The sequence below is a fragment of the Rousettus aegyptiacus genome, unplaced genomic scaffold (genome assembly GCF_014176215.1).
Source record: "Rousettus aegyptiacus isolate mRouAeg1 unplaced genomic scaffold, mRouAeg1.p scaffold_m13_p_2, whole genome shotgun sequence".
Lineage (NCBI taxonomy): Eukaryota > Metazoa > Chordata > Mammalia > Chiroptera > Pteropodidae > Rousettus > Rousettus aegyptiacus.
Genome location: NW_023416295.1, coordinates 145872850 through 145944938, shown reverse-complemented (window position 1 = coordinate 145944938; position 72089 = coordinate 145872850).

Genomic DNA, 72089 nt, shown 5'->3' with positions numbered 1-72089 from the left:
TGTTTTGATACTTCTTGTGTCTCCCAAAACATGTAAAATCAAGATTCATTTGTTCATGGCTCACACTGTTAATTTTTCATGGCAATTTTTTTCTTCTTGACCCAGATCCTCAGGTAGAGGCAAGGTTCCTTGTCATTCCCCTTCCCAATGTGTGTGTGTTTTTCTAATATCTCTTTTTACTGAGGATAAAGCCATTGATGGTTCTGGTTTATAGGGTTCTCATTTCTGCTTTCCTGCTGAAATATACCCAAAGCTTCATCTCTTTTTATGATATTACCTGAGTTTTAAACTCAAGTTTCTAGCAGACCACCACAGTATCTTCTAACATATGCACCTGCTGGATTTCAAGTTCATTTTTACTTCAACATGTGTGTATTTTCTTTCATTCCTGTGAGTCCATCTTTCTATTTCTCCCCATTATTCCTATAGGAATATACATTTTTTCCCTTAGGTTAACAAAATGGGACATAGTGAAGTTCCCAAATCTTGTGGGAAAACTGAGAAGGATTCTGGAATACCTTGGTGCATCATGCAGCTAGGATAGACTCCTTTTGAGAGGAAATGGCAGCTAACAATCCAAAATTATTTTGTCTGAAAGAACGAGAGTGCTGTTTTATTGTGTTACTGATTGAAAAATGTCCTGAGGCTTAGTTAAGGAGTAGGGTTCAAATTCAACTAACACCTTTAACCTAATCTTGGATTAAAGATTAGTCATTTCATGTTTTCATGGCATTAAGCAGGTGTGTACATACGTACTACCAGGTATTCTTTACTCCAAAGGAATATATAAGTTTGTTTGATTTGATTTTCCAAAAAGTTGAATATAGCCACCAAGAAATCTCAATGTGTCTGGTTCCCTGTGTGAAACTCAGTACTAGAATTCACAAATAGTTGGTTTATGGGATCCAGATTGACACAGGAATGTGCATTCAGGGAAATATGCAATATTGTCCAGGAGTCTTTGTTTTCCTTACTAAATTTGATCCCTTATTAGCTTAGTGGGAAATACTACGTAGGGAACTAATTGTTCAAATTTAAACATTGAAGAAGAGTACTGACATTTGTCGAGTGCTTAAAACAGTGCTCTAGGCACTAAATATTTATTATCTCATTTTATCCTTATATTGACAATACATTTAAGTATTATTGCTCATTTTGTTAGATGAAGGAACTGAAGCTTAGATAAATTCATAAATTTTTCCAGGGTGACATGAATAATAATGATGTATATGTCTCCAAAGCATTCACTCTTTACACTATTACATTGACAGTAAAGTAAGAGATTTTTGAAAAAGTACACAGACAAACTATATTAATGGGAATGAATTTGCAGTTAAAAATTACTCTTTAGAGAAGAATTTGATGCAGGGAATAAGGAGCTTGCAAATTATTGAGAGGACTATAGGCACAGGCTGTGAGTTAGAAATCCAGGAAAAACTCCCAGAGAAATAACATAGAACTGGCTCACCAGCAGAGCCACAGTCAGGAAAGTAGGGAATCAGGAATCCATCACCTGTACTGTAAGTTCCTGGAGCACCTTTTAGGTGTGATTTATGTTAGGACACTATATCCACAATTGTTGGCTTCAGTCTTGCTGTGCTTCTGAGATCTCTCTCCCTCAAATAATAATTATTCCTCACTTTGCCTCTTGATAACAGAATAATTATTCCTCACTTTGCCTCTTGTTAACACTACTATGGCAAAGGTCAATACTTTCAAGGCTGAGCTTACCAACAGGTCAATAGAAATGATAAGATAGTGGCCTTTGCTTCACTTACATTTTCTAAATCTTTCACGAGTATATCTAATGGGTCAGACTTAAAGCATATCTGGAACCCTAGCTGCAAGGGAGTCTAGAAAATGTGATTTTAACTTTATAGATTCTGTAGCACAGAAAGACAAATGAGAAGAAAGATGAGATGAATACTGAGTACCAATTCACTGTATTTACTTGCCTGAGGATAACAGTGGAAAGACTCATGGGGGATGTTCCTCCAGAGATGTGAATTTGGAAAAATTAGAGTAGTGAATATATGTAAGACAACAAAGAAAACCTCCCAGGGAAGAGATTGCAAAGATTATTTTCCTGAGAAATACGTTATAGAAAACCTCCATGAGGGAGAGGAGGGATGATGGGTTTTTCTGACCAGAATGAAACCAGAAACACATTTCATAATACATTTTCTTCCATGATTTATCATCCCTAAACATTTTATTTTTGCCAGTTGAAGTCAAATTTACTTCAAAATAGTTTTTCTAATTAAAAATGAAATGTATAAAACATCTGTAAATAAGTTTCAATGTTATTGTTAATATATGAGTTAATATGTATACAATATCCCTCTGAGAAAATTCTGAATTTTTTTTTTAAATTGTGGTCAGAAGAATGATTTTATTTTCTTTATTTAATTGGCAGTGGCCTTTCCCATATGTCATGCTACCAACTTTTCAATTCTCTTCAGGAATAATGCACTATTTCACTATATCTCATATTAGTCACCTAAGAAAACAAATGCATATTTTTATAGTAGCAACTGAATTCCTTGCAAACATTTCCATGAAATCAAACCAAAATTGGAGATAGGTTGTGAAGTTATGTTAAGCCTGCTGCCTGATTCTCATTAGACTCGTTCGACATTTTTTTAAGTCCTAGGCACATGGTCTCTGGTTATTTTCATGACTTCTGTAAGGGAATTACCATTTCGAGTTTATAGAAGGCACAGGAGAAACACGATAGGCAATAACAGGAAGGAATGGCTCACTCATAAACAATCTACTGAAATTTTGAACTAATTAGGTCTGAATGGCTAAAAGGGAGAGTGGATAAATGTGCTCTCGTTTTCTTTTCCTCCAGTTTCCTGTTGCATTATGTGGCTTCTTGAATGTTGCATAATATAAATCATCTTACCACTAGAAGACAAGTTTTAGCTTGCAAACTCAGCAGATTTATTTAATTTTATTTTTCCAGTTGGATATCTGCACCAATTTGGGCTAAAAGAGTATCTCATGTCACCTAATGCAACAAATAGGTCCTGGAGCATTTGCGGCAATATCCACAATGTTGGCAGACTAGTGTTTCCTTGCCTCTGCCAAGTACCATCAACATTATTTTTGGGTGGATCTGAATCTGAATAGTCCAGAGTTTCCATTACATTGTCCTAATTGTTAAAAAGAGGGCTTGCTATAATTCTTGAAAACTAGTCTGTTTAGTTGTAGTCGTTACCATAACATCAGATTGAAATATTGCTTCTCTCTGTTGGTCTGGCCACAGCGTAGCAGCCAGCCTAGTAGCGTCGAGGCATTAGGGAGGCAAAGCAATCCACAGTCAACAGTATGAATGGAACAATTCACACTGTTGTACATAGATATAGAGGTTAAACCCAAACACATGAAAAAGTGATGCTGGAAGCACTTGGGAACAGCTGGGCCAGATGAATAACTCAATTGGATGCCATGAGGAACAAATTAAACAACTGACTGGAGACCAGGCTGCTCCTGTGACAGACACTTTAATCAGGAAGTCAAAAGCTGATTGACAAGATGAAAAGCTGGATGACATGAAAAATGGAAACAGAAGGAACAACACAAGAAAAGGGCACCCCGGGTCAGCATGCTGACAAAAATAATCAAGTACGACAGGCCATAATCCAATCTTCGAATGTTTGGCATGGTGCTAGTTATGAGAATCTGCAGCCAAGAGGAAAGAAAACTATTATTAAGCAAAGAAATTATCTGGCTTTCTAGAACTCACTATTACATGTTCACTAGAGGATTTTCTTTTCTTTTTTTTTTTTTTAAACAAGCCTAATAGCTTTTGTTGTTTCATAAGATCAGTTAAAAGTGCTAATGTATCTGGATATAAAGCCTTAGGAAGACAATGCATAATAGAGTTTTAAATTCATAATTAAATAGTTAATATATACATTGACCGCTTAAATCATAAAATATAGGACGTTCTCATGCTCTTCTCTTGAAGGCATAGAGGAAGAAGAGGTAGCAATTACTGAGAAGAGGTTTTTGTGGCCCACTTAATAACTCTTGTACTGGATTCTTACTGCTAAATTACTGCTGGAATCCAAGGTCTAGCTTCATGTCAGAGAAGAAATTGTCTGTGCTACTTGAATTATTTCTGATATGCCTCAGAATACCACCTGCATCCCAAAAGGTACGTTTGGAGGTATACTGTCTGAAGAATGAAAGAATGATCGGGTTTGTGTTTTTTTTTTCTTAATCCAAACAACATAAGTTTGTTATTCCCAGGATAAATGTGTGCATGTTTATTATATAGCTTCGACACACACAGTACTTTTATTTCAATATTGTATAGTTTGTTAAAGGAAAGTCTAGAATGACAAGTACTTTTGAAGACTTTAGACACTATGACTTCATGCTTTTTCAATAAGCTCATCTGCCCTTTGGAAAAATAGAAAACTTGCAGTAAACATTTAAAGACCAGTTGATACTGTCTCCCTTGAATTCCTACACTGGAGTTAAATTTATATCTCGATAGAAGAGATTTTTAATTCATTGTTTTTAGTCCACTGGTTTTCAAACTGTTTTGAATCTCTGGGGGTTTTGAAAGAAAAGTATGGTCTTGAAGGACATGTTTCGATTGTATCAACTTCACTGCCTTCAGGTTCCATAGGTCTAAAAGTTCTGGAGCATTAGAAACACAGCGGAAAAGTCTCCTGTCCTAAAAAATGTGCTAAATAAGAAAAACATCACTTTGATGATCTTACTGTTAAATGAGGTCACCACTATTTGACTGAACATATTCAGCTCACACTGGGGACCAAGCTGACATGCTTCATATGGATAGAGTACCTTATGGAAAGTCAAACTGAGTGTCTTCCCTACAGGATTCTAGGTGTACCTGGGTCATAGTGGATGATTTATTATTTTATAGAATTTTCTTGAATGCATCATTACAAATCTTAAAACTTGAATTTCACTTTTACCATATAGTTAAATTCACTTGAGTCATAGCTCCCCAAGGGGCTTCTTCCCTCTGCCTTTATGGACACGTGTCTAAGCTGTCAAAAAAATAGCTGAAAATGCCTTTAATTTTACTATGAGCTTAGTTTAGGACTGATCCTTGAGTCTTACTAATGTAAAAGTATCTTAAAGAATGATACAGAAATTTGAATTAGTCCTCATAGCTTAAAGCCACACATTATCAAGCATAGTAGAAGAAAAATGTATCCACTGAACATCTATTCTGAGTTCATTGTTACCTTTTTGAAGGTCTGACCTATCATAATCCACTTGTTTGCTATAACAGGGAGCTATGTGTATAACCTAAAAAACTTACTTTGCTCATGCTCCCCCTGTCTCTAAATTCCTCCATGATCCCTGTGTTATCCCTACCTGCTGCCCTCGGGGCCCAGGGTTTATATGTGATCACCCCAGACTTGGTCTTTGCCCATGTCTTTGGTTTCATTGCTTCTTGTTTCTAATATTGTTATCTCTACTTTTCACCTTCCTGATCCTGAATTTTGTGGAACTCAGTCTCTGCTGCCAGCTACTCAGTCTCTCTTTGCCTCATGGAGAGATGGGGACAGAGTGCAATGGAGGTTAGTAGTGAGGTGGAGAAATGTCACAGATCAAAACAACTGCATCATTATGGCATTATTATTATTATTATTAGGCATTTTCTTCAGGGACTCAGTGACAAAATAGGATATAATATTTAAAATAAGATTCAGTGCTGCAAATATAAAGCATTCAGATAAGAGAAATATATTATAAGATAGAGTATATAAAGATAGTTTATTTAATTTATTTGACATAGCATCAATGATTTAGGTGGTGTGAAATATTTGTTCTAGTGAGACCTTTGACTTTTCCCTTGCCATCAGACTTTACAATCCACCATCAACCAAGATTTACCATTTATCCTTATTATGAAATCTTTTGTATTTAGTCTCTACTTTTTTTCTTATAACACTATTCTAAGCTTTAGATTTTATGTGGCACGTGAAGGAAAGGCTGGATCTGAGATAAAAAGTATTGAGAAGACTACAGTACCTTCTACACCATGTATTTAAAAATTAAAACAACACATAATTTAAAATATGTGTGTGTATGTGTATGTAGGAAAGTTTGACAAATTTTGAGTTTTACCTTGGTGACTATTTCAATGCATTTTTTTAAAAATTAAATATCACGATTTTTAATTTTTTTCCAATGCATTAATTTTCTGGTGTCCTAAAATTATCTTTAAGATTAATTGAATAATATCACTGTATGGCGATTACAGTAATATACTTCTTCGCAAACTCTGAAATTCTGTATATAATATAGAATAATTTAGAAGAATATAGTCTAATATAAAAGTCACACATAGCTGATAATTTAATTCTCCAATCTCTTTTGTTATTTTAAATTCTTAGTTTAAAAACTTCAACCACTATTGCCTATAAATCCATAGTCCTAATCTTGTATGAGATGTCCTTGACTATTTGGTGACACGAAAGAAGAAAGAAAACTGACATCATTAACACACTACTATATGCCAGGAAATTTAATACATTGTACCAATTAATCCTACAAATCTGACGATGCAGAAATTTTAAGTAATTTAAATAACGTACTCACAGTCACATAATGAGTAAATGGTAAAGCCAAGATCAAAACTACATCTATCTGTTCCTCCGGATTAGTCTAGAATATGACATAGAGAACAACAGAGGTAAGATATTCAAAGCCCCATTGTTGACAAGAATTAAGAAAGTGGGGAGATCAGAGAATAAACAGTCATTTGAGAAATCTCATTTTATGAGTCTGATATCAGAGCCCAGCAGTAACAAACCACTATTCAAAAAGTAGAGATCAAGGCCTAAGGTCATGTTCATACCCCAGATAAAAATTAAATATTCACACATTCAATAGCTTCTTAGTCTGGTAGGTTGCTGAATGGCCACAAATTCCTCCCATCCCAACATGCCCATTTCTTTGCATTGTGACTTTCCTATTCTTCTTATCCGGCTTTAGGTCTGTTTCTCTACTTTGAACCTGGACTGGACCTGTGACCCTCTCAGACCAACAGAATGTGGCAGAGGTGACATTGTACATGTTCCAGAGCCTGCCCTCAACCTCCTGGAATGATGCCCAGACGATTATCATTTAAGACAGCCAGTGCGGGTTGCTGTAGGATGAAGGGTCACATAAAGAGAGTGAAGATTCCCTAGCCACAGTCAGTGCTCATCATCAGACATATGAGTGAGGCCATGCTGATCCTTCTTGTTCAGATGACCCTCTAGCATAAACAAGCACACGAAACCAGCCGAGGAACATCTGAACCAACCTGCAGAACAATATAGGAGATAAGAGATCATTATCATTTAAGTTACTAGGTTTGGGGATGGTTTGTTGCACAGAAATAGTTAACAAAAATAGAAATCATTACACAGAGGTGGGATACTGTCATAGCAAAAGTCTAAAACATATGGTGTTGCTTTGGTAATGGTGGGGAGTGGTGTCTGGAAAGGCAGGGAGGAGATGATGAGTAGATGCTGGGAGATGAATAAGGAAATTGCCACCGAGGGCAGAGAAAGGACCACCCTTGTTATATACTGGCCAAACAATTGGCAAAATGCTGCCTGCTATACTTGGAAGATAAGAATTTTTCCTAATAACTCATGGATCTGGCTAGGAGATTTCCAGGCAGAATGTTACAACTGTGACTTGGCTTTTTATAGCTATGTATAATAAAACACAGGAAGAGAGAGATTAACTAAAGAATGAACTGTTCTGTTTGCAAGTAGAGCTCAGAGAAAATATAGAAGACCTAGGATGTTCTGGGTTGCAAAAGATTATCAAAGAAAATTAAAATGTGGGTAAAAAAAATAATTCCAGGCTACTTTCAGTAAAATGGGGCCTCAGGGGCAAGTTCAAATGAAGGGTGTGACTGTAAAACCTTTTCATAAGACCTCAGAATGATTTAAGGTGATGTCTAGTAGTTGCCTCATGTAAACAAAGGATCTTCTGTGAATCCGGATATCACTCAAATTTGACACATCACCAAATTAGAGAGAGGCTTGTCTTGATGAGAATAGTAAACCTGGCTATTGTCTATTAGAGTAGACTTTAATCTGATCCATAGAAAGTCCATAAAGAACATTAAAGGAGCTAGCTGTACTGAATTGGATAAAGAAAAGAGACAGTTTAAGAAACTCTGGCCCCTCAATTTCATACAGGCACAAAGCAGACTGACCGAAATAGCAAGCACGAGCTATTTCTCATGTAAAGGAAGGACCTCACAGAAGGCTGAGCAAACAGTTCAGAGTGTAGGAACAAAATGGATTAGAAAACCACTTCAAAAGAGGAGAAAGGCGCCCTAAGCAGGCAACATTCCTTGTCCCTGGACATGGGCCTGTTTTGATTTCACAATTGCTACAGACCAATGACTGCTATGTACTTTCAGTTCTTTCTTTTTTAAAAAAGGAGTATTCGGTGTGGTTGTCTTTCCTTTGTCTCACCTTCGTGTCTTAGAACTTTATAGCTCTAGTTTATAGATCTCTGGAGAGCTGAAGGGCTTCACAGGGAAACCTCATCTGTGTGTAGACCAGAAGGAAAGCACAAGCCTTATGCAATACCAGGGATGAGATTTTCACAGGTATTGGGGTAGGGGTAAACATATTTTACATGTGGGAAGATTGTGAGTAATTTGTGGCCAGGTGATAAAATGTGTAAATAGTTTTATCACCACAAACTCCACTCACCCCAGTATACACGGGCTGTTCCTTTCATTCAGAGATGGTCTCTATTTTTCCATTTTTTTGAAAGGACTGATTCTGTGACTTGCTTTGACCAGTAGAAGGTGGCAGAAGTGACAAGGTGTGAGCTCTGAAGCCTGACAAATATGATCAATTCTATGGATGGAAAGAACAAGGTGGTGCGAGGGCTCAGGATTCGCACAGTCGCACAGTCTATGGGAGCTACTGGAGTTATCCAGCAACAGTAAAGCAGGGGTCTAAAGAAGATTCAGTGATAATGGTCATTAGGAACCAAAAGGAACACAAGCATATGTCACTGGTATTTGTTAAGGCACCAGGGTCTAGGGCCGGCTTCATGTTGCTAAGGGAAAACAAATCCAAAGCTTTTAGCACAGAGCCTAGCACACAGTAAGCACTTGGTGTTAGCTATAATTATTACTGGGTTTTTTGTTTGTTTGTTTGTTTTGTTTTGTTTTGTTTTGTTTTGAAATCATGAAAATATACAATTACAAGCAAATTTAAGAATAGAAACACAAGTTTATTTTTGGAAAAGGCCAATAAAAATAATTACTGTGAAATGCTTCTAAATAAAAAATAAGACTGCTTCTATGGTAGAAAAAGTAGAATGTATGTGCACAATTCTTTATTTGCAGCCCCTGAGGCCAGATGCACTGGAGAGTTAAGAAAGTTTAGGATTTTAGAGAGGTGATTTGGTACATGTGTCATACATTATGCAATACTTTCATCAGTATTTGGGGCAGCACCCAATCATAAAGTTTCAGCAGCAAAATGTGTGAATATTCACAGTAAATGAAATAAAAATTGAAAGTAGACTTACATCTGTTCAATCATCAAATTTATAAAAATTACAAAATTTGGATTTCCAAAAGGTTCTGGACTTCAGAATTGTGGATAGAGTTGTGAACCTAGAAAAATATGGTGAACATGATTGGTCATTGACATCTTAATGAGCTCAGTGGATCTCTGCTTGTCCAATGCAGCTGCAGAAATCTGTCTCAGCTTTACAAGTTGACGGAAGTAAATCACACACTATATTTTCCATACTATGGTCCATTTCACTGGCTCTGTGTTGGTACAGCTGGAGTATAGCAAGTTCAGATCCTTGAAAATGCATGTGTAACTCTTATTTCCCTGAACCATGCCAGCAATTTCAGAGAATACTCATGAGTGTGAAGGATAATAACAATTTTCTCTGTGTCCTCATCCATTATTGCATTGTTGTTCCTGGATTCCTACCTACTTTCTCTTTTCCCGTCTCCATGTGCTCGCTCAACTTGGAGATGCCAATGGCTCACAATCTACCTTGAAAATTTGTTGTCTGGCTTGGCTGCTGCCAAAGACTCTGTTGGTGCCATGCGTTCTGGATTTTATCATTTCCGTCTGTCACTTAGTCACTCCTTAGCTGCTGTTTTCATTCCCTGCCACATCTTCAGAAGCAGCCATGCTGTCACTACTAAGTAGCCTTGAGTGGAATTCAGGTTCATTTCATTCCTTAGATGTTTTGGCCTAAATAAATTAAATCAACGTCTGTTCTGTGTGTGCACATGTGTGTGTATGTGCTTACGTGTACACACACATACATATATGTACATATACATACACTGTACAAACTTTTTTCTCCAACATTTACTAATTTCTGTAAGATTATACTAGGTATCATTGAGTAACTCTGATAATGCAGTTTTGCTAACCTTGTATCACCAAGTGGTAGATAATATGATTTTTAATTTATTTTTTAATTAGATAAGAGACTATATCTACTTGTACTTTATAATAGTTTTTTGTTTTATTTCAAGTGAATTAAATAATGCACCAGCTAAAAAACATATGTATACAAAGTATGAATTGCCATATTTCCCTTCATCTTCTTATCCTCCCTCTTTCTCTTTCTCTCCCTCTCCGTCTTTCTCTCTCTTTTCTCTAATAAAAATTGCCATGCTTCTTTCAGATTGTTTATCATTTTATAATCCTTTCTGTAGAAAAATAGAATATTCTCAAGGAATTGAGCCAGAGCATATTTACATGTCAATACTCAACATCATAGTGTCATTCCCTCAATCAACAACTTGGTCTGAAAGTGTCAGGCACCAGTCTAGGCACATAAAAGGGCCAGCACTTTGTTTAATGCCTAAAAGTGTCAGGCATTAGTCTAGGCAATGGGGATCAGTGAATCAGGCCAGATTTCTCTTGTCATGGGACTGACATTTTAGTCTCTGTCAAACTGTTTCTGCTCATGGACAATCAGGCCACAGGCTGGGAAGAAATTGGCCTCACCCCTCTCTGTAGTAATTTTGTGGGCCAAAACTTAGTTGTTAGACCTCTAAATGTTCTTTTCAACCCAAGTGGAGGTTCCTTTACAAAAATCGATTCTATGGTCTTGCTCTGATATCCCAGGGTGACTGTGTCCCTACGATAAATTCTTACCACACAGAATATGAGTTCTGTTCAGCAGAATGATATGAAGAGAGCTCAGGAGTGATGTAGATGAGAAGTAGCTGAAGTCTTTACCTTCTCTTCTCTTGGTTAGTGCAATAGCCTCTACACCTGGTTCCTATCCCTGGTGAGTTGAGCTGCCACCACTTTCTAGCCTAACATTTTCCAGAAGCTCACTATTGCCTAGAATGATACTCCTCTTTGCATGACAGTGATTCCATCCCATGACAAATACAGAAGATAGTATTTTTAGAGTGAACTCTGACATATGAAAGAGGTGTATTTTGGCCACAGATGATGGACCTGAGATCTCTGACCCCCCAGGCTCTGCTGGCTGGCCCAAAGATTGCTGAGGAGATAAATATCTCAGTACATCTATAACCCATATACCTACCACACAAGGAATGGAAAACTGTCATCTGCTATAGTCTTTATAATGAAGCACCAAACCACATTTTGCTATCATGTTTTAACTTACTCCCTACCAACTGGTTTCAAATAATTAAGTAACGTTTCTCTAATGCCATGTCCTTTCCCTTTTCCCTGGTACCCTTTACTAACTACTTCTCCACGTCAATTTTTTTTCAAGCTTTCACGTTCTTCTGTTCTCTCTACCTGGAATGCCCTCATACTCATTCTGCAAGTCCCATTTCAAATGTCACTACTCCGAGGCCATTCCTAACTCCTCCAGGTAAATGTAGGTTGTTCTCTCCTCTGGCTGTCAGAGTGCTAAACACATATCACTATATCTACTGCATTATTACCTGCATTAGTTGGGAGCAGCCAAATAACAGAGGTTGTGTTTTCTATAACATCTTACCCTTCATTGGACTCACCATAGTTTCTGCTAGCTTAAAGCTCAATATGTCTTTTGCTTAATGGCTGAGTGAATAAATCAATAAAGACAGAGCTGAAGAAATTGCTCATGTGTTAGATTTGCATGAATTTTTGGATAAAATTTGAAATCTTATTACTTCATAGTCTCCGTATGCTGGAAGGACAACATTTTTCTCTCTTTTTTTTCTATGAAATATAATGCCTTGACACTCAAAATATCAAGCCACTGGACCCTCATTATGTCAATGGTCGCCCTGCCATTAAACTTTGGCTGCCCTGGAAACGCATATTGGATTTATAAATTTAGATCAAGGAATCTTATCAACAGAATTTTTACACATATCATGTTGTCAGTTTCTCTCTAATAACTGCTTGTTTATCACAGTAATCTAACCATGCTAGAACTAAGAACAAAATCATGGAAACTGCTCATGTGGCAAGATCGGTAATGAATTTTATGTTTGTATTGGGTAAAGAATATTATTAACGAAACAGTGCTACTTAAATTCTTTTTGGGGATGCTTTTTGGTCTAAAACTTTGAGGAAATATGAGCTCAGCATCATGTGATAGGCTGGTCTACTAACGATTTTACATTGTGTCGTTGTTAAAATGGGCAAAAACACAGGAAACTCTCGTAAGACCTTTGTCTTGCATTTGCACTATCTATTCTCTCCCCCACCCCCACCCTGGTGGCTAACGAAATTCTCATTTCATTGTAATTTCTGACTTTTTCCCTTTCAAATGTTTCAAGAATTTGCCATTGTAGAATTTATTGTGGCCTATAGCCTACAGTCTGTGGGTGCGTGACAACATATGAAGGCTCGAGCACATTACATGAGAACGCCATGTTCACATCCTAAGCAGGATGACTTTAAAAAAAAAATCCTTTTAATCGTACATGAAAACTGTCAGAAATGAGGGTCAATGAGAATTCGATCTTTTTTCTCTAGTGTTACAGAAGTGACACAAAAGGTTGAATTTCTCTCTTATTTTTATATCAGGCATTCAAATAATTTTAGAGGTCAAACTAATAACATGAAAAATAGTCATCTTTTAATCTATAAGAAAACACCTTAATTATGATCATGAGTGGCATATTTTGGCCTGATAAATGTGTTTCTTATAAGACATGTACGTTTATACATGTGGTATATATTGAATATGAAATACCTATATCTATCTATCTGTTTATCTAGCTAGCTAGCTATTATCTATCCACATTTTCTTTCATCTACCTATACATACATACACACTCATATACATATATATCATACTCAAAATGTATGTAGAGGTATCTTTACAATCATCTAGGCTATTTATATCTAGTGTTTTCTATGGCTTTCTTAATTAAAAAAAGGAAGGAGATATAGAATTACTTTTATCACAGGAATATTTAAGAGATGAATAGTAAACATATGAAACTAGTACTTATTTGGGAGGCAACATCTTTTAAAAGTGTTATCATTTAAAAGTTGCCAATTTTTTATGTAAATATAGCACAATCTTCCTACCTATATATTATTCTTCTTGCCCGGGCCAATCTACTCTATTCAAAACCCTATATGTCTATAGACTGATTACATGATTGAATTTGTTTTGAAATTAAATAAAAAATTTTTTATTTTACACACATGGATCATGTGGACACCAAATGGAAATTATACTTATTAGTGATCTAAGTTGTGCTTTTAAATGCTCTCTGAGAGCACCCGTTCAATTCCAGCAGCCCTTTTCAGAAACAGAAATTGAATAGCATGTTTATTCTGCAAAGGTCTTTCAGACAAGCCTTAAAAACTGTGAAGACTCCCTGCATTTTCTCTGAGGGCATGTCTTCATTAGCATTTCAATAATTCAAACTTCTGATGGTTTATTTTAAATTTCTTTAATCTTAGGCATTGAAACATCTAAGATGTATGTCGTGGGATTGTGACTCTTTGTACAAGAGTGTTACTGTTTTACTGAGCCAGACAGAAGGCAAGACTGAGGACCTTTCCTAGCAACTGATGACTATCAATTTGTTGTAAAAATGATCAATCAAAGGCCACTTATAAGTGAGAAGTAAGTTGCCTTAGGGAAACAAAATAGTTAATTATGTATCTTTAATAAAAACACAACTAAATATTAGGTAAATAATAAATATTCATTTTAGGGAAAAAAGTGTAAATAAGTGAAGAGAAGAAAAACTCATTCAGTAGTAGTTTCATAACCTAGTGTTAGTAAATATTAAAATTGTATATATATCTTTTCAGACTTTTTTCTATGTGTAAATGGTGACATAGGTATACATAAAAAAAATGCACATAAAATTACATTTAAATTAAGAAGAAAGAATATGTAAATATTATATCCTCATGTAACTTAAAAGCCCCTTGGACATCACCAGTTTGTGATGTCCAAGTGACTAGGAAGGTCACTTTAACAGTTTGTACCACCAGGCAAACTTGATCAGTTGTCCCCTCTTCCAAATAAAAGAAATAACCCCTAAGTCTCTTGAAGGGTCTAAGCTGAGGCCAGGAGATGGAGGTGAGACTTTAAAAGGAGAGAGAGAATAGGAAGCTTTCATACATAATTTGAACCAATTCCTATGACTCTGGAATCTTTCTGCTCTAGCTGTTGCTCTCGTCATCCACTGCTGTCTTGTTCCATACTGATGTCATCTGCAACACCCTGGATCACACTGTTGTTGGTAGTGACCCGTCTTTCATCTCGCCCTGGAAGCCTCTTTGTCATATTTTGCAGCTTTGTCTTCACCAGCCTTGCAGTATGCTCAGGATAAGTTTTTAGTGTCTTCACCTAGCTTTCAGTGGCCGGTTTTGTAGCAAAGGGGCACAAATGGCTGGTGATATATTATTCTTTTATTTTAACTAATTTGATAAAACAGTCCTCAAATACGGCTGTCAACTATTACTGTCATTCTTGTTCATGCATGCTGCTCCTAACATAAGGAGGTGACTCCCATTCCTTCTTCTTAAATCTGAGTTGGGCTTGCGACTTACCTTGACCATAAAATGTGACCATAAAATTAATATTTCAGGACTCCTGAGAATAGGTTCAAGAGACGTAGCAGCTCTCTATTTCTTCTTCTTTGGATCCAGCTGACACACTAGAATGAAGTCCAAGCAAAACTACTGAGGTTACATGGAGAGAAATCCTGAAGATTGTGAGGTCATCTTGGATGACCTAGCCCTTGGTAAACTCTCAGCTGAGTGTAGCTGCATGAGTTACTTCAGCTGGCATCAAATGGAACCAGAGAATGTCCCAGCTGTGTTCTGTCCAAATTCCTGACCCACAGAACTATGAGAAATTATAAATTATGGTTGTCCACAATAGATAACTGACACAATAATGCAACCCCAAAATAGAAGTTAAAGTTAAGTTTGATTATATATTTTAGAAATTATCTTTCATGTGGAGAGAGAGAGAGAGAGAGAGAGAGAGAGAGAGAGAGAGAGAGAAAGAAAGAAAGAAAGAAAGAAAGAAAGAAAGAAAGAAAGAAAGAAAGAAAGAAAGAAAGAAAGAAAGAAAGAAACCACAACAACCCAACACATTACTTTCTATAAAATAGAAGTGTAATTCTTGTTCATATAACATAAGTGTCAAGATAAGTAGTTGAGAGCTAATTAGAGGTTTTATTTGTCAGGCCCCAAAGTTACTTCTTTCTGCTTCTTCTTGTAACATGATTTTATTTTAAGGTCACCTCATGACGTAATGTAGATGCTAGAGCTCCAGCTATCACAACTATATTTTAGCCAGAAGAAAGACAGATGAAGAGAGGGGAGAAGAACCATATTTCTGTCTGAGTCAGCTCCCTTTAAGGAGTCTTTCTAGAAGGTCCATGTAGCAGTAACCAGAATTTAGTCACATGGTCACACCTAGTTGCAAAGGAGATTGAGATATTTAACCTTTTAGCTGGGCACAACACTACTCTAAGCAAAATTAGTTTTCATACTAAGACAGAGATGACAATGGATATTGATCTGTAAGGCAGTTAGTATTCTCTGAAGCCTGCCCCATCCTCCCAGTGCAGGGAGGCATCACAGATACCTGCTTAGAGTGGTTCTCATACAGTCTTATATTTTATATAAGCCACGATTTTCTCTAGCATCTCGATGCTGCTTTATTTCAGTGACTAATTCATCCCTCTTCTCGTTTGTTAGTTTTCTTTCAAAGGCTCCATTGTTCCTCTTTGCCTTTTATCAAAGCCATCTACATGTCAGTAAATTTCTGTGTTCATTAATGGATGGATTTATGTCTTTCCTGAGGTTCTGAAATTCTTCAGATTAGGATATTACCTTCTCTTACAGTGGTATTTAGAAGTCTAGATCATACAGATAACCTTCAAGACGTGTTGTCTAACTCGTAAATAGTAAATACAGGTTGGAATTTTGATCCTAATTCCATAAAGCTCTGTTGTATTTTATAGAATGTTTAATTTATGGAGAAATTATAGTAACAAAAAGTATATGACAGAAAGTGAAGTAATAAGGGAAAAACAGAAGTAATGAAAGAGAGAGAGAGAGAGAGAGAGAAACAGAGAGACAGAGAGAGAGACAGAGAGCACACGTTCTTTGCATTTACCTGTATCTCTTTCCCTTCCCAGGGCCTTTGCACTTTGTGTTTCCTATGACAGCGATATCCTTTCCCCAACTCTTTTACTCAACTAGTTCCAGTTAATCCTATTGGTTTTAGCTGTAATATCACTTCAGAGAGATATTCCCAGACCAGTTTATCTCAAGTAGGTATACCCTGCAGATTGCTCTCTCATCCATCCATTTCTTTTTTCATAGCACTTACCATAAATTCAAATTCTATATTTAGTTGTTTGTTCGTTTGTTTAATTTATGCCTTTCTTTTTGACCTTTTCATCACAGCCTCACTGTGCTATATGGACATACCATATACGCCCAATGGCTATTTACTGAATGAATAAATAAGAGAGGGGAAGTTCAGAGGAAAAAGAAAAGTGAAGTGAGAGAGAGTGAAACTCATCTCATCCGGAGATAAGTATTATTAGCTCAGAAGTCTCTTAGCTGCTCAGCTTTTTTCAGCCAATTGGTTCAAGTCTCTAGACAGGTCATACAGAGCTTGAGCATAGCAAAAAAAAATCTTAAGGCTAGGCTGCTCTGAGGACAAGAATTTCCTTACCCCTGACTTAAGACAGATCTGACTCCATGCCAGAGTGTAAGTAACAAAATCAGGGGTTTTTATTGTGAGTACAGTTCCCAGTTCTGTTGAATTTCCTGGAAAAGTAGAACAATAAAACATTATCCAAATTAATTAGAAAAATATTTTAGTTAAGTGATATTTTAACCGTTTTGCATTAGAATGGTTGCTCTTATGTCTTGCGATACAGGTAATGGGTTATTTTGAGAAACGCCTGCCCAGCCAATCAGTACTAGATAGAGTAGAAACCTCCCCAGTCTGTGCCAGTGAAAAAAGCAATCAAATCTGCTGGATTTGCTGCAGAAGGTGCTGAACATCTGCTGCAGAAGGCGCAACAAAGGGGCTAATCTGGAAAGAAACAGATGCTCAGGGAAACAACAGGAAGTCAGAAATGATCCCAGAACCCAACAAAAGGTCATCATGAAGACAAACTGTGGCTCACTGGTCCTCTTCCGGTCAGTTCCGGTGATATGCACAGTGTTCCTCTGACTGCATCACAGCTCTCCTTGTTTCCTTTCTCCTCTCTTTCCTCCCAGACCTCTAACTAGTCTGTAAGGTCCTTTAGTCAGTAATGATCCAGAGTTTTAAAGCTGTTACTTGAAGGTGATCAGAGCATTTAAGATAATGGACCTGAATGTTGGTCCAGACTGATAGCTGTTGAACTTGGTTTGTTCTTCATATGTTGTGAGTTATTCACTGTTTTCTGTCCACACACCTATTTTCTTGTCAGTACATGATGGAGAACATTCTGTACACCACTGACAGATGAACCTTCCCGAAACACTTCTTTGATCATGTCACCTAACTTTGTTCAAAAAAACCTTAAATGGCCCTCTGTTATCTGTAAGGGTTCAAATGTGTTAGCCTGGTCTTCAAGGCCCACCACTATCTGACTCTATTATTAATTACTCCCACTGCTGAATCCTGTTCTGTAAATAAGAGATATTAGGAGACAGACTCCAATTTTCTAATTGGGCCTTCAATGAGTTGGTGTAAAAATCATAATTCATGTCAGTAACTGATCCTGTTGGACTCTCTACACATATTAAATGCTCTGTGCGTTTAGAGCATCAGTAATGTTCAGCTATGGGAATTATGCAGAAATACCTTCTATCTTGGCAAGTACATGAAGTAGTAAATCCCCTGGGCAGTTGAGACTACTTAGAAAATTTAGATGTGGTACTATATCCAGAATAATATAGTGATCTCTCACCACGCTGAGGATGATCATCAGCAGCAATGATTTAGAAAATGAGAATGATTTATATTTTTTATTTTTGAGCAGTAAATCTTTTTTTAAATTTATGGAGGGATTTAGATTTATATAGTAGACTCTAGTTTCCATCATGCGGTAGCAATCCTAATGGCCACTTTCGAATTCCATTCATCTTTACACTAGCCACAAAAGGTTTTGGAGACTAAAATAAAGATTTAGATGGTGATTTGAGTAAAATGCTTAAAATCTGAGTTTTAGCCTGAAAAATTAAACCCAGATGGTAGGCATTTTTGAGGTCGTGAAATTCACTCTTCATGATACGTGAACAATAATACTTCATTTAGCAGATGGGCCATGATAAGGCATTGATGTCTTATCATCCTATTCTTTCAACGACAAACCTACAGATAGATTTTATAAATCTGAAAATACGATGACTATTTTCCAAAATGTTGATTAAAGCCACCCACATTTATTTTTACTGCCTCTTGTATATCTAGACATTCTTCAACAGAGTGGTTGAGATTATGAGTTCTGTTAAAGTGTTTGGGTTCAAATTCCAGCCCTCAGTCTTTACTGCTTGCTGGAATGTGGGCAAATTACTTAACCTTTTAGCGTCTCAGTCGTCTTTATCTACAAAATGGGGATAACAATAGGGGTGCTGTTACTATTAAATGTGTTAAATTGTCTGGCACATAGTAGAAGATAAACAATTGTCAGCTGTTATTATTGAGTAAAATTCCTCCCCTTGGGAAGTACACAAAGTTGTAGTGGGGGTGGGAGGGGAGCCGCAGAAACTCAATGCCATCAGAGGTCAGAGGTGAGGCAAGTAGTGAACTCTGTGAGTGACTTGGTTGTAGAGATTTGTGGGGGCTGCAGAGAACTGTAAAGCCTTAAAATCAAAATAAAACAAACAAAAAAACCCCACAACACTGTGTGCTAGCCAACCAAGATGTATCTGTGGACAGGTGTGTCCAGGCATATGGGCTGCCCATCAGTTTTGACCCCTGAGTAGCAAAAAGAGCTCCAAACTACAAGTCAGGAAGCACAGGCTGTGTCCCTTCTCTGCCAAGCTCCAGGTGTGTAAGCCTGGGAAGACTCTTCACCTACCTAGGCTTCTGTGTTTTCATTTCCAAAATGAGGAAATGGAGGCTCCTTCTATTTCAAATACTCTATTTAAATGGAAAGGGGAATAATGATTTTCTAAACTCATTCACATTTTTAAAAAGGTATATAAATAGTAAAGGGCAGTTACCGTGCTTGAGAAATCTGTATAATACATGGTGGTTCCTGAAGGGAACGAACTGACAGGAGCTGCAAAGTCTCCCCTGCAGGAAGGAGCACAGATTGAGTAAAAGGAGGAAAGAGAACACAGATCAGAGGAGCCAGGCAGATTTTGAGACAGTGTGTTAGTTGAAGTGGAGAACTGGATAATAGCAAATTATACTGTCTGGGGACAGAGTGGGAGAGTTTTTTAAAATCTAGTGATGTTAAGTGGTCTGGGCATGTGCAGGTTAACTTTTAGGCTATGATCAGGTGGAGAAAAAGCAAACCAACACATGCAAGCAGGTATCCGGTCTCCGGACAATCTTTTTTATTTCTTGTTTTTATAAGGAAACTCGAGGTTCTTATTTGCTTTTATATCATTCAGACTTTCTGGGTTCTTGACTTTATTTTCTGTTTTTGTTATAGAAGATTTTATTTCCGAAGACAGATGTCCCCCACAATCTATAGCTTCTATTCCATGCACTCTACTTACAATGTGACTGACGCCTGTCCCACCAAGAGGTGGGGTTTATGTTTCCTTTTCTCAGATTTGGATGGGAACTGTGACTGTGCCATCTCTAAAGTGAGGCAAAGTGGGGCTATGAGACATCTGAGGCTAGCATAATAAAGGATGCAACTTCCACGTAGCTCTCTTCCTTGAACACTTGGTCTTAAAGCCCTCACTGCTGTGTAGGGAGAACAGGTGAAAAGATCACGTAGATATAGACATCCAAGCTTATAGAGTCAGAGCTATCCCAGATGATAGAATGTCTCCGGGCTCCTGACCATTAAGTGAAGAAGCCTTCAGGAGAACCCCTTGCCTAGCTATTGTGTGACTGCACCCCCATGAATGACCTAAGCCAGAATTGAGTAGTTCATTCTCATATTCATGAGCCACAGAAACTGTGAAAAATAGAAGATTGATTGTTATTGATTCAATCACTAAGCATTGGGATAATTTGTTAAGTATCTATAGACTAATGTATCAATACACTGCTATATCTCTTTCTACTTAGATTCCAATCTTCATGTTTCTAGCTTCAATTAGTAAGCTAAACCTGAACTTATCATGGACTTCGCTGAAAAGTTTGAAGTTTTACTTTTAATCTTTGAATTTCACCCCTGATTCCAGCTAATCCATCCATTTCTGTTCTGTTCAAAGAAATTGCAAATAATTATGCTGCAAAGACCATGCAACACATATAAACAAGGGAAGCAGATGCTGGTAGACAAAGGAGTAAGAAGAACTATAGTGTATTGGAGAGCTCATGTCCCATTCATTACCTAGTTCTGAGAGATGGATGGATATGGGAATGGGAGCCTAATGATGTCAGGTTCTCTGTTCTTTTCAAAGGAAGCCGGAAACCTAGACTTTTATAAGGAATCTTCTGATTTAAAAAAAAAATTAATATGCTGCTCAAATTTAAATAACCCATGCTAATTAAACAAAATACATCTCTTGGCCGAACTTAGCTATGAGTCACCAAATTGCAACTCTAATTTAAAAGTTTTTAGCCACTGTTCATGATGGGGAGACTTCAAACTCAGAATGAAGAGATTCCAAATGTCCTAATAAAGGTAAAACTTCTGAAAACAGTGACAGACTCAAAATAACACTGAGGGTAAGATAAGTGTTACTATCAGGTGATTGAGATTCAATCTTTAATCTTTTGTAGTAATTTGGTCAGTTCATGTGGTCATTGAGTAAGCCCATGTGGTTAATACGAGGTAAGCATGTTCATCTGTTCAAAGTATGATCCTTCAGTAAGACTCAAAAAGAACATGACCGTTAGAGTGAGGTTTCATCAGCATTCAACTGCTGTTCCATTAGATGTTTGCCATTTATCTTGATGCTGCTTGGGAGCCTGATACAGATCTCCCGTCACTCACAAAGGTCCCAGAACCCATCCTTTCTCTGTGTCTCCTGGAAAATATTTGCCACTTCTCCAGAGAGTGGAGATTCTGCCTCCCCATTCTTTGAGCCTGGCCTTTCCTTTGGTTACTATAGATCTTTTTGAAAACAAAGCCTCTTATGTCTGCCCTGGGGCACAGAGAATTACAAGCTGAGCCACCTTCAGGGATGGGAGTGGAGGTCTGGAAGGCTGGCACTAACACTTAATATTACTGAGTTAAATTCTCAATAAATTACCTCAGGAAATTGCACAATCAGAAAGATGAGCTCTCATCAATAAATATACAAAACACTCTGCCTAGAGATGAATGCATCTAGAGTTCACTCACACAACCCAGTACCCATAAACCAGTCTCCGTAAAGCAATGGTGAAGAGGAGCTGAGATTAACAAAGTTCTTTCAGCCTAGTGCACACAGCCTGACATTAATCTGCATGGATATAACCCATGACATTTATTGTACTAGAGTACACATTTTGGAAAAATGATCTTGCTTTTTTTTATACCTGATAACCTGGAAAACTTAGTCATCTGTACTCTGTCTCTTAGGTGCTAGTGCAAATCAGTAAAGCTGTTCCATTGATGGCTCTTTTTTGGACTCTAACCACAATTGAACTCTCTGCTTTCCATCACTCGCTCACCCCGTTGTGTACAAAGAAGCAGATATGCAATATAGCAGGAGCCCCAAGAAAAGGTCTGGCTGTTCTGTCACAACTATTTAGTTCAATATTGTTCTCAATGTGGCACCATAGCCCTGGACATGACACCCAGCACGTCCAAACAGACATGATTATATATGAGACAGAAAGGCACTTACATCACCGCGGGTTGTTATGCTTTAAAGGGCTTTTTCCCCCCTCTTCAAATTAAAAGTTTTCAAAAATGAAATAAAAATAAACCTTTGAAGAAACCAGATTGAGACTGAATTTGGAAGGCCCTCCTGCCTAGTGTATACTAAAGAAACATTTTCTGGGTTTGTCCCTGATGATTTTCCTTGTAGTTGAGAAACACAATCCACTGGGAGCTTTTGTGGCAGAACAAGAATTTTATGAACACGAACTTTACAAAGACTTCCCTAGGAGATTTAAGGTCTGGAAATCAATAGATCAATCAGCAGCTTTTATCAATCTATAATGGTTCTCTCTCTTTGGATGTTTGGATGAAAATGGGATCAACGTAAATTGAACACGGAATCACTTATTCTTACAAGTTAAATTTGTCAAACTGTAAAGCACATAAATGACATGAAATATAATCATTTTTGAATTTGGGACCCTTCAGGGTGCATGTTGATTGAAGAAAAAAGAACCAGATGTTTCTTCAGCAGGACTCAAAGATGCAATCAAAATATTCTTCAATCTCTGACACTTCTAACCATTTCCCAAAGAAACCAATTCATTAGTTAATTATTGGGTATACTTATCATGTAATATATAATTGGCTCAAGGCAGATAGCCTTCAGAAATGGCTGGCTAAGTTTGTAGAAATCTGTTCTTGCCAAATTCTTCCCAAAGAAATAGGAAAAGATTAATGAGCACTACCTAATCTTACTTCTACTTTATTTTTAATGATAAAGACGTGAGTGCCTAGAACCTCTCTTATTTATAAAGTTAGCTTGGCAGGTACTTTATGGGCAGAAGAGTTAAGAGAAAATATGAAAATCATGTTGGGAAATAAGAGCTATTTACCCAGTTCCTCTTGGAAAAGCAGAGAAATGAAGTTGGATTTACAGTTCCATTTTTGAGATGCACCGATACAGTTTGGGCAGAACATCTTTCAATGTGGCTCTAACACTTTTTAAAATGTGATCAAAGGAATCAGTGTCGAAACTTTTCCTCATACTTTGCCAGCTAATCATCATCCCAGTATAACAATAACAACAATAATCAATACATGTTGAGCATTTCCTATGTGCTTAACACATATTACCTCATTTAATCTTTTTAGCAAATATTAACTGTGGCCCTATTACTGTCTTTTATTGTTTTTATTTTGTAGGTAATAGAATGGAGGCACTGAGAAGTTAAGTCTCATATAGGATTGTTTGATAAATTACAAGATGCCTATCTAAATTTGAATTTTAGATAAATAATGAATACTTCTTTTTAGTATAAGTATGTCTCAGAAAATATACCAAATACATGATATATGTAGTATATATAATGCCAAATATATAAAGGTGTATATAAATATACCAGATATATTATATATAATATACACATTGTTTATCTGAAATTCAAATTTAACTGAACATCCATCTTTTTTTTTTTTCCACTAAATTTGGCTCATCGATAGCAGTGCCAGACAGGTCTTTCTGATTCCCAAGCTAAAACTCTTTAGTCACTGCACTAAACTGCCTCTTTCCATAAAAATAAAGTCTGAAAATTCCAAATTTAGCAAAGGCTATTACTTATTTCGACAGACAAAATAACACTGAAAGTGGAACAAATTAAGCTAATTTATAGCAGTGGTGCGACAGGCATTTCTTTTGTCTGGGCAGTTCTGGAATGAGGTGTGGGGAAGCAGGAATCAGCTGAACAGTGGAAGAGCTAGCCGAAGAGCTCGCCTCTCTACAAAGTGAGACAGAGTGCTTTTCGTGAAGTCAGCATTTGACGTGACTATTATAGCTGTCAGCACTTCCATTGGAGTATCAAGTTCGGGTTTGATTTCAATAGAATCATAAGTGCCAGGACCTCTTTCACTGTACCACTCAAATCTCTATCTGCCTTTCCTTGGAACAGTCCTATTCAGATAATACCCTTAAATTTAGAGGACTATGGTGAAGTAGTTCAGAATAAACCCTCCTGAGTCCAACTCTTTGGTTTGATGTCCTACCTCTACCATTTTTATCTGCACCTCAATTTCTTTCTGTGAAAAGGGAGATAATAATGAGTTAATACATGTGATAACAATAATATTGAGTGGAAATTTTCTACATGCCAATCACTCATCTAAGTAAATTACTTAAATCACTTAATCTTTATAAGCTACCTTTTGAGGATGGTTTTATTATCATTACCTCACTTTGTAGATGAGAGAACTGAGCTATCGATTAAATAACTTGCCCAGAGCCATACAGTCAGGTAGCGGCAAAGGAAGGATTTGAATTCAGACAGTCTGGATCCTGAGTCAGTGCTCTCAATCCTTATGCAATACACATGGAACACACTAAGACCGGTGCCTGGCACAGAGCCAGCCCACTCTGCCTGTTAGCCATTACTGTAAACTGGCAAAGAAAAGTGTGGGCATTGCTCTAATTATCCACTTTGGCTATAATACAGATCGCACCGACTGACAAATTGTTCCATGCTCTTCTACATCCCAGGCAACTCCCAAGCTCCTGGGAGGTACACTGGATTTCTCCAACTCTCTCAAGCTGACACGCCTCTGCAGACACCAAAGCAGTTCTCCTCTTCATCCGCATTGCCTCAGCTTTTATTCTAGCCTGAATCACTTCTCTCCAGCACTTACAATATGTGCTAGAGGAATCTCCATTACTAGTTGACCTGCCCCAATCTCTCCTACACCCTACTACCAGAGACATCTTCCTAAATTAGAAATCTGACTATATTTCTCTCCTGGCTAAAGACCTTCTATGATTTCCAGTGACTCCAAGAAAATACCCAAGTTTCTTAGCTTCGTAATACAAATTCCATGACCTGCTCACTCATCTCTAGCTATTCCCTCTTGCGGATCTCATCTTTTATGTTCACACTACTCTTTCATTTATCTTAGGATTTCATGTTTCATTCATTCATTTCTTTATGGTGTTGTTTATTACTTTTGAATGCCCTTCCCTTTTGATCACTTCTTAAACCCTTATTCATCCATTAGGACACTGGCCAAGGACCAGGTAGGCCAGGAAGACTTCTCTGACAGTCTCTATTCTACTCACGGCATCTGTATTTCCATGCCTCTCTGTCATGAGTACCTTAAAGGCAAGACTCATGGTTATTTATCTTATCTTTCCCTCTGAGCAGACAAGTTTGTTAAATAAAGAGTAAATGTTTTACCTTTACTGACACAACCTCAGTCACTATCTTTCCACAAAACAAAGCTCAATATAACAACCCTCAAGAGAAAACATGCAATGAAACTGTAAGATCATAAGATTAAACTGTTGCCTTTCCAGGAATAATGCCCATGAAGGATAGATTCTGAATCCTTTTCCTGTGCTTGTAGAATGACCAAACCATCTGAAAATGCACACGTTTTATATTGATAAAGCCCTAGTACAAAAATTCAGGGCCAAAACTGATATATCAAAGCACATAAATATTTATAAGAGTTCTGCAAAAAGACAGAAACAGCTGGTTAATTCTAAGCCTTAAAAGGCACAAATATAAATGTTTTTCACAAAGGAACTATATACAAGGGAAAGAATTCCGCCAACACTTGTGGAAGGGTGAAGTCACTAACTGGCCTGGTGGCTCTCTTTTGAGAAACATTTTAGTGCTTTTGGGGTGTGGTCAGAAAACTGGAAAAGCATAGTTTCTTATAGATGCTTCTCTCTCCTTCCTTCATGCCAACCTTTAAAGATGCAATATAATTGCTTATTTTTTTTTCTATTTAAACATAAGAGTTGTTCCCCTAATATTTCATACTAATTTAAATTCAATTTATTGGCTCGCAAGTAATATTTGGCCTTAATATTAGGATTGTAGGTAAAAATTCAGAGTTGATCGCTAATTTTTTTAAATTATTGGTTTAACATTATTAGAAAGTAAATTTCAGAGTTATATGAAGCATTTTCATTCTAGAAACCTTAGCCTAGGTAGGTAAAGCAAGTTTATAATGAAAAATTAGAGAGTTAGAAATTATGAGCTTGGAGTAAACGTGGGATATGTATGACTGTATCACTCCTTAAACTTTTCAGACTTGTTCATTTTTGTATGGCATTATTAGAAAAAGGTCACCTATACTTTTTTGAAATTGTGAGGAGATTTTAAAATTATGGGAAAAGATAGTATCAGACAAGTGTGTCTTAGAGGCCATATTGATGGGACCATGGGGAAAGCACCTAATACTGGCTAGACATTTAGTTTAATTTTCCCCCAGAGATGGCGAGGGATTGGTAGGTAAGGAAGAGAAGCCAAATTGGTACAGGCCAGGAGATGGATGACGTACTTTTGTCATGTCTCTGATCAAAGAGCAAAAGGCCAATCTGGTTGATCTCCCACTAGTCTATAACACACGTAGGTCATATGATTCCCGGGAATGCTCTTTGGTTATTTTAATGAATCCAGATTGCATGTTAAATATTATACAAATAAATAGGTTTTTCCTGAACCCTTCCCTTCCACCCAACATCCTGTTCCTTTCTTTTTCGGCACTTTTCTAAATTTGAAATTCAGTGATTGTTTGTTAACCTGCTTATTGTCTGTATTCTCTTGTGACACTGTAAGCTCGATAAAGACAGAGATCTCTGAATATCTAAAGCATAGCCTTGTCCATGGCAGGTAATAGAAAGCCAATAAATGTTTGATGATGAAAAACATAAATCAGTCATTTCATTAAAAATGTTAAGAACCCATCATTCTAATCTCGCAGGGCCTGGTTTTCAGTACCTAGAACTGGCTGCTCCATAAATGTCGAATGGTGACTAGAACCTAATGAAAATGCTGTATGAGACACATTACAGACTTGCCTTCTGCACGTTAATGACTAAAAAAAGCCCAGTGCCAACAAATTTCACATGAATGCATGCTTAGTGTAAATTAAATCCATTTTACTTCAGGATTGCTTTGGAATAGTGTGAAAGCTTAGTCTTATTGATCTCCATGATCTCTAAATCCCTTATGACTAAAAGCTGTTGCTGCAAATTATTCTCTTCCCTAGAATTTCCTATGTTTTTCAATATGAGTATATGAAAAGGTCCGAGCATCAAACAAACTCCAATATCTCAATGTTTTGTAGATTAAAAAAAAAATTAGGCCAATTCTATTACAACCAGAATGGAAAGTAGCTATTAAATCATTCCCTTAAGGTATTTTTATTTTGTTGACTCATGAGAGTTGGCTCTGGCTCCTCCAAAGCATTCTAAAGCCATATTTGGAGAACTTTGAGCTGGTGAGTTTACTTATGTGCAGAAAATATTGAGATATTTTTTACATTCTTTGCTAAATCATTTTGGTTTTCTTAAACAATTGGTATTCCTCCTACTTTTTCTTGCATTTATTCATATAACTAAAGAAAGACTCAGCTGCATTTGTCAGTGAACTGAAACCAACATCATGCTTGTCTTTTAAAAAAAATCATAACTTTCTATCTAAACTCTGATCTCTTCATGAGACCTTTAGTGAAAAAGCAGTTGCCATAGGCATGTTATTTAACAATGTTAGAATTCTCATGAGAAAGTTTTTACACAAATAAAAATGATAGCATTTATATTAACAATAACAGTGACAATAAAGATGAATATTCATTTTTGGAACACAAAAACCCCAACAGGCTTAAAAACTTGGGTATTCCCAAATTGCACTGAGTAATACTTATGCAAACTTGTTAACATATTAAATTAGCCTGGAAATCTTGTAAGCAGAAAAGAAAATCTGCCCTTCTGAGCTTTCTGCTATTTCCTGTCTCTCATCAGGCTGGAAATGTTTGAGGACTGTGTTTCTCTTGGTATTTCAATGTGCTGGCTTCTGGTCCCAGATGGAAGCAAGAAAAGCAGAGGAGTGTGAAAAATAAAAATATTTTCAGTGTTGTTAACCCAACCTTTTAAAGCCTTAAGAGATTTCCTTTGGATTGGTGAAAGAAACGATTAGAATTTAGGGGTGCCGCTTTCCTCCCCAGGCTGGATAATCCATATTTCTAATGCCATGAGGCATACCTTAAAGAAACCAAAAGCCATATTGTTTACAGGTTCAGCTGAGCAATTTTTTTTTTAATTATTACTTTGTGAGTGAGGATCCTCCCAATGTACCTGGAAGTTTCTAAAAATGTATAGTCCAGTTGTATCTTTAGTGACTTCTCCTATTGAAAGTCCAAGGGTAAGCTCTCTCTAGACCCCAGAAAAGGATCATGGTCTTCCACCATCTTGCAGCAGGCTCATTTTACAACAGAAAAAAAAAAACAAAAACAAAAACAAAAGCATAGAAATAGTAGTTCTAGCTAATTTATAAGATAGGGGATCTGAGCTAGGTCTTTGCCACAAAAGTGATTAAGGCTAAAATATTCAGATATTTCAATAAAAGCAATCAAATTTTAAAAATCTCAGTTTTCTCCAGAATTTTTATACAAACTGAGACACATCAGCTCGTTTATTTATTTGTTTTCTTGTTAATTTTTACTCTCTTGAATAAAATTGGCTGGATAATTACTTTGATTCTTCTTGTTTTACCTGAAGAATCAAAATATTCTCTTTAAATATGGTAAATTTTTTTGAGAGGTGATAGAGTTAAGCCTTATCAAGTTCTTATTGAATATCAAGCATTGTATTAGTCACATATATGTGTTATCTCATTTAATTTGAAATGACTTCTGATTATACAAATAGTGCTGGTAGGTTGAATAATAGTCCCCAAAAATGTCCACATCTTAATCCTCGGAACCTGTGAATATATTACCTTACATGTCAAAAAGGACTTTGTAGATGTGAGTGAACTGAGGAACTTGAGATTAAGTTGAGGAACTGGATGATCTGAGAGGGCCTAATACAATCACAATAGTTTTTAATAAGAGGGAAGCAGGAGGGTCAGAGTCAAAGAAAGATGTAAGGATAGAAGCAGAGGTTAGACAAAGAGAGGTACACTGTTGACTTTGAAGATGGAGGAAGGGACCACAAGCCAAGGAATGCAGGCAGCCTCTAGAACCTGAAAACCTCCAGAAGGAATGCTGACATTATGGCTTTAGCCCTGTGAGACTGATTTTGAACTTCTGACCTCCAAAACTATAAGATCTCAAGTGCATATTATTTTAAGCTACTAAATTTGTGGTAATTTGTTGCTGCAGAAATAGGAAAGTAATACAAATATCCTTTAAATACTTACTATACAACAATACTGAACTAATCACTTTATGTATTCAGCCACTTAATTTTAATAGACATTGTTTGATTTTGAGAGGTGAGGTAGCCGACATTTGGAGAGATTAAGACTTTCAGGGCTAAACTAGTATTTATATTCCCTGCACTTAGTGAAGAACCAAGATATGTGCTTTATAAGAATTCTCTTCTTTAAAAAAACAACAACAATAACTCTCTGCAATCAGCATTATTTCCACTTTTGGATGGGAAAAAAAAGTGCAGCTTGAAAAAATAAAGTAACTCACCAAAGGTCATAGACTTCAAGATTTGAATCAGATGCCCATCATATAACCACTATAGGGGACGAGGAGCAAGGCAAACCTCAAAATAGATATCAACCTTTAGCAAGTTGCTTTTCACTTTAGAAAACTTCTGGCTTTTAACTCAAGAATGGCCATAATGATTCTTACTTCATAGGAATTTTGAGTGAATGACATAAAACTTTCAGCATTATGTTCAACACATAGTAAGTGCTCAATAAATGGTAGTTATTTTATTGAAAATTATACAACACAAGAAAATCTATTCCCTCTGCTACCCCATCTACATTAAAAAAAAAAAAAATCTGTGTTCCACTTTCCATGAAGTTTTGTTACTGGGAGGAGGAAGCTGCCCAGCCAGTAACTACACTTCTCAGCTCCACTTAATTTTAGGTGTGTCCATGTGAGAATTACTGCCAATTCAGTGTGAATGAAAGTGATATGTAGCAGGCCAAAGACTCTAGAGGCAATTATGCCCTGTCCATTCTTTGTCCCTCACTGCTATGTGTAGAGGACTGGGAGATGCTAAAGAATAGTGGAGTCTCAAGATGAAAATGAATAGATAGATGCTTGAATCATTATCTGGAAAAAAGCTGCCCATCAGCCCAAATCAACTACATGGATTTTTATGTAAACAAGAAATAAACTAATTTTTGTATGTTTCTAGAAATTTGGGATTTGTTTGTTAACAGTCAGTATTAGACTAAGTACTAAATGTGTGCACATGTGAGCGTATGCACGCGCGCGCGCACACACACACACACTGTTTTTAATTCAACACTTTGCCTCTCCTGAGAACTGCTCTCCCCGAACTTTTCACCTTTGGGTGTCATCAGGGAATCTCTCAATGTTGATACAATTAATGACTCCTCAGCCTTCCATTTTTTCTTGACCTAGTATTTTTGAAGCGTACTGTTCACTTACTGTTTAGAAATGTCCCTCCATTTGGGGTAGTTTGTTGTTTTCCTCATGGTTCAATTCATATAATATATTTGGGTGAGAACTACCACAATAATGATATGCTGTTTTCTATATTAGAAGGCGCATGGTGTTGGATTGTTTCAATGCTAGTGACATCAAGTTTGATCATCAGATTAAGCTAGTGTCCGCCAGGTTCTCTACTGTAAAGTTAACATTTTTCCAGGTGATAATCAGCTTAAAAAATAAATATTTAAAATAATTATTTGTTAAATCCCTCAAACAAAAGCATAGATCTTTTAACATTCCAAATGTGAATATTAAGTGAAATCAATTACTAAATAATTTACATTAGGACACTTAGATGTCATTTGGAGTATTAAGTCAAACTTTGAAATTCATAATTATAAATGTGCCATTGGAGGCTCTAATATTGAAGCTGATAGTTCTCAATACTTATCATAGACTCAAATTGAAAAAGGAAAGTAAACCTGTTGCTTTTATTGTATTTGCCTTTACTTAGGCACCTTAGAAGCAGAACTTGAGGCAAGAATTAAGTTCTGATGCTTTATTTAGAGGTATAAATCCAAGGAAATGAGAACGAGGAAAAGAAAAAGAGGCAGAAAAACACAGGAAGCAATGCCATGTGATCCATTGCCGCTCAGCCTGCACTTCGTGATAAGCTGCAAAGACCTAAAAGATGACTAAGCAAGTACATTTGCTCAGTAGTGCACATGACATTGGATAGACTAAGTGACAGAATCTCGGAGCACAAAGAATACTTACCCAGCTGTCCATCTCCTGACCCACTGGTCAGAGTTCACACGTGAGGAGTTAATTCTCTTGAATTTGTGGTTTGCAACACCATCTGGCTCCTTGAGTGATCATTTGGGGCACGGATTCCATAGAATCCAAAATTGGTGGTCTAGCCAGAAACTCTGGGCATGAGGCTGGTTGGCTTGACTGAGAGATGAGAGAGAGAGAGAGAGAGAGAGAGAGAGAGAGAGAGAGAGAGAGAGAGAGAGAGAGAGCGCGAGCCAGCCCAGTCAGCCGAGTACTCCCCAGGGCAAACAACTAGCTGGCCCCAGGCAGTAAAACCACATTGGTAGAACAGACTGACTAGGTCTGATTGAAATTAGAAAGGACACATATCTTATCTTGTCTGATATAGTATATTTCTCTGAGTCGGTTCTCTTAATTTTTTGGCGGTGCATGGCTGAGCATTTTAAAACGATAAAAGCAACTTCATTTCAAACTTCTAAATTAGATAACTGACACACGTGGACCTAGCAGATACTGTTGCAGTTTGTAGTACATGAAGATTTGGCCCTTTATGTCATGATTCAGCAAAGATAAAGAGCATTGCATAAGCTGAGCCCGTGATTTTTTTTTTTTTTTTTTTTTACCTTAAAGTATTTTCAAAGGACAGCATGGGGGAAGTGCCAAGAGATAGTTCTTCTATGCCAGTGACAAAAGGGAATCAGCGTAGAGAATTTTAATGTCCTAATTAAGGTTCCTAAAGATTTGCACAAATACAGGAGCTCAATGAAGAAAAATAATAGACTGTGGGTCAGGAGATTGATAATATGTTAAATATTTTAATAAAATGAAAATGGCTGAATTTGATACAGTAGCTTCAGGAAAAAGATTCAGCTAGTTTGCTTGTTGCATAAGAAATAAGCATGGGTGTTTTAGAATATATTTCTGCAAGAATATTTTCATTGTTGAAAACTGAGAGTTAGATGAAATGAAAAGCCTACACCATGAAATGGGTCCTTGAGACATTGAGAGAGTCCAGGAAATAATCCAGAGACGCTCTACTTTGATCTAGGTGTCTAGAATATAACAAGTGTGTTTTGCGACATTGCCAGGTCCGTGCTGGCTGTTTATGACATTATGTGATAGGAGAAAGAAAGGGATGCGAATGAGGAAAGACACATATATGCAGATATTATAGTCATTCTTTTTTCAGGGGACTAATCCCAAAATACCAAGTTCATGTCCTCTCTGAAGACAATCAATTAATTAAACAGGCAGTAAAGAATGAACGAAACAATCTTCTTTCCTTCAGGAAAATAGTTTGATTAAGCAGTTAAGTAAAAAAGCATATGGAATACCTTGGCTTGCATTTCAATAACTTCTGGAACAAAAACAAAGAGCCACTTGTTTAAGATCTCAAACAAAATAATTCTAAATATGACATTTAAAAACAAACACAATAAAAATTCAATTCTTAATGAAAGAACCATAAAAGGCAAACAATTAGAGTCATTCTTTCGCTGCTGCTATTATAGCTATTAATTACACTTCTTTCATGGTGAGTCTAGTTTAGCTGCAGAGTTTTCCACAAGAGAAAAATAGTGGCTTTTGGGGGTGGTAATAAAAAGGAAAGAATATTTAAAATTTTTTAAGTGTACAATTAATTATTTTGAAAAATACTTCAGAATTATGAATTATCTGACAGAAACTTATCTGTTACAAAATTCCAAACAGTATGTAATTGTATATCTAAAATGTTATTTCAATGATCATTTTGTTTATGTTGCCAATTGTTTGTGTTGAACCAAAGCTCATAAATAGAAAAGTCACTCAATAAAAGTGACATCATGGGGCTTCCATATTCTCCTTCATTGACTACCAGATCAAATTTTCTCAGTGTATAAGTGAAAAGATGATGTTTCTAACAGTCAGCCCTGCAGACTCAACCTGGGATCTGAAATTCCAGCTGCGTTCACTTTGCTTCTTATACTGTCACTGTAATGAACATACTACATGGCTGACAACCGTGTTGATGGTGCGTGAGGTTGAATGCAATCTTGCTTGTCTTTTCTGTGAAGGATTTCTGGCTCTGCTAGCCTAAGAAGAATAAGGGAAAATGAGAGGGTTGTTTTTTTGGTCATTGTTTTTTTTAACATTTGTTTGAATATTTGGGGAGGGGTTGGGAAAGTGAGGGGATAGGATTGGAAACACAGAGCATGAAATTATTAAATAAGAAAACTCTACTTTTTTAGAGACACTTTGAATTCTTCTTCACATAATACATTCTCTATGAAGGGATGGTAATTGAAGCTCTATGCACCTCACCAAAGAACAACCCACACACTTGTCAATGCTGTGATAAAGAGATGATGTCTGTGGGCAGCAAAATATTTAAGAGTTTAATTCTCATCTGATGTCACAAAATACAACTAATTCAAAATCCTCCATGTGCTAAAAGAACAGCTAGTTTCATATTACTTGAAATTCTTATTGTTTAGAGCATTCTACTCACCACTGTTGTGATCACATAACTCTCACCTGCCCTGAGTGTTCTGTAATCAAAATCATTGTCTAACCAAAATCATTTCTTTTACATATTTTATCCCTTTTCCATTTCCTTTCCGTCGCCACAAAAAAAAATCTGCCTATTACTTTTCTCTTACTCATGTCACCATATCAAGGCAATCAGTAGAGGTATAAATATAAAGAACTTTGAAAATAAGCTCCTAAGGAGCTTACGTGTGAGGATGATGCACAAACATAAGGGGCAGGGGTGTGTAAATCTATGTAACAATGTATCCTGATAGAATATAAATGCCAAGAGATTGGGAGGTTAGATGGGAAGATGAGAAAGTAAGAAAGAAAGGTGAAGTGTGATTGTAGTGGTAATAGTTCACAAAAATAAGTTTGAGAGGGGCTCAGATATTCCCACTGACTGTAGCCTCTTCTGCTTCTCTTCTTCTTTATTCATGTGGGTCTCAGGTCAAATACCCAGAAGTACAGGAGCACTGTTACTCTCCATCCATCAGCTATTTACTTTCTTCCTTGTCAGCACAATCTGTAATTGTCTTGTCTGGTAGTTTAATTCGCATATATCATTTGACTAGATTGCAAGCTTCTTGAAGTTAGGAACTACATATCCAATTTTAATAAATATTTTAAAAGAAGGAATAAAGTGGAATATTGACAGGAAAAAAGGTAGGGAAGCTTGAAGTGTGGCCAAAATGAACAGAGGGCATTTCAATGAAGGGAAAGACCATATCCTATAACCGGAAGCTGAGATACATGTTATAAAGTTACATGTGGCCCTGAGTTGAACACCAGTAGACCCAGGAGCTAATTAGAGCCTCCCCACTGATTGACTGGAACAGGGTCTGAGCAGGTTTCCTAAGAGGTTTAGAATGTTGGGAGGAAGTCGCAATCAATTACATGGTGTTAGCAAGACAACAAAAACCTTATGTTTTAAACTGGATAAGTTAGCTGTGCTTAGAGAGGGAGAGGTCTTTCTTTGAGGCTGGAAACTGGTGCTGGAGATTTGATTTGTTGGTACATGAGATGTTCTGTTAGATGGAACGCTTGGCACAGGAGAGCCTCCGGAGGAGAGGAGAACTGGTGACTGCATGCCGATGTGCTCTGATAGTCCCAGGTTCTTCTTCAAACCCTCGATACACTCAACCTTCAAGGTTGTAAAGATAAAACAAATGTGAATGCATTTTTCCAACTCTAAATTATAAACACATTTTAATAATGATTATTTCTCTTAACACAGAAATTAATATTTCTGCATAGAGCTTAGCTCAGTTAACCATCGTTTATTATAATGTAGTTTTTAAGGCTGCCAGGGTTAGAAACCTTAACTTTTCAGCACCTCAAACATTTCATTTTTAGAATGGGTGTAAAGAATCTATTGCATATTATTGTCTTGAACAGTAAATAAAATTATTCATATAAAATGCTTAGCACAGTGCCTGGACATAGTAAAAGCTCAGTACATGCTAGATGTTATTTTTACTGTGTTCACTCACGATAGGATGGCCCTTGAGGTTTCTTTAATCAAGTCCAGGTGCATTTACACATGGTTACCACTAGATGGCAGATGCATCATTTTTATTGCTCAGAGTGGTTCCCAGCAGCACTTTGCCCTTTGCCTCCTCTCAGAAGTCAAGGATTTGGGGGAACCTCAGAAATGGTACCTCGATTAAAAGTAATATCTTTTACTTTTAGAAATAAATCATTTATAAGTAATTTCTATTAGTAAGGTTTTGTATCCTCATGAGAAAGAAACAATGATATAATATAACCTATAATGATAATTTTATGATGTAATGATAACGAGGTCGAGGACAATACCACGTAGCCAATCCTGGTGCAGAAATATTAATTCATTGCTGGGAAACCTCAATTCAGGGAAGGTAGCATTGGAGTCAGGTCTTGAAAGTGATGAAAGGAGTAGGGAATGAAAAGGAGAAAATGGTCTTCCAGCTCCTCTCTTCCCCAAATGCAAACACAAAAGCATTAAGTTGTGAAATGGCATGGTGCATTTTTGGATACAAAGAGAAATGCCTTGAATGTTATGTAAGGACTAGTATAGAGTCTTGGGCAGGGTGGGAGGGGACGGTCCCAAGATCTAAATGAGTTTTTGAAAAACAACTTTCACCAAAAAGTTAAATTTTACAGAGGCATGAGACTTAGATAAATGCTAATGCATTTTATTAAAACCGTATATTTGTCTTCTCTCACTTCTTCCATCTTCAGTTTTGGAAATGAGTGTTGCTAACAATAAAAAGCTTTTGCGAAACACTCTGTTTTGAACCCAGAAATAAATCTCCACTAGTTGATTAGGTCTTAGACAAGTTGACTTTAGGAACTCTTTGGGGTAAATTAAGCGGGATGACCTTCCGTGCTTCTTGTCCTTGTCATTCATTCATGTACAGCCTTTGGAGCCATGTTCAGTACTTTGGAATTTATTTTAAGAGCAATGAGAACCTACTGAAGAGTTCTAACTGGGGGAATGAAAAAGGACTTAGGCTGAAATGGGGCCAGTGGATTAGAGGGTACCAAGAGTGAATGCCACAGCCTAAATGGGAGATGATGGTGGCTTCAGCTTAATGCCAGTATAATTGGAGAGATTTGTGATATGTTTAGTGGGTAAAACACCAAACTTGGCAACCAGGTAGTTGTAAGTCTTCCAAAAGGCCTTGCTGTTGAACATTTAATTTCAGCTCATCTCTCTATTGCTAAATTCTTTACATCAGGAGTTTAACAGAGAAGAACAAACCTCTAATCTGCAAGCAAACATATCTCCCTAGGCTCCTAATGCGGGTCTTCATTTTGTAGCTGAGATGCTTTAGAATTTTCACAAAGTTGTAGCTCTCCTATTGCATTAGTTATGAAGAATAAGGCAATGATAAGATAACGGTGGTACAATCTCGGTGGCTTAACCCCAACTAGATTATTCACACTTATGGGCCATATTCAACGTGAGTGAATGAGGGGCTTGGCTCCACAGGATCACTCAGAAAACTAGCCCGAGCCTCAGCCATGTTGTAGCTGCTCCCTGAAAGACAAACTTTCCTCAGGTACCGTTGTTGGGAAAGAGAATTGAGAGTCCCATGTGTGGCTTTTCATGTTGCAGCTCATGTGACATATTATTTCTGCCCATGTTTCATTGGAGCAGTTGCATGGGCCCATCTAACTTCAAGAAAGCAAGTGGAATATTTAAGAAGTATTGCAGTCTCTGTTTCAGACACAATGATCATTTTTCACAGCGAGGCATTTTTGAAAAATTCTTCCTTTGAGATAATGCCCCTGGCTAAGGAGGAGAGAATAACTCCACAGCGAGAGGTAGATCTTGGGTTGTCAGCTGGACTCATTCAATGACTAACTTTTTTCCTTCCAACAAACACAATTTAAAATCGGGCTTCAATGTTACAAACAGCTCAATCGGGAACCCTTAGGTTTGTAGAAAATGAGCACATTAAAAATGAGAAAGTCAAAGTTCAACTGTGCTGCCTTGTCCTCCAGAGAGCACTAGGCTTGCTTTCTCCAGGTATGTATAAAGTCGGTATCTTCCTCTTTCTTCTGTCTCTGGATCTTCACTGAACGGAAGCTTTTCTAATTGAGGTGTCAACCCTCAGTCAGACTGGCAGCTAGAGCCCCTTCTCAAAGCTTGTCTGTTGAGTGGAAAAGGATTTAAACTGACATTAACACCAACCTGAGCTGTGCACACGTCTACGAGGTAAATTTCTTCATTCTGGCAGCCCCGGGTCTCTTTTAGATTCTCTCTAATAGAGTCCCGCTTTCGACTCCTTGAGTCATTACCTGCTACATATCCAGACTAACTGGAGAGACAGTTTTCTCATCCCCCTTAGCTTAGTTCTAAATGAAAAGCAACACAAATGGAGTCAAGGGTCTTTCTTCCTGTGTGACTGGTTTCTACCCTAAAAGAAAATCTTTTATGGCTAGCAGGGTGCCATTTAAGTTCACAGTGGTCTCAGCCTGGGACGCTACTTACTGTTCTACTGTTCTCTTTGTCCACCCCTCCCTTCAGGCAGACAGTTTTCTCCTATAGCTACTTCCAGAAGATTTTAAATTGCAAAATATAGAAAGGGCTATTGTTTTTTAGACCAAATCTGTGTAACTGGGAATCAAAAAGATAATTTTTGAAAGGCATCTGTGTGTGTGTGTGTGTGTGTGTGTGTGTGTTCACTTAAAATGTTATTGCTTGGCATACAGTAAAATGTCCAAAACATATTCAATAACAATACTTCTGTCTGTGTGGTCACAGTTTAAGTGAATATGGCAAGTTACTTCTCTCTATAATTTATTTTCTCCCTTTGTAAAATGAAGTTTCTCTAAATGTAAATGGCCAATACTAAACACTGCCTAGATCATTGAGTTGTTTCATAATAAAATAATACGTGTGTAAGCTCTGTCAAAATCTTTTAATCACCATGCAAACATAAAGTATTCCAATTATTAATGCTCCCTTTTTCGTTGCTGCAAAGAAGAAGAATACAAGGAACTTCCAAAAATAATTTGCCTCTCGGGAAGCAATACTACACACAGTCCATTGACAATATTAATAAAATGACAATCAACAATGACTATTGAGAAAGATGTTTAAAGTTGCAGTGACTACTATTGCCTTGCAAGCATGGGAATATGCAGATACACAGAACTAAATCAACCTCATATCCTATACAAGTCCTTTTGAATTAGTTCTGCATTCTCTTTACTTTTAAAGCCCCTCAGAGAAAATTATAACAAATCTGAATTTTCAGTTCAGAATGAGGTGGGGTTACCCTCGTTTGTGTATTGTTAGAGTGTCACTAATAGAGCGGTACTGGGGTCTATTTCTATACAACAATGAACAGAGTGGGATTTAGGGGGCCACTTGTTTGGAATAAGAGACACTTTCTCTGGAAATACAGTGTTCATCATCCTTGAAAAAAAAGCTATCTATTTATATCTCAAATAATGGTGGGTTGAAGTGTTATTATGAAAGGAGAGACACAGATTTTCTATAAATGTGTTTTTCTTGTGATAATATGTGAAATTACATTCCATGTTAAATTGCTTGAGGCAAGCAAGGTTTAATATGTATCTAAATAATTAAGCTAATTGTGTAAAAATATATTTGCAGAATTTACCAAATGTGTTAATACATTTCACATCATGTTTACCCATTTTACATGACTAAAGTTTGCTTTGTGAAATGTTCTCCAAAACACTGAAAGGCCTCAGAGTCTTCACAATTGTTATCAACACTCAGTGCTTTCTAGGGAGGAAAAAGAGGTACTAATAGTCACATCTTGGGAAATGATATGCTGTCTTTCCCTTTCCTTCATTCTCCCTCCTCCTCTCCCTTCTCTGTTAAACTTCAGATTCACATTCTTAAATGTGTATTTTGAGATAGTCATGACGTATTCCTAAATGGCACTGTAAAAACAAAGAGATACATTCTCACAGGGTTGGTGTTCCCATCTCAATTAATTTTGCAGAACCGATAGTTTGCAGTTTGCCAACAGATTTCTATTCCAATGTGTGGGCTGATCTGATGTCACATGACATTTTCAATATTTCCCACGTGTAAACTTCACAGAGTACTGGGTGTGGAGCAAGAGTGCTGCCATGGAAAGAAGAAGAAATTTTTACTGCTTCTCATCACTTCTTAGAGTGAATATATGTTACACTTTGGTGTACAAGAGAGTGATGTGGGTCAAGCTATGTTTTGGCATGTGAACATGTTGTCAGTGCCAAATGACTCAGTTTTTTTTTGCCTGGATGTGTGTTTCTGTTGCTCATTGAAAAAGTGCTGGTGTGCTGTCAGCACAATTTACACGATGAAGAAGTAGGGGCTGCATCTCTGGTATGCCTCTCCCGCTTTCCCTCTTGGGAGTTCCTCAGCCCTCTTTGAATTTTTGCTCAGGGTTAACTCCTGCATTGCTGACCCCCCAAGTGCAGCTCTTTCCCTTGCAGACTTTCTCTCCAACTGCCTTTCCTGAACCACTGGTGGGTCTTCTATCTACCTCCATCACATTGTATTGGAATTATGCATTCAGCATTCCATCTTTTCCACCAAGTGGACCATTTATGGTCTATTCCTTATTTACTTTGTAATTTCTATTTCCCTAGACCAGAACAGCCAGAAGATGAGCACCAGACAGGGGCTCTGGGGGGGGGGAGGGGTACAACTCCAGGGGCATAACACACAATGAGATCTATGCAAGAAAGTCACCCTCCAGTGACCCAGTAACATTTGAGGCTAAGCATAGAGAATTCTCTCCAAATGTATTTTTCTCCTCTTTTGTATGAACTTGTTCTCAACACTTTTTATCTTCAATTTCTCTCTCAACTTACCTTTTATGGCAGTAAGTTAGCTGCCTAGGGAAATGCATTAATTTTATGGTGGCTCAGAGGCCATTTAGTATAGCAGAGCTGGTGCAACGGACCTAACCCTCCAATGACTCAATGCCAGGAGAGTATGAGAATGCAGAGCCATTGACCTAGTAGCCTGAATTTAGACAGCTCCCTTTTACATGTCACCGTCTGCTGATCGTTGCTCTCATCCACTAGATTCTTGCACATTCTTTCGGTGTCATGTCAGTGACTTAGTTTCTTCTTCTATAAAGGAGAGTGATAACATTGTTTACTTTTTTAGGAGTCTTTTGAGAATTGAGTAAATATATATGAAACATTCAAAGCAACCTATAATATTAATAGCAGTAGTAAATAATAAATAAATGTGTAAATAATAAAACATAAATACAATAGTAGTAATAAGTGGTAAAAAAAAAAAGAGGTAATAATAAATATAAACTGTTATCACCACCACCACCATCATCATCGTCGTCGTCGTCATCGTCATCATCATCATCATCATCTTAGCCCCTTGATACTTGCCTCTTGTGCTGTAGATTAAAATTAACTTGGATATAATTATCTGGTTCACCCTCAGCACTCTTCCTAGATCTATGCTACACAATATGGCAGACATTAGTCGCATGAGGCTACTGAGAACATGAAACGTAATTAGTTTAAACTGATATGAGCCATAGAATAAAATATAAGCTGGATTTAAAAGACAGTAAAAAAAGTATATGAAATATCTGAATAATTTTTTATTGATTACATGTTGGAATTTTAACATTTTTGATTACAGTGGATTGCTTAAAATATATAAAATTAATTTCTCCTATGTCTACTTTTTTAAATTTAGCTGCTAGGAAATTCAAAATTATGTATGTGGCTTGCATCTGTGGCTCACATTATAGTTCTATTGGGCAGTGCTGCCCAAGGTTATAATTTTTCTGGATTTTTTCACATCTAAATTGTGAAGAAGAGACACTCTTGCTTTCTATTATGAATTTGCAGGGCCTGGGTTGCCCAGGGCGGTTTAGCTGAGTCTGCCCCACCAAGGTAGAAAAACTGATGGGCATGTAACTTACAAATCGGTTACCACAGACATAAGTAGAGACCTCAGGAAAGAGTTACTGCTTCTTAAATAGCACCTTACTCTCTGGGAGTGAATGAAGGGAGGAACTCTTTCTGTTCAAGTCATTTAAGATCTTTTGCTGAAAGGAACCATATGCTACACAATGAAATATATTCCAGGCAAGATGTATGTTTTGCACAATAAACACGTATGCAAATCTTAAAAAGATTTTTAAGGAGAAAAAAATATGCTGATATCATTCCCATCAATATCATTTAATGCATCCTTGTTCTTCTGATCTGAAGTCAAATCCAAACGATTGCTTTCCTCCTCTGCCCTTACCCTTAAAAATGAATATGTTATACAAAGCAATCTAAGATTTTTGGTTTTGGTCAAGAAGAATTTATTTCTGGTAGCTGAAATTTAAGGCTCAATAAATCATAAGCTCCAAACAGACTGGCAAATATCCAACAAGGCTGGCAGCATCTGCAAATGCCTCCTTCCTCCCTGGGATAGCCTGAGCGGGAACAGCACTAGGCCAGAATCCCGAGACATGAAGCTGCGGCTCACACTTTTCATGTCTAAGCTACACAAAGTGTTTTCTCTTTAGGCCTATTCTCAGACTCAAAATATTTTGAACACAGAGCTGCAATCCATAATTGGAGCTGTGCTGAAAGGAAATTAAAATTCTCCTTGAATCACATCCAGTCAAGGTTTCTCTCATCCTAAATGAGTCTCTGTTGCAGGTGATAGAGTGGGAGAGCTCTTGTGGGGTCCCAATAAAGTTGTATTGGCTGGTAAATAAACATGAAAATATAGAAATCAGTACAGTCCTGGGAAACTTCATTCAGGGAGTAAAAGGTCTCGCCAAGCATGTTGCTATTCCTTTAATTGTCCCCTGCTCTGTCTCTTACTTCCAATCATACATTCTTCTCAAAAGCCATATTGCTACAAATACACATTTAGGATTTGATTACAGATTCTCATCCATTTACATGTACAAGATAGAGCCTACTGTGACAGATTAATGCCCCTAAAGTTTTTACAGGAAGGTTAAATAAAGTGTTACTTTTACGACACAGAATATATTTATGATGCTTTTGCTAAATCAGAGACCACTTGGTGATGCTGCAGATGTGGCGGATACTTATCGAGAGCTGGCAGATTGCCACCAGTGCTTCCCCATATATCACACTCCTTACCTTTCTGCACAGGCCATCCTCAGGGCTATGGGTAATACAATATTCTCCAGGCAGCTTTCTCTACTTTTAGTCAAAGTGAAACAATTCAAGTCCTGACATCTGAAATGCTGCAGTGTTAATAGATAGAGTGAAACTTTCACCTGCAATTCTGCTCTTTCTAACATAGATTTCTCCCTCCTCTTTCATTCTCTTTCTCTCTCTCCCCACTCGCTCTCTCTCTGTCTCTCTCTGTCTCTCTCTGTCTCTCTGTCTCTCTGTCTCTGTCTCTCTCTCTCTGTCTCTCTGTCTCTCTCTCTCTCTCTCTCTCTCTCTCTGTCTCACACACACACACACACACACACACACACACACACACACTATCTTAGGGATTGTAAAGCCACACTCAAATCTGCCACCAGTTTTTCTTTTCCTTCTGCTATTTTTCTTTCAATATCCATTCACTTAGGCTGCCTTTTCCTTCTTCTCACTGTGCAGCCAGGAATATTCTCTGATGATCCATGGCCACGCCAAATTTTCTGCTTCCCTTCAATTCTTTAAAAAATATCTATGCTAAATCTCATTAAGTCTGACCCTTTGTGTTTTCCTTAGAGAAAATCAAGTATCTTGAAAAACCGGTATAAACATGAATCTTGGCTGAGCCATAATTTGCCGGAGTTGTGTATCACTAATGCTTGCTATTGGACCAGTGGGAGAAAGCTAAAGAAGATGAAGACAGTCCCTTCAGGTATCCCATGTTTTAAAAGTGTGACAAAGACCTTTTAGGGCCTTGCCTACTCCAGTGGTGCAACAATGTAAATTTCAAGCCATGTTTGATAGTTTGAAACAAAACAGTAGGATGTTGAAGAGAGGATCAAATGGTACTAGGCATACAACTCTGACTTTGCATTTGAGCAATAGAAGAACCTTAAGTATCTCTGAAAAAGGATACAACATTGCAAGGAGTGCTCTTTGCTACAGGAGATGTGTCTTCCTAGTACAAAATAACATTGCTGCTTAAATAGTATAAAAAGAGTCGGGACCTTGAGCACTGTGTAGGAGAGGTGTTAAAATAACATTCCCCTCCTCCATTGGTGACTATATAAAGTAGATTTACTGTTAGCCCACAGTGAGCCAGCTTTACAGCTACATCTCAGCCTCAAGGAGTTTCTCATGAAATCAGGGAAAGTGTCACAGCTCAGATGAAGTCACTGGGAGAAATTTAGTCCTCTAAATGTTGTCTGATGTAATCAGAAATTCACTGGGATCACAGCAGAAGCAGAAACACAGCAAATCCTTATTTCCATTTGGTATCTCACCAATGGAGTCACTCATAAAAATTTTTTAAATACCAAAAAATTCAGATCATTTTAGTAAGCTTCTTTTATATTCTTAGATCCTGTTGAAAGAGAGTACTAATGTAAAATAAAATTGAAAAAAAGCCTGTTGATTACTTCTTCTTTATATTAAAATGAACGAAGATATATTTAGTCAAAGCTCTTTGGCCATGAGGTGATAGTTATAAAGATGCTTTGCAAACTGTGACTTACAACTTTAAAAAAGATTAGAAATCATATATAAAGTATAAAATAGAATGGAATATTACATTGCCTTAGAAAGAATATATGTTGAAACAGAGAGAAGTCATTTGTAGTTAAGTAGAAAAGCCAGTTGTCAATGTCATGTGTATAATATGATTCAAATTTTGAGAAAAAGTACTGCATGTATGTGTGTGTGTTGTGAGCATGCGCATGTGTGTGTATGAGTAGTATATTTCCATAAAAGGATTTAAAACCTGGAGACCAACTGTGCACAGCAGTTCCTGTGGGGTGTGGACTTTGGTAGCAGAAGAAGTTCTTACATTATAAATTTCTACATTGTTTAAATATTTCTCAATCTAGGACATAATACTTTTGTCATTAAAATTAATCAAATTAAAGTCTGATTATTTTCTGTACTCAACTTTTGCATAATTAATCTGCAAAAGGTTATGGCATTTATTTGTTTATTTCATCAAATTAGCTTTTATTCTATCTCTGTAGAGTGGCATGTCATTAGGTCCAAGACTAACGCACAATTATTCAATTCATTCTTGCGCCAGTCTTTGTTTACTCCAGGGAACAAAGTATCATGGATAAAAAGATATACTTTCAAGACAGATTGATAGTCATCAAAATCTGGTCCCCCACTTTCTAGTTGTGTTACCTTGAGTAGAGTTACTTAATATCTCCATATCTCAGATTTATCATTCTTTGTTTGGAGATAGTAGTAGTACCTACTTCCTAGGGCTATTACTAGAATTAAATAAAGTAATATTTTCAAAGCACTTAGAACACATAGGTAGTATTATATCAATATTTATTAGGCAAAATAAATATATAAAAGGTATTCGGTATCAGGAAACTCATATTTTCATAAGTAAAAGGGCAGGACATATAACAAAATATAGATCAAAGTCATGTTAGCTACCAAAAAAAAAAAAAAAAGTGCGATAGATGCTTTCGGTAGGTACCCCTAATATCCATTTTTGTCTTCTGTGTATTTGGAAGACTAAAAAATATATAACCATACTCCTTTGCAGCTAGAACTATAGATTCAAATTAAGTTATGCCAAACTGGGGGCACAGTTTGGTGAGTATAAAAGGCTGCTATACTTGCAACTTTCTCACTGCTAGGTTGCAACTAAAACAGTATAACCTTCCAATCAGTAGATGAGTGGCAGCTTTCTGATCTTCCAGCTCTTCTAACTATTTCCCTGCATTGAAATTCCTGGGGAAAATTCATTTCTGCTTGAGACACCTGGGGAGTTTCTATTTTCTGGACTGAATTCTGACTGATAAAGAGAAAACAATCACCGCCCTGAGTCATGGAGAGAGCAAGACCTTCCAGTGGAATTAGGCAGTACGTTCCTGCAGAAAGCATGGAACGAGATGGAATAAGCAAAGTCCTGGGTCCAAGGATGTGTATGGTATGACTGGAGGACATTGGCTAGAGTGGAGACATTCTTGGTGGTGGTAAAAATTAAAGTGATAAAGAAAGCTGTGAGCCAGATTTTGGAGCACATGGAATATAATGCAAAAATTTTGGACTATCTTTTATACAATAAAGAAATATGAAAGTGTCATTAAGGTTAAATGATTAAGGTGTGTGTGTGAGAGAGAGAGAGAGAGACAGAGACAGAGACAGAGACAGGGAGGGAGAGGCTTTTTGCAAAAATGTTATCCTGTGCTAACTTTTCCATGGGGATTTTAAGTTCAATTCAGTAGAATACCAGGGGCATAGCACTAAAGGAGTGACAATGTGTTTGCTTCTTTGTCTGCTGACAGGGAGACCAGGAAGCTAGTAGCACCAAACTAGGCACAAATTAAGACAGGCAAATGTAATCAAATTTCATGCAAAGGATATGGTCTAAGGCCACTTCAAATCCTCAGAATGTCTCTGGATCTTATGAGACATGATGAATTTTGGACAATGAGACTGAGGTTTTTATTGCTTACAAGTGAAGTTCGAGGTCATGAAATAAGGTTGCCCTAGATGTGTAACCCCCTTCCCGAATCCTTGGGTAGATACTTTAACTACCCTATGCCTCCTTTTCACTTTAGTAGAAATGGAAATAATGCTAACAACATTATAGTGTTGGGAAGAGTAATTGAAATTATATGTATAAAACACTTTAAATTGAAAAACAAAGAAAAATATAAAGTACACCAGTGTGTTTCCAAGTGGACAGACTTGCTATGTGCAAAGAGTTTTCAAGAGTTTTCTTTCACAGGGTGTCAGAAGTGTTTCAGCTAGCAGAAATAAATACGCTAATTGGAAGTAGATGAATCATAATTTCTGTCTTTTTTGTAAGAGGTTAGATGGCATCTGAACTATGTGTAGCTAACCAGAGAGAAGCATGATTAAAACAATTAGTTGGTGGTCCATTCAATGTGTCTCCAAATGACGCTCTGTCCATAAATTCTCAGCTTCTCCATTTGAACACCAGGGTTCACACCATATTTTCTTCACACAGTCAATTCTGGAATATTAATTGTGCTTTTTCCTTCTTAACCCATATTTCTTCACAGTTTATATGTATCCATTTCTTGTATTCTAGGATTAATCTATACTATTTTTAGAATTAAAAGTAGAATTGTTCTTCGTCTCATCCATTGCCTCTTGTACTTCATTGTTATATAACATACTTTTATGCTTCTTAAAAACTTTATTGGGACAATATAGAGTGAGAGAAGGAAGAAAAAAGAAAGGAAGAAAGAAAGAAAGAAAGAAAGAAAGAAAGAAAGAAAGAAAGAAAGAAAGAAAGAAAGAAAGAAAGAAAGAAAGAGAAGGGGACCAGCAGGGAGTAAATACTCCTGCATCAGGAGACTGCAAGGAGAAAAAGGAAGAGAGATCAGGGACTTCTCTGACTATATCTGCAAGATTGTCTTAGGCTGCATGTGCCTCTTGTGCAAAGGATACTGCTTCTTTCAAAGTGAACTTCTCCACAAGACTTTTCGGGATTTAGATGATAATACTGTCTTCTCTCATAACAGAGATCTTAGAGGTGTGGGAAGCATCACAGTTGCTAAGCCTTGAATGCCTGCATTCTTCGTTGCTCCCCTTCCCCTCTCCACACTTCTGTTTGTAAGTAAATCCCCTTAAATTATCCTAATTTGAATGTCATTTTTTTCTGTTGACAACCAACTGGTGCATACCCCCATAGGATACGCACCTCAACACTCACTTTAGATGTGACCAAGGACTTTGATAGACAAGGAATGACTTTATAGAAGATGGATCCAGAAGCCACAGAAAAAAACAGGCATGGGAGTTTTTTCCCAGAGAGCAGAATCAGGGTCTCATCAGAGAAATGTCCCCACCTTTTAGGTCAGGTACCTTCAAACGTGTGCCCAGGAGGATTTTACAATGCTTCCTATTCTTTCACTCTCTAAATGGGAGTTATTGCTGTTTTCTTGCCTCCCTTGCCACCATTGTAAACTTATTTTGCATGGAAGATTAGAGGCTGCATTACTTGCAGTATTAGCTCATAGGTCATTGGACCAAAGTAGTCGACCATACTAAGGCTTGACAGAGATCACTCACCATCATCAGAAGGACCTAGACTAGATGCAGCAACTGCTTCTTTTTTTTGCAGAGGGATGAGTGTGGTTTGTGTATAAGAAGTGAGTAAAAGATATTTAGTGACCAGGAGGTAGATGGTGGTAGAGACTGTGAGTACCCATGAATATCTATCTTTTACCTCCTATTCCTGACACACACTGAATTGAATTTTCTAGATGTTTCTGTAGTTTGGTGGAAATGAATACTGAGCAATGGAAAGCGAGAGAGTGACATGCGATACTGCTAGGCCCAGTCCATAAAAACTTCCTGCACTCAGACCTTCCTCTTTTTCTCTGTCTACCACAAGAATGGATGAGACTACAGGGATCTAGAAGAAAGCTCTGCAGAAGGTATAAGAAGCCAAAGCCCCTCCTACGCACTGGCACTGAAGATGTGAATGATAAGTGCGTGTTTACTGTAAAGCCCGTGAATTTGGAAGAGTTTGTCTCTTAAAGCAGCTGGCATTTCATTTGTAAATGGGGGAGAGTTGCTCTTTTGTCTGTCTTTTGCTGTGTAACTAACCACCCAAATATTTTGTGGCACCAAATGATTTATATCTCCCATGGTTCTGCGAGTTGTCTGCTCAGTTGGGTGCTTCTTGCCTGTGGGTCGCTCATATAGTTTCAGCGAGGACTGACATCTGAAAGCCAGACAAAACTAGATGTCTAAGATGGATCACAGGAATGATGTGGTTGACACTGGCTGTCATCCATCAGCTGAGCTGGGGACATTGTTAGAATGCCTTTTTGTGGCCAATTAATGTGGTTTGGACTTCTCAGAGTGTGGCAGCTGGGTCTTGAGAATGAGAATCCAGAGAATAAGATCTCCAAAGAGGTCCAGGTGGAAATCGCATGGCTTCCTATGACCTGGTCTTAGAAGTCTCAGAATTCATTTCCACCACAGTCCATTTGTCAAGAAAGTCACTAAGGCCCACTCAGCTTCTAGAGGATGGGGATTAGACTTTACCTATCAATTTGAAGAGCAGCAAAGGGGTTGTAGCCATTTTCTTATACCACAGAACATTTTGGCATCTCTCCAGAAGTAGCATAGAAGTGCTTAAGAGCTGGACTACATGTGTTCATATCTAAAGTTTCATTCCCTACTCATGTTGGATAAATTTCTCAACTCCTCTGTGCCTTAGCATCCTCATCCATAAACTGGTGATAAGTACTTGACCTATATAGTAGTTTAAGAAGCAATACGTTAAAAACTGCTTGGTTTAGTTCTTGGAAGATATTATCTACTATTATTATCATTATCAAGGATTGAGGATGATGTTGTAAGACATGTATATTTGACAGTGACATTCTTGCCACGAGGCTTACACAAGTATTTAAAGGTATTTATTTATTTAATTTTATTTTACTTAAACTGTCAGCAGAGCATGACACAATTTTTGATGGCTTTTTTCATTTTAAGGACCGAACATCAACTTTACCACCTCCCTTCCATGTTGGAGATACTCTGATTGCTGTCTTTGACATCTTGAGTTGGTTACACAAATGCTTTCCTCATAGGCCAGGATGTTACTACTTTGCTTTAGATTGGACACTGGGTTGCCGTTCATACATCATATGCCTTTATTCAGGGAGCCAAAATTGGCCTGTCACGCAGGCCAGTGGATCTCTTCTGCTACTGAATTTGGTGATTGATTTAGAGAAGTGAATTTTTTTAAAGGCAAGATAGTTAACATGCTCTATTATATATTGTGTTCTTGGAAAACTGCTCTTTAAGGTGAAAGTAAAGATCTGTTTTCAAGTGAGAAAAGAAAAAAATAATGTTCATGGCATGATGAACTCTTTTAAAATTTTTCTTTTAAACAGAAGGTATTCCATAGATTGTTTTTCAATAATATATAGATAATTAGAGTTAACTTCTTTATAACAAGACTTTTATGGTGACTTTTTTCCCCATTCTTAAATGGGACATCCCATGAAAATTATCAGGCTATTAGAAATAAGCTAGATTTCATTTTTTCCAAAAGGACTCTGAATAGCAGTTTTACAAACCAAAAAAAAAAAAAAAAAATTGGCAGAACAGATTGTAGAAATTATAACTAAGCTGGAGGACATTTTCTATTTCTAGAAGAAAATGTTACTTGTATCCAAGGAGCATTGTTGTTTCGGGTTTGAGCTCCTTTTCCAAAGAAGTCTGGAAGTTTTTTTCAACTCAGCTTGCAGAAGAGAGTAGTTAGGTGCTGGGACAGCTTAAAAGACTACCTTTTGAGATCAAGTGTAAAGGTACCGTGGGCCTTCTGGGACTTGAGCAGAATATATTGCTCAGGTCATCTTGACCTCCAGGGATGACTAGTACTGTTTCTCCCATAAAAGCTATTTTCCCCAGACTCTTCAGTGACAGAATGTCAGAGTAAGTAGGGTCTAGAAATTATCTTTTTTTATTTTACAACTGAGGAAACTAAAACCAAAAAATGGAAAATTATTTATTTGCGGTCCATTTGTGGTAGTGTGTAGGTATTCAGACTTTAGTATTCTTCTTTTTAGTAAACTAGGAAGCCTTTCGAGCAGCCTCCACTCTTGATTAAATGCAGAGGGCCTATCTTTGTTTGGATATCTACTGTGATCCAGGATATCAATATAAGATAGCTGGAGAAACACACAGTACTCTATTGGAATTTTTACATCAGCTCTAAGGACTATTTGTCATTTGGGCCAGCTCTCAGGTTGGTATTGCTCAGGGACTAGAGTCATATTCAGAGTCCCCTTTCCTGCTAATACTGAGGTTACTCTTAGCACTGGGGAAAACAAATAGTACATCATGGGGTCATAAACTATGTACCTTTAAATAGGGAACACTCCTTCATTCATTCTCTCAGGCATCCACACATTTATTCACAGATATTCATTAATCACTTACTCTATGCCCAGCACTGGGAATGCAACATATATTGCCTTTGTCGTTACTGTGCATGAAAAGTGAAAACATCTTTACCTCCAGTCAAATGTCAAATATATAAATTTCTTCTCCTACCCTCTAGCTTACTTTTTCACTCTTTTAACATTGTTGTTTGATAAAAAGTTTAAAATTTTAAGAAGCATATGTCAGCAACCTTTTCTTTTATGCTTAGTGATTTTTGAAATGTGCTCATTTTAAAAATTGGACACTCTGCAAAAAAAAAAGTGTGTGTGTGTGTGTGTGTGTGTACACATATATATATTTACAGGAGGGACTTCATAAAAGAAGATATCCAAATAGCCAAATAAACACATGAAAAGGTGTTCAATGATATTAGCACCAGAGGAATGCAAATTAAAATTACAATATGATATCACTATACTTAAACCAGAAAAGCTAACATTAAAATATTAAAAATGACAATACCAAGTACTAGTGAAAATATGAAATAACTGGGACTCTCATTAGGGTCTAGATGTCAGAAAAATGGGGTTATCAATTGGTAAAAGGCATGTGGAAGTCTGCCAAGATGCTGGAAATGTTCCATATCTTGATTTGGCAGTGGATATATGGATATATACATATAAAAAAACAATCATCGAGTTGCGCAAACCAATACACTTTATGTTTATACACTTTATGTAAGCTATATCTGAATTTAAAAAAGGAAAAGAAAATAATGCTTTTATGTTTTAAAGGAAACGAGCACATCAATTTGCAGTTTCTATATGTCTCTTCTATAGAGGCTTACTGAGCTATTAGATTCCAGTACATTTTGCTAAATCGTCCATGCATGGATTTCCAATTGGCCTCTCTTTCCAGTACTAACACCTGACTCTCCTCTACTTTTCTATGAAGTCACTTGTCTTCTCTTCACAAACATAAGTAAAGGCCTTCCAATTATTTTATTCATCATGTCAGATTCATGGTGTTTGCAGTTTTAAAATTTCTCAGTGACAACCATGTCAAGGAAACGGCCACCAGTGAAACAGTTACCCAGTATGTAGAGTGGGTCTGAGTAAACTATAGAAAGTGACAACCGGTATCTACAGCAGCCGAAAGCAGACCCTTTCAGGATCGAGTTCTGTTTGTTGAACGTTGGCTCACTTCCTACTACTACATTTAGTCACGCGGGTGTTCCTGCTAAGTTCAAGGATTCCTAGATTTTTAGAATTGTGGCAGCAAATCATACTCAGTTTGCGTATGGCTCTTACCAATTATGTAAAAATGCTATATTACATGTTTTGTTTTAAGTTAATTATAAACGGAATCAATCACATTTGAGAATTTCTTCATCTCTTGAAGCATTCATGTCTCCTGCAGGGCGTTGTAACACACGAGGTTTAATCACTTACAGCCTTTTCTCACCTGTGATCTTGCTACAGATTCAAAGTATATATCTCAGCAGTAAAGTTTAGATTTTGGCTCACAATCTAAAAAAAAAAAAATAAAGTGTGTCCTATCCCACCAACTGACAGTGTTTCCAGCTATTAATAGCCTGATCCCTGTATACTTGGTTCTCTGGTATTTTTAGAGTCTGTATTGGAGTGCATTAAATTGTTTTCTTTTTTTTCTCCCTCTCTTTTCTTAAAGAAGTAATTATTGAGACTAGATCCTGCCAACAACATCTTGCAAAATAAAATAATAGCTTGGAATTGTTTTGAACTACAATATTACTAGTTTCGCATTGTCACTATAAGTATTTTTAGTGGTTTATTTCATGAAAACAAAGTGTTCTATGTAGCCCATCATTACATTAGTTTATGTTTACTGTACTTTCCTTAAATTGCTCTTGTAGGGGGTATTGAATGCATATTTTCTTTCAACAAGGGAATATAACACACTGGAAAGTCAAATCAAGAGAAAACCACTTTGGGAAATGATTACAGTCAAAGGTATGAAATTACACCCACTTCACTAATTACTGCTAATCTAATATTATTTTTAGCTCCTAAGACAACACCCTAAAAACTAACTTCTCCTAGATGACCTATATAAAGTCATTTTACAATCCCAGTGAAAGTAACATAGTAATAATGTCAAAAATAAGGAGAATCTACCTTTGGAATAAGAGACTTTAATTTGACTCTCTACTTACAGCACATCACCTCTGCTATATAGTTCAGGATAAATATGTTACCTGTGCATCTATGTGAGGGATGTGTGATGTTAATAGGCTTGTATGCCAGTCCCCTAGACCTGGCTCAGCAGGGAAGTTGGGGCATGGAGAAAAGTACTCAAAGGTTAAGAAATGTAAAGATCCCCATTCCACATGAATCAGGGACCTGTATATAAGATCTGACCTATGAGGTTACTTTTCAGTTAGGACCTTTAGGATTCAGAAACTTTAGCTTAGCATTCCTGAGCCATAACATAAATGAGTTAGGTCTTTAAAAGATTCTTGTCAAAGAAAATTGTTTCTTAGGGCACTCGATAACAAAATCAACCCAAATAAAGCTTTCTTGGCCCTTTTTTCTTCTTTTTTGTACCTCTTCTCTTTAAGTAATATCTCTAGCTCGGGTATATTCTAAATTCTAGCTATGTTATTTTGATAGCTTCTTGAACATCTCTATCTATAAGCTAAGTATAAAATATTAAAAATTTAACTTATTCTGATTACTGGCAATCTACAAAAAGTTCACACATTCTATTGTAACGAATATTATATATCTTTTCTATGTACTTTCATTTTATATTTTTCTCCTCTGTAAATACCTTTTCCTCTGGTCTGAAAAAGAACAATCTACTTCCAATTCTCCAAATCCTATGCTACTATCTTTCCCTCTGCCAAAAATGCACTTTCTCCATTACTCTTCTGTTGTTTTTATTGTTTTCTTAGAAATTCAACTACAATGTAAACAACTTCCGGATGTTTCTTCTTCCTCATCTTAATTTCAAAAGGATAAGTGCTCCCTTCTGAATTCCAAAAGTAATTTTAGAAGCCCTGCATTTAGTACTAATAGGTTTAATTATAAGTGTGTGTGTGTGTGTGTGTATGCTTCTGTATTAGAATTCTTCTAGAACTGCAGATTCCAATGTGGTTGCCACTAGCCATATCAGACTATTGAAATTTAAATCTTAGTTATTAAAATTAAGTGGTTCCTCAGTATCATTATCTACTTGTAGTCAGTGGCTACTCTTACCATCATTGCAGAAAGTTTCACTGGATACAGTGCCTGAAAAAGTGGGCAATGTGGGCAGACAATATTTCCCATAAATATCATACTGGTTGATACACAAGAAATACTAAGTAATTGTTGATTAAATAAATAAATGCAGTTTCATATTCTTAGCACAGAGCAAGCAATAAATAAATATTTAGTAATAGAGGAATCTAATGAAAAATTACCTAAAATATTGCCGACTTTGATCTGTGATTTTTAATCCTGTTCTCCAATTTGATATCTCTTTCCGTGATTAATGGTGTTTCTTAATTAATGTTCCTGCCTTTAGTCTAACCTCTCTACCCAATATACAGCCTAAATTTCTGCTATAGTGATCTTCCTAAATGACATTATTATACTTAATCATATTTTCCCTTTGATTAAAAATCTTACAGTGAGACTTCTACTTCAGGGTACATTGGAGTAACTAACACCAGAGAGTCTCCTATTATGTACAGCCAGAAAAAAAAAAAAAAAAAAAAAGAACAATATTTAGAGCATATCAGTTTGCAAAAATTTGGACAACAGACAGAAAAAGATTGTGATCCTTGAGAGTAGGAAAACAAGGTGACCAACTTTTGCTTGGTAGCACTTTTCAGATCATGGTAAAAGGAGGAGAACCAAGGCAGCAAGTGTAAATATTTGAAGAAATAATACTTAGAAAGTTTTCAATTTTGATAAAAACCATAAACCAATAGATTATAGACATTTAATAAATACCAAGCAGAATAAACACAAAGAAAACCACTCAAAGATATGTCAGAATCAAATTGATGTAAACCAATGATAATGAGAAAATTGTGACAGAAGTCAGGGGGGAAAAGATACATTATTACATACACAGCAACAAAGATAAACTTGATTTAACCTGAAAGCAATGCAAATCATAAGACAATAGAATGACAATGTTAGTGTGTAGAAAAAATAATTGTCTACCTAAAATTACATATTTAGTAAAAATACCTTTCAAAAGTGAAAGTAAAATACACAGATTTTTCACTCAAAAAAGTTGAGAAAATCAATTACCAACAGATCTATACCAAAAGAAATGTTAAAAGCAATTCTCAGGCTGAAGGAAAATGAAACCAGATGAAAATTTAAATAGAAAGGTTTAAAAAGGACTATGGGTAAATACGGCAGATTTTTCTCAATTTAAATTTCTTTAAAAGATGTTTGACTGCATAAAGCAAAATTAATAATAATGTGTTTTGGGGTTTATAACACTTAGATGTCAACTATTTGATCATGACAGCACAAAAAATGAGAGGAAAAAATTGAAAGTAGAAGGTTATCACATGATCAGTGAAATGGTATAATATTCTTGAAAGTAAACTGTGATAAATTAATGATGTGTATTAAAAACGCAAGAGAAACCACTGAAATTAAACCAAAATCATATAGTGAGTAAGCCAGCAGAAAGGGTAAAATGGAATACTAAAAAAAAAAAAAAAAAAAAAAAAATTAATTTTTAAAACGGGGTGCAGAAAAATAAAAAAGCAACAAAGAACAGCTTAAAAAATAGAAAATAAATAGCAGAATGGCAAATTTAAGCCAACCAATTTGATATTATGTTAAACATAAATGGTCTTAACACCATGATGAAAAAGAACTTGTCTAATGGATAACAAAATGAGAACAAACTACACACTCCCTCCAAGAAACACACTCTGAATATTAAAACATAGATGTGTTAAAATAAAATAACATGTAACAAGAAAATACTGCTTTTAGGAATGCTGGATAATATTCTAGATTTCACTTCTGGTCAAGGGACATCCCTGAGGCCTAGACGCATTCCTGCTATCTTTCTGTCTTGGCAGTTTAAAGCTCCCTAATATTTCACCAGTCTCTATTTTTTTAAATTACTTACTTACTTACTTACTTACTTACTTACTTACTTACTTACTTAATTATTTTATTTTATTTTATTTTATTTTTTCAGCTTGAGCTATGTAGTTAGATTTTGTCCCTTATGACAAAATCTAAGTAATATAGATCTTCAGGAATTTCTACCTTACAGGGTATGGCACTAACAAGGAGAGTTGCTTCTGGTCCATGACTACCACTTCTACTATGAAATAGTGTAGAGGACGACTTTTCCAGTTGACTATTTTCTAATTTTAAGACAACATAGAGAAACCGTATGTATTAATATTTGAGTGGTTCAACTTCAGTTTGTAGGCCTTTTGGTCTTGGAGAAAGTGAGGTTGGGTCAATAAATTTCTGATGAAAATGTCATTAGAAAAATTTTAAAACAATGTTATTGTGTAATTAAGACCGGAACAATTCATTATTAACTGAAAAAACAAAATTAAGACATTTTAGGGCAATTTGGAGGAATACAGGGATGCCTCTTTTTATTGTGCTTCACATTATAGAGCTTTGCAGATAGTGTGTTTTTTACAAATTGAAGGTTTGTGGAAACCCTACTTTGAGCGTATCTAGGGTGTCATTTTTTAGATCAGCATTTTTTAGCAATAAAGTATTTTTAGACTAAGATGTGTACATTGTTTTTATACACATAATGCTATTATACATTTAATATACTATAGTATGGTGTAAACATAAATTTTGTTTTGCGTCGAGAAACCCCAAAATTTGTGTCACTCACTTCATTGCAATTTTCGCTTTATTATGATGATCTGGAACTGACGCTGCAGCATCTCTGAGGTATGCCTGTAAGTCAAAGGATGACATTTCTAAATATAGGTGGTTCCGAAAGTTTAGTTAACTTAGGCTAAACAAGGGCATTTTGGTTATCTCCATGTCTTGTTTCCACCATGAATAATGGTGCAATGAACATCTTTATAAATAAATGCTTATATCTTTATAGATAAATGCTTTCAAATTTTTGGGGTAGATACCCAAAAGAGAGATTGCTGGTTCATATGTAATTCTATTCTTAATTTTTTGAGGAACTTTCATGCTGTTTTCCATAGTGTCTGTACCAATTTACATCCCCACCAGTCTCTCTAAAACTATTACTTGTCCTGTTAATGAAAGACATTCTAACAGGTGTGAGGTGGTTATTTGTGGTACATATATACAGTGGAATATTACTCAGCCATAAGAAAAGATGAAATACTGGCATTTGCAACAACCTGGATGGATCTTGATATTATCATGCTAAGCGAAATACGTCAGACAGAAAAAGTTGAGAACCATAAGACAGAAGATTTGACTTTGAGTGGTGAACACACAATGCAATAAACATATGACATATTATTGAACTGTATTTGAAACCTATATAATTTTATTAACTAATATCATCCCAATAAATTTAATTTAAAAAAAAAAAAGAATTTTCAAAAAAAAAAAGTTTCCAAAATAATGAAACAAATTTCAAAGGCAATAGCAGAAATCCACAAATCCTCAAATATTAGTTCACTTTCATACTGGAATTTATTCACAAAGATTAAGAAACATCCTTGGTGATGATGTGATCATTTTACCATTTGTTGATTGACAAACGATTGCATTCGAATATAAGAGCAATAATGCTCTCAAGCTGTCAGGAGTGCCCCATCTCTGTAGCTACTAAAGCCAGCACTCCAGAAAACAAGTGCTCATGTCCCATATGCTTATAAAAGTAATACATATCTTGGCAGAAAATTGTAAAGGACGTGGAAGTATAAGAAAGAAAAAGAAAATGCCCACGGCCTTATATTCAGCTGTACTATTGAGGATAATAATAGTACTTATCTCAAAAGGTTGCTGTGAAAATTAAGATAATTCATGTTAAATCTGAAACATAAGAGGTGCTCAGTAAATGTAAGCTATGCTTATTATTATTGTGCCATCTCTGTTCAAATGTTCGTCTTAGTTTGGCTCTCCAGCTGCAAAGGTGTTATAGCAAAGAAAGTCATACAGAGGGTAGCTCTGGCTTGATCCACGGGAGAGAGATGTCCCCACTGGAGCAAGGGAGATACAATATTTACACCAGGCTCCCTTTAGTCACTGGTAAAGGGCTGCCCCTGGGGGTCTGTACATTCCCAGGCCCTTCTAGCAAAGCAGGCTCTGCAGCCAGTCTGAAAGCAGCCTTTCAACAGAGATGCGGGTGATGGCTTGGGGAGGGAAAGCACACAGGAGATACTGTCCACAAAAACAATAAAGGGATCCAAGGGATACGGATGGCGTGTCCACTACAATTCCCTTCTACTTTCTTTTCTATACTTTCTTATTTTATTTGTTAGCCTGGTTATTTGTTTACATAGTTAGAAGAGCATTAAACACCAGAACGTTATCTCCACAAGGGCAGAGATTTTCTTTGATCACTAGTAATGCCTCTAGACTTGGAAAAATGTCGTTACATAGTCAGCATTCAATAAATATTTGTTAAATGAATATAATTTTGCTCTCTGCTTTCATCATTTAATATTATTTTGTGATGATAGTTTCCTGACGTTGCAATTCTCATTTCTAAAAATTTCCTCATACTCAAGAGACAAGGGATATGTGTACCAGATTTTTATAACCATTTATATTTTATGTAGTTTTTAAATATTATAAATAATGTTTTCATGACCTTTTTTACAAATTTTTTTTGCTATATTTTGATTATTATCTCTCAAAAGATTCCCAGAAATCAAAACATTGGGTTAAATAGTATCCATGATTTTATAAAATAAATTTTCCCTTTTTTCAGATATTTTGACAAGCACAACTAACAATATTGACTTTGAACTGAGTCCTTGACAGCTGAAACTATTAGGCAAATTGTATTGTTAATACAGGTGATTCTCTATAAACCAACAAAATTGTCACAACTTCTGGTCAAAAGAGGGTCTTGAACATTTGACATATGATGTGTTTCAAACAAATATGACATATGTTTTAATGACCATTAATTGTTGAGATCAAATGCCAGGTAGGGCTCCTTCCACAGGCATCAGAGTCACACAGACCAGCAGCTCAGTGTCTCTGAACTGGTTTTGTGAAGAGGTTCACTGACTCCAGAGACACAAGGGTTTCCTGCTCAATGAGCATAGAAGGGTGGAATTGCAAATTTGAAAGTGTTAGTGCCCTGTGTCTGTGAAAACAGTGGTATGTGATTGGTGGTTTCAGGTTATCCTGATTATACATCGACTCTGTTCTTTTGCCAGATACTGCTTGCAGGGATCGCATCCTGCCATCTTCCCCACAAAGTCAGTATGACATTTTTGTTCACAAAGAGTCAGCCATCTCTGATTGCCACACACCACCAGGATCTGGTGGCATCAATCCTTTCCCCTATCTATTGGAATTTCTAAGCTGTTTCATTTCTTTCCCAGTATGTGGTCCCATTCATTCAATAAAAAAGATACATTTCTGTGAGTTTGCGTCAGATATTCGACCCCCACCAAAATGAAGCATGCTGCATTAAAAAACAAAAATAAAAACTATTTATGCTAAAAATGCCTTGCAATTAAAATGTAGGCTAGGTTTTCTAGGCACTACTAGACAAATAAACTAGTTTTTTTTTTTTTTTTTTTTTACCAAACTTCTTATCTTTTAGAATCTACCAATTTACATTTTGAAGTCTTTGAGAATAGGAACTATCATATACCATTTTTATGCCTACATGCAAACATAAGCATGTATAGAATTTGGTATATAAGAAGCACCTTTTGATTTTAGTGAAAGCAGGTTAATTATAGTTTTTCATATGTTAAAAGAAATTGGACTCCTTTATGAAATGTGGGCAAAACAGCCAACTGGACGGCTGCTATTTTTCTCTTCTCAGAGAATTCTGGCTTTGTGTGGAGAAGACTTTGGTCTCTTAGGTCTGATGCCATCTGCAGCCCTCTAAGCACATATCAATTGCCCCCTTTCAACTAGCTTAGACAACTTCCCTGAAGTTGAGACCTGACTAAGCTTTTAGATTGCTTTATGCCTTTTTTTTTTTTTTTTTTTTACACAGGTTGTCAGTATGTACTTTCTCTAGGCTTAAATAAACTATTTCTTTGCTTATAAGAAGTCATGTACGGAATATTGTGTTTCTCAAGGGTAATATTCATCCTTCTGGATAAATTCCCCAAATGAGAGAACTGTCAACATCTGTTTCTGGCAAGCTAAGAAAGAGAAGGGATGTCAGAGCCAGGAACTTGCTTCCTGTGGGAATAATTTTGGGTTGTACACCTCCTCGACTGTTAATTTATAAACATGCTAACCATATTATTCTTCCCATCAAAAATTCATGTCAGTTTTGAGCATTCTTAGAAAAAAAATATACCATAAATGTAAAATCAAATTCTCAAGCCCTCTTTTAGTGGAGTGGAGGTCAAGCAAAACTTAACATTAAAAATCTAAAATATGTACAAGTAGCAGAAATAAAGTTTTGTTCTATAGACACAAAATAATTTAACTTGTTCCCCACTTTTCCAGATATAATAAGAAAACCTGACCAGATGTGGGTGGCAGCTAGTAGGACTAATTAGGCAGGGTCTAGAAAGCTGAGTGTTTAAGGTACAGTCTGAGTGTTGAGGGCCAGATGACTGCTGAATTGTGAGAGAGCCAGAAATTTGAAATCCAGAACGTCAGGCCATAGACGTGGAGTTTGCAGGTCTTGGAAGCCAAGAGAAAGAGTTTGCAGGTCTTGGAAACCAAGGGGAAGAAGACCGGGGACCAACCAGAAAAGGTGGATCTGGCAAGTTTCCTAGAGATGAAGCAATTGAGAAGGTAAGGGAGTTCAATGCTATACAAGTTTTTGACTAAAGTAGCAAAACCAGCCTGATTGTTGATGGTGTATTTTTCTCTAATTGCTTCTGTAGATCTCACTGGGCATGGATCATAGGACTAAAAAGGAGGCAGTGGCAACCAGAGAGAAAGTCAAATACTTTTTGGTACATGTCAAGACTACGAACTAGGTACAGATGGAGAGGGCCAGACCTGGAGAATAAACAGTCTTTTGGAGAAGGGCCCAGCAGCTGGGAAGTCCAAAACGGTGGCAGAACCTGCTGTCCAGGGGCTTTGGCTGCAGGTAGAAGCTAGAGGTCCAGACAGGCAGGTGGTTGGCAATAAAGAGAGCCAGAGGTGAGCAATAGGTGGTTCCCTGGCAGGTGGGCAGAGCACAGGATGAAGGCACATTGGCAGTAGCAAATAGGACCCCAGCCATAAGCAGTGGAGCTCAGATGGAGACTGTTGTCTTTAAAACAATTGGGGCGGGCTGGCAGGCAGGAATACAGGCAAGAAATTAAAGGAACCTTATTCCTATAGCCAGGGCACAAAGTTTGGCCTAGACCCTGGGAAACAAGAGAAAGAAGTATTTAAGATCAGAGAGGGGAACCAAAATGAAGACAAACGGTGTAAAGCTTCAGCACTAGAGATGGCAAAGCCCCTGGACAGCAGGTTCTGCCATCTTTTTGGACTTCCCAAAAAACTCTTCAAAAAAACTCTTTATATTTCTTATATCCAAGGATCATAGAGACTGCAAGACATAAATTTTGGTTGTGAAAGCTTATGGTGGTGAGGATGGGAAAAATATTTTAAGAGGCCCAGGCATAGAGTTAGAAGATGCTGGATGTAGGGAGCCTGACAGTATTCACATATCTAAACTGGAACTAGAGCTCTGAGGAAGTCCTTATAGTACCTGCTCCAATGCAATGGTATTCTTGGTGCTTTTTGGATCCCAGCTTTATCAGTAGATGCAGTGGACCACCTAGATGCAGTGGACCACCTAGGAATTTACAAGAGCATGTGTTTAATATTCGTATTCTCAGTACTGTTTTCCAGTTGGTACCTATGTAATTCATGCTTCTGGGTGATTGTTTTAGAAAGTGTCCTTAAACTCTTTTGTACTCCTATCTAGAGGTGAAGCCTAATTCTTCTCCCCTCACAGATATGGGTGGCCTTAGAGATTTGCTTCTAAAGAGTGGAACATGAAGGGAGTGACACTGTATAATTTTTGAGGCTTCCTTCTGGCTCTCTCTTGGAAATCCTGTCTTTGGAAGCTATCCTCTATTCTGTGAAGGCCAGGTCACATGGAGAAGCCATATGTAGTTGTTTAATCAACAGTCCCAACTGAAGTTCCAGCTGACAGCTAGCATCAACAATCAGACATATGAGTGAAGAAGTCTGGGATGACTCCAGACCCAGACACCAATTGATTTCAGTTACATATGAGACCCTAGTAAGACCTACCTGGCTGAGTTTAGTTAACCCCCAAACTATGAGATGGTGATAATGATCCAAAATAACTGTTGCTTTATACCACTAAATTTAAGGTAGTATGTTATACAGCAATAGATAACTAAAAAGATTTTGGTACCTGAAACTTAGGTAATACTATAACAAAAACTGAAACACACAGCCTTGGCTTTGGGACTGAACTGTGGTCAGATGCTAGAAGCAGTTTGAGGAGGCTGTCACTGTAGGGTTAAAGGAAAGTGAGGAGGTCATTGGAAACTGAAGACAAGGAGACATTTGTTACTTAGTGGCAGAAATTTTAATAACACTATTCCTTGCAGTAATCTGATAAACTGGATGATTTAGCTAGGTATTTTCAGGCAGAATGTTGACTACCTCCAGCTTCTTTTAGCTGCCTATTAGAAAATGAGAGAGGAGAGAATCGAAATAAAAATAAGCAGTTAAATATAATTGTGCCAGGACTCACTGGATTAAAAAATAAAGCTCTATTTCTCATCTCCACCTTCTATACAGGGAAACGATTTTTCTTGCCCTTTTTCAACCATAAAAAGATAATATTTAATCTTCCTTAATTGAGTATGAGGACAGTCTATTTTCCTTAGATGCCCTTTTTCAGGTCAAGGAAGTTTCCTTCTATGCTAAGTATGCTGTGGATGCTGTATTTTGTCTAATATGTTTTCTGCATCTATTGAGATAATTATGGTTTTTTTTTTTTAGGTTTTGATATTTTTTTTTTGTTTTTTAGTTTGCTCATAGGTGAATTACAATTAATTATTTCCAGATATAAGATTAACTTTTCATTTTTGAGATAAATCCAACTCAATCATGTGGCATTATTCTTTACTATTTATTGCTGCATTCAATTGTGTAAAATTATGTTACAGATTTTTGTGTCTATATTAATCAGGGCGATTGTTTTATAGTTTCCTTCCTTTGTGATTTTTTTACTGGTTAATTTATCAGGGTAATCCTGGTATCATGAAATATACTGGGAAGTGATCCCTGTTCCTCTCTTTTTGGAAAGAGTTTGTATACAATTTCTATTAGTTCTTTCTTAACCATTTAGTAGAATTTACCAGTAAAGCCATTGGAACTTGCAGTTTCTTTGTGACAAGATTTATAATTACAAATTTAATTGGTGCACAATTTCAGCTTATCTAATTCTTCTTGAGTGAGTTTTGATGATTTGTATTTCAAGGTATCTGCCTTATGGTGTCTAACTTAATCACATAATATTATTTATAATATTTCATTATTATCTTATAGTGTCTGTAGGTCCTATAGTGACTGCCTATTTCATTTCTCCTACTGTTGATTTATGTTTTCACCTTTTTTTCCTAATCATATAGCTAAAGGTTTATCAATTTTATTGATCTTTTTTAAAAAAACTTGGTTTGTTTTTCTATTGTTTTCTATTTCCTTGACTTCTGTTCTAATCCATATTATTTTCTTAATTCTTCCCACTTTGTGTTTAACCTGTTTATATTTTCCTTGTTTCTAATTTATAGAATTTATTTTTAAATGTAAACATTTAATACAATAATATTCCATCTATGTTTGCAGACAAAAACTTTAATGTTTAACATAAAAGCTTTGTGTTTTTATTTTCATTTAGTACAGTATTTCTAATTTTACTTGTTTTTTCCTTTGAATTGTTTAAAATTGTTTAAAAATATTTAAAAATAAAAATGTTTTATTTCTAAATATTTGAAGATTTTAAAAATAACTTTCTGTTGTTGATTTCTATTTTAATTCTGTTATGGTCAGTGAACATACTGTTAAATTTATTGGGGCATGTTTTATTGTCCAAAATGTTGCCTATTTTAATGAGTAGTTCATGTGTACTTGAAAAGAATGTGTTTCATGCTGTTGTTGGGTGACTTGTTCTGCAAATTAAAATTGATTTAAGTTGTTTTATAGGTTTATTCAAAATTTTTATATCCTCACTGATATTCTATGTAATCATTCTATCACATACTGAGAGAAATCTCCAACTATAATTTTGGATCTCTTTATTTTTATTTTTATGCTATTACTTTTATCTTCCTATATGTTGAAGCTCTGCTATTAGGTGGATACATATTTAGGATTGTTTTTGTTCTCTTGATAGATAGTTTCTTTACCATACTTGAATTTTCCTTTTTAGCCCTACAAATAATTCTAGTTCTAAAATTTAGTTTGTCTGTTATATAGCCACACCAACTTTCTTTTGATTAGTCTGAGAATGATACGTTTTTCTCAATTATTTTACTGTTTACCTATCTATGTTTTGATAGATGGCATGGAGTTAAATCTGACTTTTTAAAAGATAAATCTATGGCATTTCATTAGTTTGTTATGAATATTTAATATCATTAATAGTATTTTGGGGTTTAAACCTATCATATTGCTATTTGTTTTCTATTTATACCATCTGTTGTTTATTTCCCTTTTCTTTTTCTGATTCTTTTTGATTGGGTATTTCCCCTGATTCTATTTTATCACCAGTATTGTTTACTAGAAAAATTCTTTGTTTTATTTATTTATTTGTCATTGCTCTAGAGTTTAGAATAAATATTTTTAATATATCACAATAAACTTTATGTTGTGATATATGACATTTCATCTGTATTTCCTTTACTTTCTATTGCTTGTGTGGGTTTGTTTTTTTTGTTTTTTTTTGTTTTTGGTTGTACATTAATTTATGTATATACTATAATCCCACAACACATTGTTATTAATTTTAGTTTAAACAACAAATTGTCCTTTGAAGCTTTTTTAATTTTTAATATTTTTCTCTTAATTTTTCCTACATATTTACTGGTATGGTATTCTTAATTTCTTTGTGAAATCCAAGTTTTCACAAGAACTTTCTTTAGATTTTTTTTTCTAATTCAAATCTCTGGAGGAAATTAATTATCCAGTTCTTTCTTCCCCCAGAAATTTTTATTTCCCTTTAATTTATGAAAGTTATTTCACTGGGTATAGAATTATAGATTAACTTCTTTTTTTCTTTCAGTACTTTAAAGATATTGCTTTATTTTCTTCTACCTTGTGTAAAGCGAAACAATAAATCTGCCGTCAGTGTTATCTTTGTTCATTTGGATGTAATATGTCATTTTTGTTTGGTTACTTAAAAGTTTTTTTTCACATAACCCCTGGTTTTCCACATCTTATTATAATGTGCTTTTGTTGGTTTCTATCTTTGTTTATTTTGTTTGGATTTTATTGATTTAACATCTGAGATGTATGTTTTTATCAAATTCAGATAAATTTTTGGCATAATCTCTTTTGTTTCTCTCTTATCTCTTTCTTCTCCTCACTTCTAGGTCTCTAATTACATATATGTTAGACTACTTAATATTAGCTTACATTACAGAATACTGATGACTTCTTCATTTACTGAGTTTTTTTAATCTCTGTGCTTCATTTTAGCAAGTCTGTATTCTGTCTTTGATTTTACAGATATTTCTTTCTGCAGTTCTAATATGCTGCTAATTCCATCAGTCTGTCATTGAATTTCAAATGTTACTTCATTTTCATTTTAGATGCTCCATTCGATGTGTGTTTTTTAATATTTCACATTTTTACCCTCATCTTTTCCTTTTTTTTTCTTGCTAATTTCATTATCTTTGTCATTTATGAGCTACTATCTATTGATTCTCTGACTGTTGTTGATTCACAATTTCTGAACTCTGCTTATCTAGTAATTTTTTATTAAATGTTAGACATTGTGTTTTATTTATTAGGTGCTAAATTTTATTGTTCTTTATATAGATTTGAACTTTTTATGGCATTCAGTTAATTTACTTGGAATAAGTTTAATACTTTTGAGGATTCAGGCTTCAGAAGATTTTTGTACTACGTCTTGTGCATTATAAGTTCTTTTCTATCTGGAATAAATTCTTCTCAGCCCCGTATGGGCTCTAGAAATTGTTTGGCTTACTAATTTCTGGTGGTTGTTTTCTTGGCCTAAGACAGTTTCCCATCACCATGTAGAGATTAGCATACAACCACAGATTTGAGGGATTCTCTCTCTTCTAATATATGGTAATTTATCTTATATAGCGCTTTCCTTTTTTTTTTTTTTTTCATTTTATGGAAAAAAAATCAAACAAACAATAACAACAAAAAAACTATTCCACCTACTTTCATTTCCCAAACTCCAATTTCTATCTCTTTTACTTGGCAAGACTGATAGAATCTGTTTTAGTTTCTGCTTCTTGTACTGCATACTTCTAGAAACTCAGCTGGGAAAATCTCAAGACTCCCTTTCTTTTTTCCATTCTCTCAGGAAGAATAGTCCTGTACTTCCTAGAAACCAACGAAGATGTTAACCTTAAATATATATATATATATATATATGTGTGTGTGTGTGTGTGTGTGTGTATGTATATGTGTATATACATACATATACGTATATATATGTGTGTATGTGTACATGCATATATATACATATGTGTGTGTGTGTGTGTGTGTGTGTGTATATACAGAGAGAGAGAGAGAGAGAGAGAGAGAGAGAGAGAGAGAGAGAGAGACAGCCTAGTTGTCTAGTTGTTTAAGCTGAAAAAGTAAATTTGATTCCTGTTACTCCATTGGAAACAGAAGTGTTGGCCATATTGAAATAAAATCTACACTCTTTATAATGGCTAAAAAGAACCTATTAATTTAGTATCTGACTAGATCTCCTTAATTTCATACCAATCTTTCTTTATCTCACTATGTTACTAATATACTGACCTCTTTACGGTTTTTTTAAATACCCCAAGCACTTTAGGGCCTCTGCCTAGAATGTTCTTTATCTAACATAACCCATGGATTACTTATTTTCATTCTTCAGTATTCAGCTCAAGTGTCACATTCCCATGTGTCCATTATATTGAAATAAGTACTATCATCCAAATTATTTTATATCTAAAAATCCAAAAATTAACTTTTTATTGATTTATTTAATTATCAAGGCCAGGGCCTTTTATATTCTCTCTTTTTTTGGTCTTTCTTCAGCATCACATAGAACTATGCCTTGTATATTGTGTGTCATTGTTTTTTTTTTTTTAATTGAAGCATAAATTACATATCATGAAATGCCCAGATCTTAAGCATATAATTCACTGTTCGTGAATGCATATCAGTTTACAGGACATTTCTATTATCCAGGAAGGCTCTCTAGTGCCCCTTCACATCCGTTCCCCCTGATGAATCATCTCTTGTGTGATTTCTATTACTACAGGTTAGTTTTGTCTATCTTAGAATTTCATATAAATGCAATAATGCAGGATGTATTTTTGTGTTAGATTTTTATTACTGAGCATAATATTTTTGAGTTTTATCCATGTTGCAGATTGTTTATTTTTATTACTAGTAGTATCCTATTATGTGGATAATGCAGTTCATTTATCCATTGTTTCATTGATATAAATGAAGATCATTTTAGACCATGATAAATAAAGATAATATAAACTTTTTTGTACAAATATTTTTGTAGGCAAATGTTTTTATTTCCCCTGAATCAATACATTGAAGTAGAATTTCTGGGTCATAGGTTAGATGTATATTTAACATTTTTAGAAACGGATGGTTTTCTGCTACCAATGTATGAGAGTTCCAGTTGTTCTACATCCTCATCAAATTTTGGTGTTTTTATTTGCTTTGATCTGATAATTCACCATTCTAGCAGGTTTCCAGGTGGGTATTTCATGGCGTATTTAGTTTGCATTTTCCCAATTTGTTATGACAGCGTATTTTCATATTAGCCATTTTCACATATTCTTTTGTCAGGTGTCTATTTAAGTCTAATGTCCATTTATTTTTGCTATAATTATTAATACGTATATCGAAGACAACAATCTGGACATTTTCTTTTTATTGATATTCTCTTTTTTTTAATTCCTATTTTCTTCCTTGTCTGTTTTTATATTAGGAGTGAATAAAATATATTTTTTGCACTCATGTTACCTCTTTTAATAGATTTTTTAGGCCTTTCTCTGTGTGTGTTTTTTTTAGTTATCAGTTTAGATATGATAGTGAAACATTTTTGATATTGTAATATGCATCTTTAACTTATCACATTCTATATTCAAAAAATATTTTGTCACAGAAAAATAAGAACTTTATAATATGTATTTACTTACTATGCTTCTTGTCATATAAATTAGTTCTATGTTTACTATAAAATTCATGCTCACAGTTCATTATATTTACTTTAACAATCAATAATTTTTAAAGGAGATTTAATTATATATACTTATAAATTCAGGGATAATTTTTAAAAGATATTTTATATTTACTGACCTATTAGCTATTTCTAGGTTTCTACATTCTTTTCTTTAGAATTAAGTTTCTTTTCGATATTATAGCCTTTCCAGATATAAAGCTTTTTAATTATTTTATTATAGTGTAGGTTTGCTGAAGATAAATTCTGTCACCTTTAATCTTTTATGTCTGCAATATAGTTATTTCTTTCTCATTATTAAAGGATATTTTGAAAGATAGAATTCTAGGTGAAATGTTTTGTTTTTGTTTCCAGTGTGTATGTGTGCGTCTCAAGCCATTTTAAATATTCTTTCCATTGTCTTCTGGCATTATTGTTTTTTAAAGAGAATTCAGTTGGAATTTTAAGGTTATTTTCTGATAATGTTTCTTTTTCTTTTGTGTTCTGCAAGAGTTTCTTTATCTTAAGCAATATGATTGGGATTTGTATGTGTGTACTTTCCCTTATATTTTTTCTTCTTCTGGCTAACCGAGATTCTTGGATCTGTAACTTATTGTCTTTCGTTAATTTTGGAAAATTTTCATATCTTTTTTCTGCCCTATTCACTCTCTCTTCTATATCTGGTACTCCAATTAGATACACGTTAAATTATTTGCTATTTTTCCTAGAGCTTGGATGATCTGGGCTATTTTTCCTTTTCACACTTTTTCTGCATCATATTTCATTTTAGATAATTTATATTAACTTTCAGTTTATTGATTCTTTGCTCTCTGTGTCCAGTCAGCTGACCTACCCTTAGAGGAAATTTTTCATCTCTATATTGTGTTTTCATTTCTAGCATTTCCATTTGTCTCTTTTTTACAGTTTTTACTTTTTTTACTGAAATCTCTCACCTATCATGCATGTTTTTCATCTTTTTCTACTATATTATTCAACATATAAGTACAGGAAAAACAAAGAGTTCACGAAAGTAAAAGACAACATGATATTTAAGCTTAAGAGATCGGCATAATGAAATAGAAAATAGTCAGTGTTGAGACTTAAATAAGTATAAGATATTTCTCAAATACAGAGTTAAAAATTATTAGAGAAAACAACCAAGGGAGATAGATGATAGATTCGGGAAACTTAACATGAGAATGATTGAATTCCTGAAAAAGAAAAAAGAAACCGATAAAATCAATAGTTAATAAAAATAATAAGATTTTCCAACAGAGACGAAATGCATATTTGCAGAAAAGGCAATTTGTGTTTTAGGAGGGATTGTTGAGAAATCATATTTAACTGTAAATTCTTAGAATCCAAAAATAAGAGAAAATTATTAGAAGTTTCTTGACAAAATTTATAAATTGTTTACAAAGGATAAACAATCAGACTGGCATTGTAATTCTCATTTGAAACACTGGATATTAGAAAATGGTAGAATAATGTCTACAAAATTTTTCTGGAAGCGGAAGTGGAGGAATGAATGCAAATTAAGAATAATTCACTCGGCCCAAACGGCATTCACTGTCAAAGTGAAATAAGGTATTTGCATGTATGTAAACTTTTAGAGATGGAATATTAGTTAATGTTTTGATACAATAGCCCCAAAAAGATAGAAATTTATTTTTCTCATGTAACAGTGCAATGGAGAAAGTGCGATTAAGGGTGTTCTATAGGTTAATTCATGGATCTAGTTCCTCCCAACCTGCTGTTTTGCCATTCTGGAAGGCAGAGCTTCATAATTTTCATATGTGTCATTGGACCCTCTGGCAGACTGATAAAACCTATCTCAAAATAAGTGTTATATATGCATAAAATAAATTATAAAATTTCACAAACAACAGTTAACAAATTCTGGTGGTGAGCCTAGTAATTAACTTAACTCTGAAGTAGTGATGAGTATAAACACCAACTGAATGAAGTAAGTTTATCATTGTTCTCATTTATAGGTGAGAAAATGGAGCTATGAGGAACCAAATAACTTAACCAAGGTTACATACTAGTATTCAGTGGATCTAGGGTTATAGCCTGGGCAGTCAGAATAAGTAAAAACTAAAACAGATTATTTGAAAAGACCAATAAGAGAGATAAACAAGTAGTTAACATAAATAAGGTAAAAAAATAGAGAAAAATAAAAGCAACTAGAAATGAGAAAGGAGACAGAGCTACAGATATAAATGAGAATAAAAGTGTGACTGCTCATAATAAACGACACATTTCCTTGGTTGCCCCTGGACCTCGGCAAAGTTACCAGGCACTGCCATCCTGTGAGTTCTCTGGTCCCCGATCGGCCAGCCAACCACTGACACTAGACACTTGCATCAATGTATTTGGCTTGTTCTTTCAAATTCGAACACTAGATTAAAATGTCTTTGGAGAAATTTGACGGAGTCAAGCCAGAGTTTAAGGCAGAGTCAGACAGACTACTAGTTAAACATCCCAGGCCAGCCAGAGACCACAGCCTGGAAACCTGGCAGGGTGCCGGGGACTTTGAAACTAGAAGTGACTCAGGGCAAGTTGAGGGTCTAGAAGCCAAGAAGTCAATCAAGGCAGAAGTGAACAAGTAGGTTCTCAAAGTCAAATGAACCAAAGTCAGGAATCTATAAGGTCAGGCTGAGTCAGAGTCACCTCAAAGCAAGAACCAAAGTGAGTCTAATGGATTGATAAGAAGTGTTTGTCCACTGGTCACTGCAGCCAGGGATAGAACGAGAGGCTGGTCAGCCATGCCAGATCTAGACAGAGCTGCGGTGAAGCAAAGAAAATCTCAGAGAGGTTCTTATGCTGAGGACACACGGCTATATCCTTTCCATGAATATATTTTCATGAATAAAATTATTTCTAATGAACTGACAATTTTATCTAGACGAAGTGATTCTATCTTTCTATTAAAAATCTAATACAACAGTGCATTTTAGGATGAAGAAACTAAGCACTACAGATATGAATTTCTTCAACCATACACTTGCAGAAAAGAGGACTTAATAGCAACTTGAATGTTCGTAATATTTTCCAGAAGTATTTTGTTTACTTTAATATTATCCCCACCCCCATCCTGGAAAGAATTTTGACCTTTCCTACTGGTTAAAATAAAATAAAGAAGTTACATTTTTGAAGGTATTCTACTAAATTGAACTAGTAGATAAAACGAAAGGGATAAATAAAGGGATAAAATGACCCATTTCAGCTCTTGCCCTCAAAATGAACTTGACTCCTTGCATTCTCTTATCTTGCATTGGTACTTGGTATTTATTTTAATTATAGGTTATTTAAACATAAATATGTAGTGAATAGTGCTAATGGAACACAAAGAAACTGTTGTATAATTATGCCTTGGAATCTCTTGTACCTAGTGAATGTGTATGAGCTGATGACAATGACATTCCAGATGTCACGTGAAGAAGTTCAAGATTCCTGAGACGGGTGGAAATGAAGGAGCAAACACACACATGCATGCACACAAATATTTATGTAGGGAGGGGGAAGAAAGATGAGGGAGGGGTGGAGGGGATTGTTCTAATGAGTAAGCATGTTAATGTGGTAATGTTTCCCACCTTACACTTGACTCAGGTAAGGAGCAGGCCAGTCAGAAGTCATTACTTTTTTCAGACAATGAGAATAAGGGTATTGAAGGCATAAAGCCCTCAGGCCAGGTAAGGTGGACGGGTCCACTATGGTGAGAGTCTGATACTTGCAGAGATCACTGCTTTTCTAGGTCATGCTTGAACAACTCTCCAGACCTTTTGAACAAGCAGTTAAGGCCAATTGGAAATAATGAATATCATCATATTGATACCTGCACTGGAGATACCTCCAATGTGTGGACTAGGACAGGTATTATATCCACTTTATATGCGCGAACTCACTTAATGCTAACAATAACTTAATGAGATAGGTACCGTTATTATTCCCATTTTATAAATGAAGAAATGTACACAGAAAGGTAAAATAAAATCGTATCCTCTGTACT